The 72089-nt window shown below is 36.2% G+C and overlaps 2 protein-coding genes and 1 pseudogene across 2 annotated transcripts; all 3 read left to right on the top strand.

Annotated features, from left to right (window-relative positions):
• Nucleotides 1-1076: 1076 nt before the first annotated feature.
• On the top strand, nt 1077-2473 carry LOC116020284 (annotated as a pseudogene).
• A 17768-nt stretch (nt 2474-20241) lies between these two features.
• On the top strand, nt 20242-21351 carry LOC116020285. Its single transcript, XM_031260769.1, has one exon. The coding sequence runs from the start codon at nt 20242-20244 to the stop codon at nt 21349-21351; it is 1110 nt and encodes a 369-aa protein (XP_031116629.1).
• A 16533-nt stretch (nt 21352-37884) lies between these two features.
• On the top strand, nt 37885-38830 carry LOC116020286 (protein NLP7-like). The gene is made up of 2 exons (XM_031260770.1): nt 37885-38367; nt 38438-38830. The coding sequence occupies exons 1-2, from the start codon at nt 37885-37887 to the stop codon at nt 38828-38830; spliced, it is 876 nt and encodes a 291-aa protein (XP_031116630.1).
• Nucleotides 38831-72089: the final 33259 nt, after the last annotated feature.

Below are 72089 nucleotides of genomic sequence, written 5' to 3' on the forward strand. Positions count from 1 at the left end.
AATCATTTCAATACTATCACCAAAATTTATTACTATTACCAAGTATTTGATTCTCATGTGCAAACGAAACACCTTATATCAAAACATACCCAAACACTGCACTGCACCCAACCTAGCCGCGCGTAATAACTTAAAAAGTTAATTATATATAAATAGCATTTATTAAAGTGGGTGAAGTAGAACTAGAGCTAGAATCTTGGGAGATGAAATGTGGTGGGAATTTAATCATTCGGATATTGTGTTAATGGATATATTTGTTTGGAAAATATATACCAGAAGCTGCCAGGGAACTTCAAGGAAATTGTTGTTCACAAATAACATTATTTTATAGTTTAGGGTTGGGGAACATTAATTTTGAAATGACGAATTACATCAAATATTAATGCAGTGATAGAACTGTGGATTATATTATAGCCTACCCCAGTATATGGTTAGACTTTGTAGGAATTGTCTTTATTATGATTGTGTCTTCACCTTTGTTAGGTATAAAATCATTAAAATGTGATTAGGTCCTAATGATGTGAAGTGTAATATATTAAGAAATTAGCACTCCCAACTTATTTTAATTATATATTTTATATTTTTAATTAAAGTCAAAAGATAATTGATAATTTTAATTTAGACTATTTTCATCCACTACAAAAACCAAAAAGAAAAAAAAAAGACAAAAAACAAAAAACAAAAAACAAAAAACAAAAACAAAAACAAAAACAAAAACAAAACAAAACAAAACAAAACCAACATGATAAAGATAACGATTTTTTGCAAAAGTGTTGTCTTTTATGTAAAAGAAAATAATTTAATTTTGTTCAAAATCGTTGTTATTGAAGCAATACTTTTGTTAAAGAATAAAGACAACGGTTTTTATCGGACCGTTGTCTTTAGTGTCTTGTCTATGTGCACTTTGTAAAAAGACAACACTACAAAGACAACGAATTAAATTAATCCGGGTAGGCCGAATCAAATAATCCAATAATAAAGAAATAAGTAATAAAGACAAGATTTTGAGCTTGACTGCTTGAGAAGACAAAGCTTGTATTAGTGAAGCGTGTAATGAGATTACATGTGGATATGAGATGTCACTGAACACGGTCTGTAATACCAATACAATACATGGGCCAACAAACTCTGCTAAAGTCATGGTAAGCCACAAGACTAAGTCAACGCCCATGCAGTAGGTTCGCAAGACTAAGTCAAAACCCATCATTTTGGGCCTCGAAGACCTGCTCTAGGTCTTGGACCCTAACTGCTCGAGCTATTTTCTTAGGCCTCGAGCTATGCACTCCCAGACTTCGGGTCCCTATTATTGGGTCGTTTCTAATATCTCCATCAATTGTCCTTGTGTGTTTTTTTTTAAACAACGGTTTTATTTATCTGTTGTTGTTTGTGTGTTGTCTTTTACCGCACTTTGAATACACAACACTCAAAGACAATAATTTTTTAAAATCGTTGTCTCCGTGCATTTTTTTTAAAGAAAACAGTTTTATTTAGTTGTTGTCGTTTGTGTGTTGTATTTTACCGCACTTTGAATACATAACACTTAAAAGACAACAAGGTTTTTTAAAACTTGTGCGTTTTATTTATTTTGTGCGTTCTTATAGGACTTTCAGCCCAAAATATGTATAAATGGACCCCATACATGGCAAAAGGGAATGCAATCTTTACTACTCACAAGCAATGTTGAGAAATACTACATCTTTATTCTCTCTAGACGATATTACTACTCACAAGCAATTGTACTACTAACGGTTGTGTTTGTCAGCCGTGAGAATGGCTACAAGTAGCCATGTGAACCCTACCTTAAAAAATTCTGCTTGAGCAATTAACCTTTGCGACAATATTCTGTGGCGTGTCTTGACCACCGGTTCCTTTTCATCGGGAACTGCACTGATTTTCCGGTGACAAGGTCCCCCGAAGATGGACTAGCAGTCGGTTAGGCCCCCCGTCCTCCGGAGACAAACCTGCTGATGTGTTTTTGTGGAGGAACAAGAAGATATCTGTTGGAATGCATGCTTGGTGGAGGTACTACTATATGGGTTCTGTTTGAATTGCTTGATTACCACCTACTAACACTAGCCTGCCATGTTTTGATAATTGCTTTTGCAATCTAGTTCTTGTGGTCAAATGCATCATCCTTTATCAACAAGAAGTCTCCTCCCCGCATCCCAGAAGTTCACATTCCAAAGGATCCCTTCTCAACTGAAATTAACCGCGGTTTGGCCTTAGCTTGCTGCGACAAATTGCATATGGAAGAGATCTCAAGATGTTTCAATTCTTGTTGTAATAGCTTGTCTATGGGTCTTCTCAAATGTTGGCAGTTGGTGCAATTTTTTGACATTGTTCAACATAATAATTTTACGACTACATGCGGTTCCAGTCATTTATGAGAAGTATGAAGACAAAATTGATCCAATTGCCGATCGAGAAAGCAATGGTGGAGATCAAGAAGCAATATGTTGTGTTTGATGCATGAGTAGAGAGGTATGCAGATGACATCACAATGGCTGTGGGGTTTGAAAACTGTGGTGGATAATCAAAGTATTGGATGGTTAATCAGAGTATGATTGGTTAATCGCAGTATTGGATGGATAATCGGAGTATGAGATGGTTATTCGGAGTATGAGGTGGATAGTTGGACTATTGGACGGTTAATCGGAGTATGTCAGTACGGAGTGTTGGGCTATTTTTATTTTTTTCTAATTTTCTTTGAATCCTTGCAGATTAGGGCATATGAAGTAGGATGCTGATATTTACTAGTTTTATTAGGACGGAGTGTCAACTAACTTAGGATAGACAAACTAACTAGTATGATTCCTTTGAAAGATAAGAAGAGGGCATGAGCAAAGAGGTACGCAGATGACATCGTGTGAGCTAAAATTTTAAATTTGAGCTTTAAACTCAAAAAACAATTAATAATAATAATAATAATAATAATAATAAATATTTCCTACAAATCACAGCTTTAAAAAAAAAAAAAAAAAAAAAACCCTACAAATCACATGTAATAAATATTTCCTGTGAGATTCTAACACATGGCCTTCTCTAACTAATAGGGATGGGCCATTGGCAAAGACATGTAACATTCCTATCATTTCAATACAAATCATTTCGAGTAATTTTGGAGAAGTTTTTAATCTCTAGTATTATTGAGAGGTCTTAAATCTCTCTTTATTTATTTATTATTTTATATAATATCCAAAATCTCTATTACTTCTTGACTAATTCCTATTCGATATGAATTGTGCTCGTAGAGTTTGGCTCTTATTAAGGAAAAATTCAATCTTACGATTGTGTTTGTAATTTATTTATCAACTGTCTTACTCTGTTAAATTAAATTTCTTTTTTACTTAGAATGTTTTGTTTATAATATGCTATTGTTAAGTATATCTAAATTTAAATAACTAATAATTATTATGCACTTATTTATTAATTAAATATAGCCTATTGTATTATATAGTCATTTGGTTGAAAAAAGAAACCAATCAAATAAGATATCGCTAGCAAATAAATGTTTTTTCTAGAAGCAATGCAACTGTCATATACGGAGTAATTAAGAAGATATCTAACACTGTTACGTGGATGGTGAACACATTTTCTTTTCCAACGTCGGCAACACCGCAACACGCATCTTTCTCTCATTATTATGCACGGAATGGATTTAATTTGTTATAAGTGCAATACTGCATTAACCAAGGAAGAAAAATTTATGATGGTATTTTATACAGAACAAAAAATAAGCGCGCATAGATTATTAGAAAAATAAATTTGATCACCATTAAATTTCGAGTGAACTTTATTAAATGTTAAAGAACCAACAATTTTTTTTTGAGTACTACTGACTCTGTTACAATGTAGTATTCATAGCTACTTTCTTAACCTACTGAAGCACAAAGAATCAACAGTTGCCTCCACTTAGGCTCGAACCGACTCCCATTGTCCATGTGGGAGTTAAAGAACCAACAGTTATTTGCAATACTGACTCATTTTCTAAAAAAAAAAAAAAAAGATAAGTATTTTGACGATTCTCATAGAATGATTCGTACTTTAAATACACAACTATGAATGCATATCCTATTTGTAATATTAAATCTTATATATTAATTGCACATATATTATTTGGTTTGCTAACCACTGCAATATTTTTTAGAAATAATAAAATAAAAAAGTACATAATAATTAACACATTAATTGGAGTAAATCAATAATTTAAAACAACAAATAAATCAAAATTTGTATATACTAAAATGTAAAGATTATTACAAATAATTTAAATTTGAGTTGTATTACACTATTACCATTCCTAGACATATTAATAGGTGTTCTTGGAGAGCAAACCATAAATCCACTATACAATGTTTCACTATTAGCCACTGCAATTATTTATACCCAAGGAAGGAAAAATTACAAATTGCATTTTATTTAAATAAATAGTTAGCTACGGCCAATGACCTTGTGGTTTAGTGGCACCCGATTTACACTCCCATGTGGAAGAGAGTGGGTTTGAGCCTGGTCGAACAACCTATTTGGTTGGAGCAACAATTATTGTGTATTATTTTGATTACACAATGACTCGTTTTGTTAAAAAAATAAAATGTCCTAGTCAAATCAATTGTCAAAGAATGACTCGTAATATAAATAAATAACGAATAATGCATTCAGTAATAAACATTTCATTTTATATGTTAATTAGATATTTATTACTTAATCATTTTCATTCTACAATTTTTAATTACATATTGTATTCAAGATGAAGATAACCCAATGCAACACTTTCTATAATTTTCTAGGAAAAAAATATAAAATCGTGCTGCCCAAAATTAGATAGACCCAAAACGACTTCGTTTTGAGGTTGTTTATATATATATATATACATATATATAATTTCATTTGTTTCCATGTTTCATTTGGTCATTCTTGTTCTCCTACTCTGGATGTCTCAATTTGAGAAACCATAATCTTTAAGAACTTGTAATCTTTCTCAGATAATTTAAGATATGAATTTCTCAATTTGGGGAACCCTAGTATGAATTTGGTCCAGTTTCCGGAATTTGAGAACACATGCACAAGTTATCAGATAATTGAATCCATGTCTGTATTTTTCAATTTGAGAAACCCTAGTCTGATTTCTCAAACTGAAAAATTCAAAACTGAATTTCTCAGTATGAGAAAATCAAGTATGGAGTTCTAAAGTATATAGATAATAACGAAAATAATGAGTGAAACAGTATATATAATGAGATTTAATTTTGGCTCTAACCTTGATCTGAGGTCTTTTGCTTCTTCTTGCCCCTTAAAATTGTTGATTCTGTGAGTTTCCTCATTTTGTTGTTTGTGTGAATTGTGAAAAAATGATGCTCACTAAAAAAATTGAAAGCTCGTAGTTAATTATTAGTTAAGTAACAGTTAATTAAATGATTAGTTCAAATTAAATTCGATTAAAAAGTCCAAGAACGAATGTCAAGGCCTAATTTATGTGGTCAGTGGCCTAAAGAAAAAAACATAGCATTTCTACAAAAATCTTAATTTGTGCAATATCCACATTGCTAAAGTTTGAGATTTTGTTTTTATTAATAGTATAGATTATGTTGCAGGGAAATATATTTACTGTATTATTATGATTAGTAATTTTAATCTAGAATTATATTTAAAATGTGTATATTGTGAATTATTTGGAGAGAGTTATTTATTTTTTGGTATAAAATTTAAAAAGTTATACCAACACTTGATTATTTGTATAATATTTAATTAATCTATATTAAATATTAATCTTGTTTTAATCATCTTGATGAGATGATATTATTTATTTTTAAAAATATAAAATATATGTATGAATATTGAACAAAAATATATAAATACATAAAAAAATAACAGGTGCAAAACAGGATTATAATTAAAAAAAAAAAAGTTAGTGTAGATGAACAATGTTGCGCCATATTTTAAATTTAATTAAGGGTAAAATAGTAAATAAGAAAATTTTCCTATTCCTGAGAACTCAGGAATAGGTTAATACCAAGGAGAGGTCTGGTAATAGGTATTATATACCCTTACAAGGGTAATAACTCATTCCCAGGAAATAGAAAGCATTACCAAATAAAGGAATATGCCTATTCCCGGGAATGCTATGCCATTCCAGGCCTATTCCGCGAACCAAACATGCGGTAATAGTATAGGAGTGTTTTGAGCGGGAAGTTAAAATGGATGATTTTGTTTTTATTAATAGTATAGATTACGTTGTAGAAAAGTATATATACTGTATTATTACGATTAGTAATTTTAATCTAGAATTGTATTACGAATAGGAAAGTAAAAAAGAATATATTTTATTAGGAATTTTATTACCACATTTTAGTTTACAATTATAGTACGAATAGAAATTGTATTACCATATTTTACAATATTTCGCAAATCTTAATAGTATATAAGTGTTTTGGGCGGGAAGTTAAAATTTAGGATTTTATTTTTATTAGTAATAAATATTACGTTGTAGGGAAAAGTATATGTACTGTAATATTACAATTAGTAATTTAAATCTAGAATTGTATTACGAATAAGAAAGTAATATATATATATATATATATATATATATATATATATATATATATATATATATATATATATATATATATATATATATATATTTTATTAGGAATTCTATTACCACATTTTATTTTACAATTGTAGTACGAATAAGAATTGTATTACCATATTTTACAATATTAAGCAAACATTAATGGTATATAAGTGTTTTGGGCGGGAAGTTAAAATTGAAGATTTTGTTTTTATTAGGTGTATAAATTATATTGTAGTGAAGTATATGGACTGTAACATTACGATTAGTAATTTAAATCTAGAATTGTATTACGAAAAGGAAAGTAAAAAAAAAAAGTATATATTTTATTTGGAATTCTATTACTACATTTTATTTTACAATTGTAGTACGAATAGAAATTGTATTACCATATTTTACAATATTACGCAAATCTTAATAGTATATGAGTGTTTTAGGTGGGAAGTTAAAATTGAGATTTTATTTTTGTTAATAGTATAGATGATAGATGATTTGTTTTGTAGGTTGTAATTGAATTTAATTCTTTGTTAAGCACAATTACATTGTTTGGTTGGAGGAAATTGTAATTTCCTCCATTTGTAATTTCCTCCATTAGCTCTCCCTATGAATTTTAATTCGATCGGTGGTGGATGGAAAGGAAAAAAAAGAGATAAAATTACAACATTACTCTTGATGGTGGTTACTATTATTATTAGAGTTTATTACCGAAATGGTCCCTCGACTATTGCAAAATTACTAATTTGGTCCTTGACAAATTTTCGTGCCCAATTAAGTCCCTCGACTTTGAAAAATTTAACCAATTTGGGCCTTCGTTTATTTTGCCGTTAAACATTCGTTAAGTCGGGACCAAATTGGTAATTTTGCTATAGTCAAGGGACTAAATTGGTAATTAATTTTTCACTGAAATGGTCCTTTGACTATAGTAAAATTACAAATTTAGTCCCAATTTAACGGATGTTTAACGGAAAAATAAACAGAGGACCAAATTGGTTAAGTTTTCCAAAGTCGAGGGACTTAATTGGGCACAAAAAATTGCCGAGGACCAAATTGGTAATTTCGCAATAGTCGATGGACCATTTCCTAATGATCTCTTATTATTATTATTACTAGTATTTTTGCCCGTGCAGTGCACGGAATGGATTTGCTATAATATCTTAAGAATATTTAGATCGATATACAACTATGTAATTATAACATTTAATATTATATAGTGGAATTGAAGAATTGAGTTTGATCGATTACGTTTTCTAATGTTATCATTGGTTGAATTTGAGAAAATAATTGCCCAATTAATAGCCAACATGTATATATATGCATCCAGTGCTGAAACATTAGACATTTTATATATCAATGTTTATGATTTGTATTAATCGGGCTAATTATCTCGTTGTCTAGCAACTCAGTTATAGAAATATTTGTACGAATGATATATTTTCTATGTAGATATATAGCAATTTTGTCATCTTTGTATAAAAAGAAAACATAATATAACTGTTTTGAATTACACATTATTAAAAATCTTTTTGTAGACGATAGAGGTAGTATATTATATATTGTTATTGTAAATTTTTATACTTATTTTACATCACAATGAAGTAAATTATTCAGAATTATAGCTTTTTAGTGCCCTATTTCAGAATTACTGGAGTAAATTATCCAAGACCTTAGTATTTCATTGATTATAAGATATTTCTAAAACAGGTATGTATAGATTAGCTTTGCTTTCTTTTAAGTGTATAGATTTACCTTATTTCATGAATGTTACGTTTGATTTATGGGCATGCTTTATTTGTTGTGCATTTTTACCTAACAGTTGGACTGTATAATGTATTAAGAGCTATAATTCTACCTAAGCATGTCAAACTTAATTTGACTCTTTAGGGTATACTTTATTTATCCTTAGGGTTTTATTTGTGTAATTAATTTGGTTAATTTTTTTAACGTGTTATAGTTAGAGTTCTTAGAATGAGATAATGATGTTTGCAAATAATATGGTAATCGGATGAAAACTGTATAGCTTGGAATAATTAGATAAACTAATTTATTTATTAACATTTTTTTATAAAAAAAATACATTTAATTCCTATATACAAAACCTACATAAAACATACAAAAACTTTTTACAATTGTGCTCTATACAATTACAACTATCATGTTTTGTACTGTCTATAGTTATCAACCTTTCCCAAAATACTTGTTGTCCTATTACCTATGAGTTCATATACAACTGAAGAAAAAAAATTCGTAAAACACCAAGTAAAAACCATATATTCGTTTATCAGTATGTGAATATTATTTAAATATTTAACAACACATAAAGTATCAATTGTCTAACATTTTACTTGTGATGTTGTCAAACCCAACAAATCAGTACATTCCCTGCCCGAAATTATGAGTGGTGCATTACCGTTCACATAAAAAACCCTTAATTCCATCCTATACCGCCAAACACCCTCCTGCCAACTCCTATTACATTCATTATATTATGCAAACCATCTTTTGGTATAAATTTTTGCAAAAAAGATTATACCAATCCTGATTGCTCGCTATACCAACAATCATTGCATGAACCGAATAATCACCATAGTGCATAAAATAGTGTATGACCAGTGTAAAAAAAATTGCTTGCAGGGTATAGGATAAATCACTATGTATATAAAAAGAATACAAACATCATTCAACGTTATTCAAAAACTTATTCAAATAAAATCCACAAATACTTGACAAAAAAAAAAAAACAATAGTCGTCAAAATTAAATTCAAACATCTTTTAACTCAACTTAAAAACTGTTTTATCAAAATTTCAAAAGTAGTCCACCAAATAACTCAAAACCTTCTGCAATTTCAAGGTTTCTCTAACTTTATAATATATTTGGCCTTCTTCCCCACATTTGATGAAAATGAATCATCCAAGGTACGCTTAACGTTGTGGTTGGAAGATCTAGATTCAATAAAATCAATTTCAACATCTTTTTTGGGTGGTTCATTTACTTGTGTGATGACCTCATCACCACTAGAAGATAATTCCTTAAAAAAAGCAATAAGTGTATATAATTTTTTTTGTCTAATATTTACCAAGTTAAAAGAATAAAATATAAAAATAGTTTATTAGACCACAATAATATATGAGAAGAGAAATTACCACAATATCGTACAATTGACTAATGAGTAATGACACCAAGATAAAAATACACACCTCAAAAGCATTGTACAATTAACTAATGATGCAGATATTCAGTGTCCCATTGTTTATCTCATATGCTATTGTTGATGATAATATTGTAGCTTTATTAATTATTTTACCAATAAATTATGTAATTAATATTAACAAAAGTTTAAACGGGAAAATTTGGGATGAGTAGTTTACTATTATATATAGTATAGACAATAAATTATGTAATTAATATTAACAGTACAAAAGTTTGAGTAGGAAAATTTGAAAGGAGGATTTTACTTTTATATATATAGTATAGATTATTTTTATTATTAACATTATTATTATTATTATTATTATTATTATTATTATTATTATTATTATTATTATTATTATTATTATTATGTTGTTGTTGTTGTTGTTGTTGTTGTTGTTGTTGTTGTTGTTGGAGGAGGATACCCCAAGTAAGGTATCTAGCCTGGATGGCCCCCAGTATCTGGAGCCCGCCAACTAACTCTCTTTGCCAGTAGATGGGCCGAGTATGAGTATCTGAGTAGCCCACCTGATGCAAGTAGTCTTGTCGTGACGGCCGACTGGGTGCGACACTCAGAAGTGGTGAACCGAGATTCGCAGAGGATCCTTCACAGATTTGGCGGGATTCTTTCATATTCTGTATTAGGCAACATTTATGGCGGTCTGGACAGCTTAAGTAACCTTCGTAAAGTTGAATTTGTTAAGATTTTTTTTGGTTTCCTTGTAAAGGCTCATTATTCTTTTATAAATACTGCCCTAGGGTCATATCGTAAAGGGTTCTAATTTTAATGCAAGTGCAATTACTCTGTCCAATTGGTCTTGTGATTTTACTTTGTTATTTCTCTCGTTTTACGGTAGTGTTGGCCTGCCGTCTGGCTACCATGTGACCGTAAAACAAACAATTATTATTACCAAGGGTATTTTAGTATTTTTCCTTTCAATTCCCAGAAGTTATATTCCTTCCTATTAAAAAATGTAATTTGAATTTCCACTTTATCCACACCTTATTCTTTTCGCATGAAATTATAATTCCTTTCTCCCTTAATTCATTCCTTCAAACCAAACGGCCTGTAAAAGATTTTGCATTTTTCACTTTTTTTTTTGGTTATGATGCTACATGAGCTTATGCATTGGATAGCACTATGATATAATGGGTTAGAAACTACATATATAAGATATGTGAACCCCACTAGAAAGATCTCATGCTATGTACTCTTCCAAAAAATATTGTCAAGAGTCAAACTCATAATTTTCAAGGACTAAAATTATTTTTCAGACCAACCTTTTGGGCCTTTTCACCCTTTCGCATCATGGACTGGAATTCTGGAAGTGCCTTCATCTAACGGGGCCATAATTCTACCAAGTCCAAGAGGACATACCATGTACAGTCTGATGCCTAATTAGGCTATATATGTACCTTGGTATTTTGCCCGCAATATATTCAATCAATTAGTTGAATAGTTGTTTTTAGTGTAAGTAGAAATAGCCAATGGCCTTGTGGTCAAGCGGCATAGCTGTGGCTCTCCCATGTGAGAGGTCACAGGTTCAATCCCCAGTGCCAATGTTGGCACAATACAACATTGTAGTAACAATTGAGGACAATTAAGAATTCAACCTTTAGCACCCTTTTATTAGTATCTTGGTAATAATGGATTAATTGGTGAGGTTGGTAATAATGGTTTAGCACCCTTTTATTAGTATCTTGGTAATAATGGATTAACTGGTGAGGTTGGTAATAATGGATTAACTGACCGGTGCGTGGGGGGCCTTTGGGTTGAGAATTCAACCTTTAGCACCCTTTTATTAGTATCTTGGTAATACACCCTTTTATTAGTATCTTGGTAATAATGGATTAACTGGTGAGGTTGGTAATAATGGATTAACTGACCGGTGCGTGGGGGGCCTTTGGGTTGAGAATTCAACCTTTAGCACCCTTTTATTAGTATCTTGGTAATAATGGATTAACTGGTGAGGTTGGTAATAATGGATTAACTGGTGAGGCAAATTACGTCGAGCACAATGTGAACTAATGGGTTGTTTGGTTGGATGTACTTGTAATTTAATTACAACACAATTCTTTGGCCACTCAAATTATAGTGTTTGGTTAAAGTGAATTGCAATTCCACCAAATTACAATTCCCAATTTTGTTGAATCGCACTTCATACCCTCTCCCATATGAATTGGAATTTAATGAGGAAAGGAAAGAGAAAAATGAAGAAAAAGATTTTTTTTATCCTTGATTATTATTAGCATTATTATTACACAATGACATTTTAATCTTTAATTATTATCACTTCTTCGCTTCTCATTCCTAATAATTATGTTTCTCACTGGGTACTGCCATCGCGGATCTCACCATCAGCTCTCTCTCTCTCTAACTTTGTCTCTCCCTCTCTATCTCTCTTTGTGCTTGGGTGTGTGCGTAGAGAATGATGAGGAATCAGAAGAGCAAAATATACATTGGGAAATCCGTGTGTACATATATTATGCTTATATATTAGGAGTAGAAGTTAGAATGGTAAGAAGGGTTAGGAAGATAATAATGAAAATGGAAATGATGATTTGATATATATATAGTCATGATCAGGTGTGGCCTGGTCATTAGGTGTGACCGTGCGACCTATTTTTAACCATTAGATCATATCAACTTATCAAATCAATGCGCAATATATATATGTTACAGAACACACCATTCTACGTACTAAAACGCGCCAGAGGACCGACAAAACACACCATTCCACACAATATACCAAATGCACCTATTCACTTAAAATTCATCAATATACTTAACAAAACACATCATTCTACGTATTAAAATGTACCACAACGTGCCTCATGTCAGATTATAAGCATACACTATTTACACATTAGAAAACTAGTTTTATACGCGCATCGCGTGTATGGGTTAATGCCCAATGTTTATATATAAATAAATATTTGAAAGTATATCAATGCAAGATTATATAGCAGAAGTTTATACATGGGTAATTGAATGTCGAATTTTTTTTATTTAAATATCTAACTCAAAGTATATGAATCCAAGATAATAGAGAAAATTCATTATAATTATTACTAAAATAAATGTTTGCAACCTTGTAAAATCGATAGTCTAAATATTTGATCTAAAAATGATAGTCTAAATAAAGACTACTTTTTATTTGAATTTCTCTAAGTGTTATTAATTCTGAGTAACATTGTCATTGTCTTCATCTTTACTATTTGTTCTCTTCCTTTTTGTTGGTATTTGTTCTCTTCCTTTTTGTTGGTAGTATGTTATTTGCAATTCGGTTATTGTTGGTAACATAGATGACAACGTCATGCAATGAGATTATGATATAGGAGCTATGGACTTTCCTTTAGGTGTTCTGCTTATGGTTCATTTGGTTCAACCATTATTGTTGAATGAGTTATTGTGGATAAAGAAGTCTCTAGTTTAAGAAAAAAAGATTAAATAAATTAATAAAAATTTAAAAATTTAAAAAATTATATATTCCAAAGATATTAAAAGGTAGTTTCTCGCTTCAATTTGCTGGGTAATAGGTTATTTGAGTACTTTCATTGTCAACAAATCGCTCAAGTAGTTAATATGATTTGTTTCAAACTATTCTTTTTTATTTTTTTCATGGTATTAAAGATATACATATGTATCATTTTTTGGTGTAACTACTAATTTATTTAGTTCAATAAGAGTAAAATAGAGCGATTCCGCTTCAATTTGTTGGGTTATTTGAGTACTCTCTTTGTCAACCAATCCCCAAGTAGTTAATATAATTAGATTCAAATTATTTTAAATTTATTTTTCATAGTATTAATAAAATACTTGGTAAATAAATATATAACATTATTTTGTACTATAACTTTGATATTTAATTACAAGATATTGTAAAAATAAGATAATGGACAATGTAATGAATATCAATTGACAAATTTGAATGTAAAGAATCTTTGCATGAGAGAAAATAAAGACAATATAACTAATGGAATTATTTCTCTTATTTAATTCAAATTTTTGATAATGAATAATTTTTTCAAATAAAGGTATTGTAGATACATAATTCTAAATTAAAGAAATGCATATGTATCATCTTTTGTTGTAACTACTAATTTATTTAATTTAATAAGAGTAAATAGGGTGAAAAACTTAATTATGTCAAATTTGATTGAGATGGGGTTTGAACCTAAGATCTTTCTTATAGAAATTATTGGGTAAGTTAAAAGTTAACGGAATATTAACGGAGAAGAGAATATTTAATGGAAAACTTAACGGATAATCATAAAAGTAAGGTTAAATTAGGTAATCTCTATTAATAATATTAATCTGAATTATTTTAACCATCTATTTGATTAAATAATTCATATGAACCATCCATTTGATTAAATAATTTGACCGCCATTTTTTCTACCCATTTTAGGCCTAACTCTCTTTGGCTCTTATTAGTATAGTAGACATGTGCTAAAATATGCACCATTCTACGTATTTAAATGCATCACAACGTGTGTTAAAATGCACAATTCCACTTATTGAAAATCCCCACCCCCAGATTATAAACATGCATTATTACACTTATTCGAAAACATGTGTTAAAATAAACATCATTCAACGTATTAAAATGCACCAGAGGACGGATTAAAACACACCATTTCACAACACAGTTACACATCATTCTATGTATGAAAATGCACCAACGGATAGATTAAAACACATCATTCCACAACACAGTTAATGCACCAACATACGTAATAAAACGCATCAAACTATATACTAAAATGCACCATTCCAATTCACGTAATATAAATACTAAAATTACCATAATAACCCCACTTAAACATACGCGAATTTCAGTAGGATGAATGAAATTGGACGATGCAAATTAGGCCGCATGACCCCACGGAGCTCGCGAACAAATATATATATATATATATATATATATATATATATATATATATATATAATGATTAGTACGGTAACATATGAAACGTATAGAGTTCATTCTACTGTAACGCACAAATAATTTATCTATCAATTAGGAGTAATAATTAGAAAGTGAATTACGATAATAATTAGAATGAAAATTGGGATAACTAGAATAATAATAAAGATTAGGATAAATTGTTAGTTGACATCCATGATTTCTAGTGATTAGGAAGCTAGATAAGAACATATAACATATATATATATATATATATATATATATATATATATATATATTAAAATCAAGAAATCATAATGTATATACTCGATATATTATTTATAAAATAATATTAGTAACATCTTTTCAAAACAATTTAGTTCACATGATATAAAATAAATGAATTAAAGATCATATAGTAAAAATAATTTATATAGTAAAATAATTTATATAAAAACAACAATATTTATAACAAATTATTCAAATAACCAGGGTATCACATAATGACTTATAAAAGAAGTCTTAAATTTCTATCTTTAGTTCTATACTATTCAACCAAAACAGCTTATGATCATGTCATGATGTGATTAGATGATTCAATAAAGTTAGTCATATCATGTTAGTTGGCCTGAAGCAAATAAATTGTGTAGGAAAATTCCTAAATTACATGTTTTCCTATGGAGACATCCAATTTCAGATACTTATGTTTTTACCCAAATCTAACCCACTGCATATCACAATTATACCCCTAACATCTAGTACGTGTTTTAAAAACAAACATTTCCTTATCTACGTTATTTTTAGTGTGCAGTCTATTTTCATATGTCACCACCATAGCGTACCTCTAAAGGCTATCAAAGAAACTAGGTATATATGTTGGTTATAAACCTCGTATGTTGTTCAAATATCTAGAGCCCATGATATATAGGGGATCAATATATAATTAGCTAGGTATGCTAACTGCATACTTAATGAAGATTATTACTCGGCATTAGGGGGAGATAAAATTCCAAATTTTAATAGAATGCCAAGAAATTCAATGGAACTGAAATATCTTCATTATTTAAATCCACATACTAGTTAGATTGAACTGGAAGTTGGAGATAATCAATATGCCATATATATATATATATATATATACTGATCATAAAACCCTAGGAGATCTATCTGAACTAGAGTGACTAGGTCCCGTGTACCTTCCTTAACTTGGACCAAATATATCTATCGAGATTCCTTGACACTAGAAGTGTAGGAGATCTATTGGTGTAAGTGATAAGAATCATAGTACTAGTTCTAGTAAACAAAAATTGTCACTCTTAGAATACCTTAAATAATTATGTCTCGGAGACGTTCGTCTAGATGGCGAAAAACCTAGTAAAATTAAAGGTGCACCAAATAATCAAAATACTGGGATGCGGAACAACCATATATAAATATTTTCGGGAAATGGCTAGAATCTAGTTAACTTAAAAAATTACGTACCATGAACTTTTATATATGGGAGAAATTCTTGAAAAATGTTATAAGTTGCCGACAATAAATTTGTCTTCAAATTTCTCATATTATATGACAATCTGGATCCAGAGCTAGGTGACAGAAGCGCCTAGGTTGATTAACGTATAAAAAGAGGAATTAATTCATATATATAGCTCAACTCATTGATAAATATATTCTTCTATACACCATTGAAGTGTTAAACCTGTAGGTTACAAATGGTGTTTGTATGAAAGAGAAATAAGAATGATGAGGTGGTTTGATATAAAGCGAGTTTGTAGTACAAGGGTTCACTTAGAGACCCTAAAATTGATTTTAATCAAATATACTCTCCTATAATGAATATTATTAAGTTCCGCTACATAATTGACAGAATAATAATAAAATTAGATATGCAGTTGATGAACGTCATGTCCAAATTAAGTATGGGTCATTAGACACAAATACTTAGTTAAGAGAATCCTTTATGGATTTGTAGAATGAAAGAAAACTAAATATCACAACATATTTATTAAGTACAAAAGTTTTACTTAACTTGAAATAGTAAAGCAATTGACTAAGTAATTTCCTCATGAAGTAGGAAAATATAGAAATGAATATGTACCACTAGGTACTTATGAAAGGACTACTAATATTAAGCATTAGTATTTATTCCTTTGTTAGTCTGTTGAATAAGTCTGGGTTGTTATATTAATTCTCCTGTAGATTTGGTCTAGAATTGTTACTAGCCTCTTCCCTATTTAATACATTGTGATGTACTGTGAGTTAATACTGAAATACACATTCTCTCTATTTCTACATGGTATCCAGAGACATACTCTCACGAGATTTCTAATTTTTTTTTCTTTCTCTCCCTTCATTCATATGGCGATCACATCTTCCACTTGTATCATCCAAATATCTGCCCCGACCAACTTCCCAATCCGCCTTATTGATGCGAATTTCCCAATTTGGCGTTGCCAGGTTCATTCAACACTCATTGGTCTTGGCCTATTAGGATATATTGATGGCACTGTCAAAGAGCCCACTAAATTCTTGGATACTACGTTAACAACTAAGAACCCGACTCACACGGATTGGCTACGGCAAGATCAGATTATTCGTGCTACCCTTCTTGGTAGTTGCGCAGAAACAATCCAACCGGCTATATCCTCTGCCACCACAGCGGCGGATGCATGGTCATGCCTTACGGCTAGCTATGCTAGCTCATCCAAAGGCCAAATAATTTCTATTAAAGCTAAACTCGTCCGAAATCCGAGAGGATCCTGGTCAATTTCGGAGTTCCTGCTAGACATGAAATCAATTGCTGATGATCTTGCTTTAGCACAACATCCTATCTCGGATGAGGATCTGGTAGTTCATGCTCTCATTCAATTAGGTGATGAGTATCATCCTATCATGGCAGCAATCAGCGTTCGTGACACTGTAGTTACCTATATTAGGAAACATTCAAAAGCTTCAGTCAATTACCCTACTTTCATGCATGTCCAGTTTGTGTGATATGTACGTGGCTTCATGCCCTTTACTTTCTGCTTTTTGTGGCTGACATAAGGGGAGGTCTTTTATGTTTGCTAGTATATAAACAAACATTCCCCATGCTGAGAAACACACTACAAATCATATTTTTCCTCCATGCATTCTTCAAAGTCTGAGCTTTTATATATATATATATACATACATACATACATACGTACATACATATATATGAGTTGTTCTGTGTACAACCTGTCAGAAGCATGTGATGATCCTTGTCGCCTAAATGCTTTTAAGGTAGTGTTATAGCATAACACGACATAGATTCTTTCTCCTAATCTTCCCTACAATTCCTTCGTCAGCCTACATCAAGCTTGTATTACTTTCAGAGAACACAAACATATCATTCTTGTTTTAGCCAGTTCGTGTGTTTGTTTTATTAAACCCAACAATTAAAAGCATTTAGTGAAAAACAAGAAAGGCTCACCAATCGAAATCCACCAACGACATCACCTCTGTTGAACCTCTCACCAGCGACTCAACTACAGGAGATGGTATGCTAAAATCGTTATGTGATATGACCTCATTTGTGCATATTTATCTAAGTGTTTTTGATCATCTTTGGAGCTTAAATGTACTATTTTGTCGCCTCCAATTCATGTTTCCTTGCTTTCTAGTGTCGACACAGTTTATTCTTGATTTTGGTGCTTTTAAGGCGTTTGTTGGTATTTTGAAGCAATTTTAGATCAAATGCAAAGCAAAGGGACGATGGAAGGCATGATTGGAGTCAAAACGAACGAAGAATGCTGATTTTAGAGTTGGACATGTCCGGAATCCTGCCCGTCGCGACAAAACACTTCAATGCGTGAAGAATGGAGCCAACACAGGCTCGACGCGTCGAGCCCCTGTCTCGACGCGTCGAGAATTCTACGCAGTACAGTGGCGGAAAAGCCTATTTTGCCCCTATTTTGTGCTCCCACTATAAAAAGCTCATTTTCCAAGAACCCTAAGGCTGAGCTGCGTTTTTAGGAGGCAAATAGGAGTGAGAGCAAGGTGTTGTCTCTTCCATGGAGTGAAGGAGGGATCCACCATTCTTGGAGAAGAAGATAGTCATCTCAAGGAGATATGAAGGCTTAGGAAGGAAGAAGGAAGCTTGGAAAGCTATATTTGGGAGAATTTCTTTTCCTTTCCTTTACTTTCTAGTCTTTGTAAACTCTTTATTACTTGAGCTTTAAATTCTATTATAGCCATGATTGGCTAAAGTATTTTGGGATTTTTGGGTGAAAGGTTTTGATGAATCCTTTGCCTTCGTTCTTTGTATTCCTATGTTATATCTACATTTGGGTTTATGACTTGTTATGCAATTGTGTTTAATGTTGTTGATGCTTGTGATTAAGGATCCAATTGCTTGCTTCATTTGCTAATTTTGTATCTTGATGGGAGTTAGGATATGAACTAGGGCACCCACATTTGCATCTTGCTTTCACCTCTTGGAAAAGAGTGTTTAGTATAGTTGTTTATGATGCTTGTTCTATCCCTTATCTTGTAGGAATTACGGGAATAATTCCTCTTATGAGTGCATCTTGAACACTTGTCTTACCCATATTAGATATCTCACCTTAGTTTGGCATTAGGAGACTAAACACCTAAACCCGGAAATCCCATCTCTCTCTCTATTTGTTTTCATCAACTAGCCCTCTTTATTCTCGTTTATTTTGATATTTGCAATCGTTCAAACATCATTTTCGTTAGGATTAGCTTCACATGAGTATATTAGTAACTAGTGTTCGATGCGCCCCACTTCCCTGTGGATCGATACCCCGGAATACTCCGGGTATTTGAATTGTGTTAAAATATGCTGCAATCAAATTGGCGCCGTTGCCGGGGAAGTGGCGTTTAAGTATTGACATTAGTGATGTTTTATTCTAGGAGTCTAATCCATTATTTTTCTTTATTTTTACTTACCCGTAACAAATTTGCTTTGTTTAGTTGTGATCTTGTGTTTTAGGTACTTGTTGCATGCAAACACGGTCATTGGGGAAATAAGGATTATTACCTTTGGACCTTGAGAGTGAAAGGAGAGCAAAGTACCTTAGAAAGCAACGAAAGATGGCACAAGCTCAAGGAAATATCAATCTGAACCTTGGTGGAAATGGAAATGGAAACGGAAACGGCAATGGAAATGGAAATGGAAATGGAAAAGGTGATGGGAATGGAGTTAATCAACCCCCACCGGCTAGGAGAGCTATGTCCGATTATATTGCACCCGATTTGGAAGAACGTGATAGTATCAACATTCCGGGTGTGGAGGCCAACAATTTCGAAATCAAACCGGCGATAATACAAATGGTTTCATCGGACCAATTCAGAGGATCACCCATGGAAGATCCAAATGCTCATATTACTAAATTTCTCCGGATTTGTAGCACTTTTAAGATGAACGGAGTTCCTGCTGAAGCGATCAAACTCCGACTCTTTCCTTTTTCGGTGAGGGATAAAGCTCACATGCAGTTGGCTCATCTCATTTCCCGCAAATTATTTTGATAGTTGGGATCAACTCCATAGGGAGTTTTTGAAGAGGTTCTATCCGATTTCGAAGACCCAAAGGATGAGGAGAGCTATACAAAACTTCAAGCAAATCCAAAATGAATCTCTAGCCGAATCGTGGGAGAGATTTAAGGAATTACGAAGACAATGCCCTCATCATGGCATTCAAGGATGGGACTTAATGATGGCTTTCTATGAAGGTTTACTAGACAATTCAAAGATTTTAGTTGATGCTTCATCAGGAGGTTCATTCACGGTTTTTAAACCCGCTCAAGCTGAAGAATTATTAGAGAAAATTGCTACGAATGGATCTACTTGGTATTCGGAGAGGTCTACTCAAAGACTTGTTGGTGGTATTCATGACGTAGAGCAAATATCCGCCTTATCGGCTAAGGTGGATAATGTGGCGACCATGGTTCAAAAGCTAGCTCAAATCACTATCAAAAATCAAAATGTGAGCTATGCTTCTACTCCTCCAAGGCCCGTCATGATGTGTGATTTATGTGGAGGAGAACACAACCCGGGAGAATGCTTTAATGATGATACGAGTTCTCAATCTTCTATGGAGCATGTTGATTTGGTAGGATATGGTAGGCAACAACAATCATTCCAACCGCAAGGGGCCTACAATCCTAATGCACCAAGAAACCATCCCAGTTTCTCATGGAGTAACCCGAATGGGGCGGCGAATCCCCAAAGTTATGGCAATAGAAACCCACCTCTGGGATTCCAAGGTCAACAAAATTTTAGAGGGGGTCAAACACAACAATTTAGGCCGAATCAAGGATTTCAACCCCAAGCTCCTACTATTCAACCAAGGCCACCGCTACCTACTTTGGAAGCTCCACCTCCATCGAATTGGGAAGCTATGATGGAAATGATGGTGAAACCTCAATTACAAAGTGATGAAAAATTTAGACAAGTGACGGAGAGGTTGGACCAATTGAGTGCTAATAACAAGATGCTAGAGAATCAAATAGCAAATCAAGCCTCAACCTCTAGCACCAAAGTCACGGGGAAGTTGCCCGCTTGCCCCGAAAATCCAAGGGAGCACATGAATGCTATCACCACTAGGAGTGGAAAGCAACTTGAAGGTCCACCTTTGCCCACTAGTGATCAAGTTCTAAAGAAGAAGCCGGAAGTTGGAGATGAAAAATTCAAAGGAAGATGAAACACGAGAGCTTGAACCTAAGTTGAAGCAAATACTACCACTTCCATTCCCACAAAAATTCAAGAAAGCTAAAGTGGAAGAATGAAGAGCCAAGTTCTTGAGTTTAATCAAGCAATTGGACATTTCCATTCCTTTGCTTGATGCCATCACCGAAATTCCTTCATATGCAAAATTTTTGAAGGAGATTTTATCAAACAAGAGAAGATTAGAAGACCGTGAAACCGTGGCAGTCAATGAAGAGTGTAGTGCTTTGATACAAAACAAGCTTCCCCCAAAGCTTAGAGATCTCGGGAGTTTCTCTATCCCCTGTGTCATTGGAGGATCTCTTGTGCAAAGAGCTTTGTGTGAATTGGGGGCTAGCGTGAGTTTAATGCCCTATTCCTTGTGTAAGAAGTTGCAACTCGGAGAGCCAAAGCTAACCTCCATGACCTTGTAATTGGCGGATAGATCGGTGAAGCACCCCGTTGGAGTCCTTGAAGATGTTCCGGTAAAAATTGATAAATACTACATCCCGGGAGACTTTGTGGTTTTAGAGATGGAGGAAGATGCTAATGTTCCTATCATTCTTGGGTGACCGTTTTTGGCAACCGCCGGAGCGGTGATTAATGTTAAAAAGGGAACTCTAGTGCTCGAAATTGGGGAAGATAAAATCGAATTTAATGTTTTTGAAATGGCTAACAAATCTCCTTGTCTTGAAGAATGTTTTTGTGTAGATACCATTGACTCATGTGTTGGGGAAACTCTTGGCGAAAGCAATTGGGTCTCTAATTATCCTTTGCAAGATGACATGGGAGACACCAATGAGGAAGAACACATAGAGGAAGATACAAGTGGTGATGACGAGCCCCTTGAGGCATATGATCCTTTAACACCATCACCGATGTATCAAGCATTAAGTCTTGGAGATCATTTAGCTAGTCAAAGAGAAAATATCACTCCAAAGGTAGAATTAAAACCTTTACCTTTGGAGTTGAGGTATGCTTTCCTTGGTCCAAATTCTACTTATCCCGTTATTGTTAATGCAAGTTTAAATGATGTTGAAGTTGAAAAGTTGTTGCATGTTTTGAGAAAGCATAAGAGGATCATTGGTTACACTCTTGATGATATTGTTGGCATTAGTGCATCTTATTGCATGCATAGGATCTATTTGGAAGATGAGCACAAACCTAGCATTGAACCCCAACGTAGATTAAACCCAAACATGAAAGATGTAGTGAAGAAGGAGATTCTTAAATTGTTGGGGGCGGGCATTATTTATCCTATCTCGGATAGCAAGTGAGTTAGTCCAATCCATGTAGTTCCTAAGAAAGGGGGGACAACCGTAGTGCAAAATGAGAACAATGAACTTATTCCTACTAGGTTAGTCACCGGGTGGAGAATGTGTACCGATTATAGGAAATTGAACAAAGCTACTAGGAAGGACCATTTTCCCCTCCCCTTTATTGATCAATTACTTGAGAGAATGGCCAAGCATTCTTATTTTTGTTTTCTTGATGGTTTTTCGGGATTGTTTCAAATTCCTATTCATCCCGATGACCAAGAAATGACTACCTTTACATGTCCTTATGGTACCTTTGCTTATCGGAGGATGCCATTTGGACTATGTAATGCACCAGCAACATTTCAAAGGTGTATGGTAGCTATTTTTTCAGATTTTATTGAGGAAATTGTTGAAGTTTTTATGGATGATTTTTCGGTATATGGATTGTCTTTTGATAATTGCCTTGCTAATTTAGATAAAGTGTTGAGTAAGTGTCAAGAAGCTAACCTTGTTTTAAATTGGGAAAAATGCCATTTTATGGTAACTAAGGGGATAGTTCTTGGTCACAAAATTTCACAAGAAGGCATTGAGGTTGATCCGGCGAAGGTGGAAATCATTAAGAAATTACCACCACCTACCATCGTAAACGGAATAAGAAGTTTCCTTGGACATGCGGGATTTTACCGAAGATTCATTAAGGATTTTTCAAAGATCTCTAAACCATTAACTCATTTGCTTTCAAAAGATGCTAACTTTGTCTTTGATGAATCTTGTCATGAAGCTTTTTCTAGGTTGAAGAAGGCCTTGACTACGACTCCCATTATGTCACCACCAGATTGGAGCTTACCATTTGAGATCATGTGTGATGCTAGTGACTTTGTCGTGGGGGCCGTTCTTTGTCAAAAGAAGGAAATGAGCTTACATCCGATTTATTATGCTAGTCACAGTTTAGACGAAGCTCAAGTCAACTATTCTACGACCGAAAAAGAGATGCTTGCGATAATCTTTGCTATTGAAAAATCCCGACCTTATCTTGTAGGGAGCAAAGTAATTATCCACACCGACCACTCGGCACTCAAATATTTGAATAACAAGAAAGAAGCCAAGCCGAGGTTGATTAGATGGACTCTTTTACTCCAAGAATTTGATATTGAAATCAAAGACAAAAAGGATCCGAAAATCTTGTCGCCGACCATTTGTCAAGGTTGGAGACTTACAAGGAAGTGTTTGTCCAAGAGGAATTACCAATTGATGACAATTTTGTGGGAGAACAACTTATGGCGATCAAAGCCTTCTTACCATTGTTAGCACTGAAAATTCAAATAATGTTATTGGGCCGCGACTAATAATTTGTTATTAAATTAATTGCTTTAATTAATTAAATTGGGCTGTTATTTATTTAATTGGGTTAATTAAATGACCCATTAAATAATTAATTGGTCTAATTAATTAGTTAAAAATAATTGGATGTTGGATTGTTCGGCCCAAGTTGGTGGAATAATTAATTGAGTTGGCCTGGCTAATTGGATCAATTGGGCCGCTCAAATTGACGGGCTTTGACTTGGTTTGGCCCATCAAAAATATATGTGGATTATATAATTTTTGGAAAGATGTGGATATTATAAATTGGTTCAAAAATATAAAATCATGAACCTGGACGTGATAGTGTCCCGATACATTCCTTATATTTAATTCAAATAATTAAATTAAATATAAGAATTATCCAAATAGATAGAGTTGGTTAGATTTTTCCTACCAACTCACCACTATAAATAGTGGTCTCATTTTTTAAGAAGGAGAGCTCTGAAGATCTGCATAGCGAAGCTCTGCCGAAATCTCACCAGAATATTGTCTGGAACACGCCTGCAATTTATTTGCACCAAGGAACCCTTCCAGTTCGCATATTTCGAACTTGGCATACCTACAGTTGGCATACTTCCAACTCAGTACACTTCTAGTTCAGCATACTCTGAACTCGGTACACTTCTAGTTGGCATACTTCCAACTCAGCATACCTACAGTTGGCATATTTCCAACTCGGCATACTTCCAGTTGGCATACTTCCAACTCGACATACTTCTAGTTGGCATACTTCCAACTCGGCATACTTCTAATTCGGCATATTCCGAATTTAGAACAGTTCCAATCGGCATACTTCCAGTTCAACATATTCTGAACTAGGCATACTTCCAATCAGCATACTTCTAGTAGAGAATCAGAGGACTTCTATACAGAGATTGTACCCCTTTTTCGTTTGATACATACTACTTATTGTAACCGATACTTTGAATTTTGAATATATACAATTCAAGTTTTTCGCGTTTACAACCATGGTATTCCGATGTTGTGAATTATGTGGTTTGTCAAAAGTTCCCACCGAATGCCTCAAGTAATCTCAAGAAAAAGATCAAGCATGATGCAAAATACTATTTTTGGGAGGAACCATTTCTCTTCAAGAGGTGTGCCGATGGAGTCATTAGGAGATGCTTACCCGAAGATGAAATTGAAAGTGTCCTCAACCATTGTCATTCATCACCCTATGGAGGACATTTTGGAGCTTTTAGGACCGCGGCTAAAGTTCTTCAATCGGGATTTTATTGGCCTAGCTTGTTCAAGGATGCACACTCTTATGTGGTTTGTTGTGATAGATGTCAAAGAGTAGGGAATGTTGGAAGAAGGAATGAAATGCCTCAACAAAGTATACTCGAAGTGGAATTATTTGATGTATGGGGTTTGGATTTCATAGGTCCATTTACAAGATCTTTTGGATATGAATACATTCTTGTGGCGGTAGATTATGTTTCTAAACGGGTCGAGGCCATTGCTTGTCCCACCAATGATGCCAAAGTGGTCATAAAGTTCATCAAAAAGAATATCTTTGCGAGGTTTGGAGTACCAAGAGCTTTTATAACGGATAATGGAACACATTTTTGCAACAAAGCCTTAGAGAAAGTGCTTTTGAAATATGGAGTGCATCACCGACTCTCTACTCCTTACCATCCTCAAACTAGTGGCCAAGTAGAGCTTTCAAATAGAGAAATCAAGTCTATCCTTGAGAAGGTTGTCAACCCGACAAGAAAGGATTGGTCTACTAAACTTGATGCACTTTGGGCTTATAGAACCGCCTACAAAAACCCCATTGGAACTTCACCCTTCATGCTTGTGTACGGGAAATCGTGTCATCTCCGGTGGAATTAGAGCACAAAGCCCATTGGGCTATTAAGAACCTCAATATGGACTTACAACTAGCGGGTGACAAAAGACTTCTTCAACTCAATGAGCTCGAGGAATTTAGGCTTAAAGCCTATGAAAATGCCAAGATCTATAGGGAGAAAACTAAGAGATGGCATGACAAGCACATTTTAAAGAGAGAATTTGCTCCGGGGGAAGATGTTCTTTTGTTCAACCCAAGGTTCAAATTATTTCTCGGAAAGTTAAGGTCTAGATGGTCGGGACCTTTCAAAGTTCTTAAGGTGTACCCCTCGGGAGCGGTTGTCATTCAAGGAAGAGATGAAGAAATCACAGTTAATGGTCAACGATTGAAGCATTACCATTTCGAAACCGAGATTGAGGCTAATGTTGTGCATAGCCTTGGTCTTCCAATCTACTCTTGATAAAAATTAAGGAGTCGAGCTCATGACTTAAAACGAGCGCTTCTTGGGAGGCAACCCAAGTTTCTTAATCTCTTGCATTTTTATTTTCTTTAGTTTATTTTGCATGATGGAAATTGAATATGAATTTGGGTGCCACTTGTTTTATCTTGATATTACATGATGTTTTCAAAAATTGTTGAGCTTAAGTTCTTACGTTTATATGGTTTTGGAAGTGAAATTTTTGCTTATTGAGTGTTGTTTTCGTGTTGGGTGTTAGTTAGGTGTGTTACAGTTGATAATATGGTGAAAAACATCCTGATATTTTCGACGTGTCGAGCTCCAGACTCGACATGTCGAAAAATTGCCGTAGGATTTTCTAAAAACTCTGATGATTCTTGACGTGTCGAGAATCACTCTCGACATGTCGAGAATTTACCGTATGAAATTTACGAATTTCTAGGAGTCTCGACGCGTCGAGACCCCGTAGTCAGCAGTTGACCGAGGCTTTTAAACCCTTTTTCCCCAAATTCTTTCATACTCCAGTTTTTCGAACAGCAGCATATGCACACGCGTTCTTCACCATTTCTTCATCATTTGGTCTCAAAAATCACTCATTTTCACTCCAAACTCTTCCTAAAGCATCAAGGTATCCTTATTCATTTTCTCCATCAATTTCTCTTAGTTTTGTTCTTAATTTCATAGTTTTTGGGCATGAAACCTAACCCACGAATTTGGCCTAATTTTCGAATTTCTTGGATTAAATTTCTTTGGGTTAGTGTTTCTTTGATTGATTTTGCTTTATATGTTGCTCTTACATGTTCATAATACTCTATACTTGAATTTTGAATGAAAACAATAGATTTACACTCTTTATTTGCTTATGTTTTCACATGTTAAATGCCCATAGTTTTTCTTTCTTTATTAGTGTTAATTTAGCTTGCATTTGTCATTGGTGTAGTGTTTTGGTGGTGATATCACTTGTTAAACAAAAATGGGATGGATTGTCATGCTAATTGATTCAAACTCTCATGCTTTAAATGGTGCACATGAAGTGTTTGACAAAATGCCTAAATGAGAATTTTTGAAGTCTTTGAGTTATTTGCTTGCATTTTGCTTTTCAATTCATAATTCTTTGAATTTTTGCAAGTAATGGTTTTCGTGTGTAGTTGCTCAACATGGCACCTAAAACTAGAAATCCCAAGAGGAATAGGGGTGAATCATCACGACAACCTCACCAACCTCATGCGCCACAATATGAAACTTACAACACCCCTGGGGCTCAAGATAGATACCAAGCATGTATTTCTAAGCGACCAATCAAACCGGAAAGGGGAATAGAGATTGTGACACCCGATGCTTGGAATTGGGGGACTAGCTTTTTGGCTCAATCGGGTGATGCTTTTGACTCCATAGTTCGTGAATTCTACACGAATGCCAAAGATGGAGTGGAGACACATCAATGCATTGTGAGGGATGTAGCAGTAAATTTTTCTCCTGCGGCCATCAATGCCTACTATGGTACGACCAACCACGGAGGATATGATTACTACTATAGGGACTTGAGGCCTGGAAACATAACACTGTTGGTCCCAAGGGGATGGGGTACAAGTCTAGAGGGGGGGGGGGTGAATAGACTTGTATAAGATTTTACAAATCTTTTCAACCTCTCGTGTGTATTGGACTTAGGATGTTTAGGTCCGACACCTCACAAGATGAAGACAAAGTTTTATGCACAGCGGAAAAGTTATCCCCTTTTAATTTGCACGAGTTTGAGTTAGTTCGAGAGGTGTGGTTATATGCAGTGCAGTTCGAGAGATAGTTAGCGAGTGATAAAAGCAGAAAGTAAAAGCGAGAGAGATTTTTAAGTGGTTCGGCCAACCCGCCTACGTCCACTCTTCTTCTAGAAACTCTCTAGAAGGATTGCACTAAAACTTCCCTTTTTAGTACAATATCGAGCGCTTGAGCTTTGATCACGAAGCCCGCCACAAGCCTCAGGTTTTTCGCCCCGCTTCTTGTTACTCCACCTCTCGAGCACTTGAGCTTTGATCACCAAGCCCGCCTCAAGCCTCAGGATCTTCACAAGACAGCTCCCAGGTCACTCCGCCTCTTCTTGCCTTCTCCAAAGCAAGGTTGTTCCGGTTGTCACAGGTTGAGTGTAACAATCTCCAATCTGACCAAAAGCTTTCGTTGGATGATCATCCTTGTAGAGCAGCTTTGGTCACCTTCTAGATGTGTAGTAGTTGAAGCTCTGTAACTCTCTCAAACACTAGGATGTGTTTTCTCGCACTTGTGAATATCAAGGATGATATTCCAGGTTGAGCACTTGCACTTTGAACGTTTGAATTTAGACACCTCTTATGATAGCTTAGAATTCTCGAACCCCTTTGAACTTGTGTCTTCACGTCCTTATATATGAGAGTTGAGGAATAATTCCGTTGGAGGGAAGATTATTCCGTTTGAAATCTGTCTCCCATGCCGATCATGGGACTTGCATATTTTTAGCATGGAGTGGTGGTCTTGTAACTTGAGCCTTTTGTCTTGTAGTGAATATCCCATATTCCACTATCCTAAGTCCATGCTCCACTTACTACTTTTGGCAAAAGTTACTATTTTTATATTCCCATTGATCCTTGTTTTAGGGAATAAGACCGACCTTGGATTGGTGCACTTTTTATCCGTTTGTTGTGGAATTCTGACGTGGCATCCACTTCCGGCTGTTCTATGCTCCTATAATATTCTTTCGGCACCTCCTTAATATTTTATCTCCATGATATTCTTCTTCTCCAAACTTAGATTACTTCATCCATGCGTGTTGATTGCCATTTAGTCCTTTGGAGAAGTACCAGTTCATCGAGACCAATGTTGATGTCTTGACTCCTTGATGTCTCGATCCCATATCTCGAACTAGATTGATGTCTCGAGAAATTCCATCTCTCGAACTCTGCTTATGTCTCGAGACTTAGTTGATGTCTCGCAGACCCTTATTTCTCAAGTGATGTCTTGTGCCTTCTACTGATCTATATATAAGCTTACAACACGAAACTTCTAAGATGTTCAAGCAAGTTTACCTTAAGCTTAAATATTTTCCGAGTTGAACTCAATTACCCGGTTGTATTTTCGCTCTTAGTTTACTTGTCGAACTTACATTTATTACCTATCTATTGAGACTTAGGGGATTAGGTTTACACTTGGTATCATCAAAACCTATTACAATATGTTCCTAACAATTTCCCCATTTTTGATGATGCCAACACTATACTTACTTATATGGCTGATTTTTATGAAGATAAACTTGATTTTATTTTCAGCGCATACGGTAAGTTTGACAAAGAAACTGATCTGCTAAGGCATAAAGTAAACACTCACGCAACACCCCCAGCAAAAGATATATATATATATATATTAATATCAAGGGAATGTTTTACAGTGAAAGAACGTAGCAGAAAAGTTAAAGAAAACAAAGAACAACGTAAAGATATTTCGAGAATGCATAATTGACAATGAGAGCTTACTGCTTGTCTTCTCTCCTTTTCTTATTGATAGCTTCTCGTCTCTTGATGGGGTTTTTATCATCTATCATCTTAATGTAGTCGTCCGAGACATCAAGATGTAGATAGTTGATGAAGGCTTCGCCTATGAATCTCCCTTCGATTACCCCATCTCTCCACCATTCGATGCATTCACTAGCAGTGAGGCCACTATGAGAAGATATGTCAGTTTTATTGAGAAGACTTACGATGATTTCATTAAGATATTCTGTTGTATCTTCCTTGATTCCCATTCTGTAGTCTCTCATAAACTGCTCGTCTTTCTTCTCCTTGGCGGTTAGTCGTTCTTGCCTCTTTCTTCTCCTTTCTCTGTCTTCTTCTCTCCTCTTCTCAAGCTCTTTTGTGCGCTGAACCCTTAGATCCTCCTGCCTTTTGGCTTCCTCCATTGCCTTGCTGGTTGTTCTTGGAACTTTCGGAGGAGGTCCAGTGGTTAAGGGTTCACTAGCTGCCCTTTTCTTGCTGGTTGATGTCCCTCTTGATCCTTGATTCCCCTGATTTTCCCCCTTGTTGGCATCATCCATACGGGAAAGGAGAGTGGACATACCTTCAAAGAGCGTTTGAAGCTGAGCAGGTACTTGGTTCGACAGGTCATCGAGTAAGGCTTTGATCATATCCTGTCAAAGTTCGCTGGAGTTGCGGAATGCTTGCAGTTTATCTCTCAATACCGCAATTGCTGCTCTTACTTCTGCAGCCTCCGCTTGAGCTTCTGCAGCTTCATTTGTGGCTCGTCTAGTTGCATCTTCAGCCCAGACTACTTGTTCGAGAAGTTCCTCGCGGCTGGTTTGAGACTCACTTGATCCAGCAGCGGTCAGTGATGCGTTGTGAACAAGTGTGATCTTATGTTCAATTCGGGCCATCTTCTGAGAGTGATCGGTCATGAATTGACGCACCTCGCCAATGAAAGCTTCTTTGGCCTGTCGATCATAATCAGAAGGAGGAGAAGAAGGTTGAGAAGTACCTTTACTAGGAGGGGACTTGGGTGTTTCCAGACTTCCACCCATTGTTTGCAACTGTGAGTCCACCTCTCGAAAGTGTGTCTGAGGATTAGCATGAGCACTGGGGTCAGAGCTTGAAGGTAGCTCCATGTCAGGCGCTTCCCGGTTTCCACCTGAGGGATGGATCACTTCTCGCTCATCACCTCTCGAACCTGGAATCTCAGCTTTAGCTTCTGGTGGGATTGGGTCAGCTAAGGAAGGGACTTCTGTGTTGGATGCTTCCCTGTTTTCATCCAATTGAAGAACCTCCTCAGTGTTACCTCTCGAACCAGAGTTGGGAACTTGATCATCTACCGGAGGGATTGGATCAGAAGGAAGAGTTTTTGCATCGACAGGTGCTTCCCGGTTTCCACCATTGATAGGCACATCTTCTTCCTCATTACCTCTCGATCCAGCAGGACTTGTGACTGTCTGCTCTTGTTGCTCAACCGGCTGCACCTCAGTCTGCTCAGGAGAGTCAGGAATCACTATGGTTTCGGGAGCAGCTGGTGCACTCCACCTTTGCCTATCAAATATTCTGGCCGCAAAGGTGGACGCCGTGTCATCTGGTAGCAGGAAAGGAGATGCCTGCTCCATGTACATCAAAAAGCCTGGCAGAGTGAGCAACGGAATTTCACCCTCTCGAACTGTTTGAGCCTCGTCGGTGTCAACAGAAGGTGTGGACTCAGGAGCTGGCAGAAGGAGGATGGAATTGGGATCTGCCTCTTGTGCTTCAGAGGTCTCGAATTCACCTCTCGAAGCTGCTACCTATGTGTCCAGAGCAGAGTCATTCACTTGGGACAGTGGAATTGCTGCTGTTGCAATTGGATTTTCAGGATCATCCCTCGCAACTCCTAAGGTCTCTCTTAGACCTCTTGTATCTTCTACTTGATGTCCCAAGGATAAAGCAGTGGCGAGCCTGACATCTTCTTGGAATTTTGCTTCAAGCTCAGGGTCCATTTCAGACTCGTCTTCTGGATCATCAACAGCTATGCCCTTGCCTTTGTCAGATCGTCCAAGATTCCTCTTGGTCACATGCATTTCATGGGCTAGCTCTTGTAATTTAGTGGCTGGGATCTCAGTGATATTTAACCAATTCAAAGCAAAGATTTCCTCAGCCTCCATTTCTGCTGCCTGAGCTACCAGTTGGTAAAAAGGACCTGTTCTCCAGTTGATCCATCGAAGCACTCTGGAGAAGTCATCCAAAATAGTCTCTGTTTCAGCACGGGAGTCCAACAGAGTAGCTACTTCTACTTCCACATCAATCTGCCCCGCAAATTGATCTTCCATAACACGCGCAACTTGCACAGTCTGCTCACTGATCTCTCGGTCCTAATTTGAGAGATCGTCACCTGGCTCAACATCCGCTATCACTCGTGCTATAGAACTTTCAACTTGAGCGGATTTATTCGTTGTCAATTCCACATTTTGAGCACTTTGCACTAGGTCCCCGACCACAGTGCCCTGGCTATCAGCAGCAACCTCTGAAAAGTCGTTCCCAGTAGGTTCTGGACTATGAGCTACGTCTCGAATGTCCTCTACTGAAACTGTTATCTCTCGAACCACCTCTCGTGGTTCCTCAACATTACCCTGCACTGGATCACTGATCCCAGTGCCGTCAAACTCTCGAGGTTCCTCTCGAGACATATCCGCAGATTCATCAGCAACACCAGCACAATCAACCACATTCAGTTCAACAAAAATCTCACATGAGATGGACCTAGTAGGGGGCACTCTCTCAAACTCAGCAGCCATTGTAGCCTGAGGTTCCCCCTGGGCCTGTGCCCTGTCCTCGAATGGTACTGGAATGACAGAGGGTGTCACCTCTCGAGGCTTAGTGACATCATCAGACTTGGATTTCTTAGCCTTCCTTGTTAGAACAACCCTCTTAATCAATACACCCAATGGTGCATTATCAGAATCCTCCTCGACAGATTGGGCTTTCTTCTTGCCCCTTCCCTTAGGCTTTGAGGGAGATGGTGCAATCTTTACACCCTTAGACTTTGGAGCTTGAGATTTCGTCTTAACCATATAGGTATTTCGATGAATCTCCCTCCCTTCCCTCAATTGTAAACCCTTTAAACTTAACAGATATTGAACAACGAAACCGAAACCAACCTTTTTACTGATCGACTGGTTGACATTTGAAACTGAGCCTTGCACTTGCTGCTTTAGGAAGTTGAAGATGATGTTTGCCCAGTCCATTTGAACGTTGTTCCAGATGGCATGGAGGATTTTGAGGATGTCCAGATTGATCTCATCGGTTCTGGACACCTTGCTGAGGATGAACTTCATAATGAGGTCAGCTGCAATTGCAAACCTCTCATTCAAATGGTACTTGCGGAGGGCAGAGGATGCGCTGGATGGCGCATTCTCCAATCGGATTTTTTCCCAGAAAGCTTGCTTGTCCAAACTGTAATCCGAGAGGTTTTTGATTGCCTCTTCTGATGTGGAAAAGTCGAATGCAGCCCGTAGGTCACCCACCGAGGTCGTGATGTCAATCTCATTGAACCGGCTCTCAATCTTGCCCTTTGCGACCTTGGCATTTGCGAACCATTCGGTGAAGTCGAGGTCGTGGATGGTTCGATAATCATGCGTCATGTACTTCATGAGCCCGGCCTTCTCGAACTTCTTGAAGACCTTCTTTGTCTGCTTTGGGTTCGTCGAGTGATTGACGAAGCCATCTCTGTCAAGGATACTTCCCGCCTTGACTTGCTTGATAAGAGTCCGTATGTGGTTCAACTCCCTGTGGTAAGTTTCGGAAGATGAGGTTGATGATGATGATTCGGACGCCATTGTTGAAAGCTTGATGTTTTGGAGGGAATGAGTACAGTGTTTGGAATTTGGGGATTTTGGGTATTCGGTTTGAGCTTGAAACCAGGTAAGGAGGATGGGTTTGGCTTTTATATCTTGTGGATTCGGGTAGGATGTATGGGTAGGGTTGAGAGTTTGACCCAAATTAGGATCCCGGTTGATTTAAAAAGAATGAAAGGTCAGAAATGCCCTTTTATAACGGTTATGTGTATAAGATATGGTAAGGGTATTTTGGGAAGGTATGGGACGGTTTAGGTTTCAAAAGTGGGGTTATAAAATAAGATAACGTTATGAGCGTGCTCCCACTAATCAAGATAGTGCCCTTAAAACTTGGAAAACCGTCAGTAACCGAAGACCACGTGGCTACTATTTAATCACAAATTAGCCGTTCCGCATATATCCGTTGAACGTATTAGGTTCACCTCTCGAAGGTGACCACTCGACTGTACTAGTTTAAGGATCTTCCCCCTGAGTGATTGATCCTTAAACCTCCTTATTCCCCCGTCTTGATCTGGTTAAACACATAGCAACATGTTCAAGTGGTTAAGGATCTTCCCCCTGAGTGATTGATCCCTAACCCTCCTTATTCCTCCATTTTTGAGATGCATAGAGAGATAGTTTGTTATCTTTCGAAGTGATCTCTCGAACTTCCCTTCTTCGGGACTTAACGTATTTGAACAAACTAAGTATGTATCTCTCGACCTACCTTTCGAACACAGATTGCAAGAAAAGCAAGATTGATTCATCCAAAAGATATCACTTGGAACATTTCCTTAAGTTCATTTAGTGATTTCCAAATACATTACATATGAATCATTATACTATTTGATTCCTAGAGGTTCCTTTTAGGCAACAGAGATCCCTCCAGGTCTCAAACGTCAGAACTGGAACTAGCCATCTAAAATCCTATTTATTCTAGTTACAGAACTAGAGGTGGCTAATTCTTCTTGTTCTTCTCTACCTCTCCGCTGCTGCACTCCTCACAGGCTCCTTCTCCCTTTCCCTTGGTTCTCCATTTGGTTGAGGGAGATCCTTTTCCGGAATGTGCAGCTGTAGGAGTCCCACTTATACGAGACTCTTCTCCTAATTCCAGTATCCCACCATTGTGGATCTCCACGCATTTGGGGATCCTTTCACCTTGGATGGGAATAGGATACTTGCTTGGCTTATCAGGAAGCTCCGCAATCTGTTCACCCTTCGTTAATTCTGGATAGTTTTCTCCTTGAAAATCTTTGGACTTAACTGCCGATTTCTTTCCTCTATACCAGAATGGTACATCATTTTTTCTTTTCTTCTTTTCCATGAAGAAGTTGATGACCAGAATTGATGAAGAAACACCTCTATTTATAGCCCAAAAACTTAAGCACTGTTGAGTCACGAGATGCTATATGAATGACCATTCAATGCCGTTGTAACTTCAAGGCTGCCATAAGATAAAACCGCTCCTCACATGCGAAACAGTTCATGGCACTAAATACAAGGAGATAAGATTTAACCTTTCAACCCAATTCTATTGTTGGTCCCGAATGGGTGGTGAAAAGTCTAGAGGGGGGGTGAATAGACTTTTCTAGCAAATTAAAAACTAATAACACTTTAACCAAAATAATTCCAAGTGAATAAATTCAACTTGAAATGCACAGCGGAATAACGTACGTAAAGTGCTATAATTAAAACTCAGTGATGGAGATGAAATATATCACATGCAATACGATAGAAATACTTGGAATAGCTCAAATATGATATACAATAAATTTGGCTTGCATGCGGACGTAGGAGATAACATAAATTTGTAAACCCAGATAAGAGTGAATAGTGATGAATAGAGCCTGGGTCTTGAAAATATTATGAATGCAGGAAATTAGCAAAACCAAATAAGCAAGTTGTAGAGATTAGGAATATTAAATGGATTTAACAAATATGAATCTTGCAAATCAGTGTGTGTACGTGCAATCAGATATTATGTGTATAGAGCAAAATATATATAGGCAGTAAGTAAATGAGAGAGATATTTTTAAGTGGTTCGGCCAAACCCAGCCTACGTCCACTCTACTCCTTTCACTATCTTCAATCACCCAGATACAATAGTGAACACCAAGTGCCAACCCAGCACTTCTATCTACACTCAGTAGAGATTTGAGTATCTTGCACAAAGCTATACTCCTACACCAACGAGTGTCTCGCACAAAGCTACACTCCCCAGGGTTTTCACAAGCTCCTCTTGTTACTTAGGCCTCTATATACACTCAGTAGAAATTTGGATACAAGGTAGTAAAAGAAAATATTTTTCTCCAACTCTCAGGAACTAAAAATATGGATTTTTGGTTTTTTCAGATTTTTCTTGCTTTGCTATTCTCAGATGTATCACACTGCTATTCTTGCCTATCACTTGTATATCTCCCCATCTTCTTCTTGCTCAAGTGTTCTGTATTTATAGATAAAGAAAGAATTAATCCGTTGGAGAGAATTAATTCTTTATTGTCAATCCAATGTGTTGATTGTAGTCTCCATGTGGTTTAGGTGGTATGGTGAGTTGAAACTCCGTTGTTGTATTTCTTCAGACTTTTTCCTCTTTTCTTTGCATCTTCAGATATTCTTGCGTGATGCCTCCTGATATTCTGGTCATCAGTCTCTCCTCTCTTCAAAATATACAGATCCGTTGTCTTTGCTTCCTGATATTCTGGTCAGCCTCTTGACTCCTGATATTCCTCTTCTTTTCCTTTTCTCCTAAAATTGCTCCTTATTTCCTTCCTGAAATTGCTCATTCTTCTTTTCCTTTCTGACCTTCTTTAATAACTTAGCAGTAGTAGGAATACAATAGTTCTTCTTTTCCTTTCTGACCTTCTTTAATAACTTAGCAGTAGTAGGAATACAGTAGTAGGAAGTTGATAAGAATAATTCCGTTGGAGAGGCTTTAGTCAGACATTTTCCACAATTAACATACATATTCCACATATTCCATTTTGTAGTATAGTGTTTGTAGTAGGAATGTGTAGTGTAGTATTTTGTAGTGTAGTGTTTGTAGCAAGAATGTGTAGTGTAGTATTTTGTAGTGTAGTGTTTGTTGACATATTCCTTCATTTTTCCACTGATGAAATATTTCACATTCCACTGCTGCTGATCTATATTCCACTAATCACTGTGGAGTAAAAAAAAAGGACTTCCCTTCCCTGGGATTCCAACACTGGTCCACTTACCACATTAACCAAGCGAGCCATTCAAATTTGTTGGTTACTTTGCTGCAAATGGTTTATAAGTACGAATATTCTGGAGGTCTCTAGTTTTCATAAAATTCGTGGCTAAGATGGTTCGAACCATGGATTACTTGCCAACCTTATAAGTTTCTTACCATCTCTGCTGCTTCAACATTTAGTCATTTCTTGTGCTCTAAATATTTTTAAGCTGCATAGGATTCAAACCAAGTTCCTTCCTTCTCCAAGAATTCTTCCAAGTTGACTTTTGACTCTTTAGGTACATTAGCTTTTGAAAATTTTGGGTTTCTAATTTTTCAAACTAAAATACATTTCTTGGCTCATCAAAATCTTATTACAAATATTCCTAACAATTTCCCCCTTTTTGATGATGCCAAAACCTACTCAGTCATTTGGCTTAGTCTTTGAAAAATATAAATTTCAAAAATTTTCATTTTATTTCGACTAGCCATAGATGAGTTTAACAATGATTTTTTAACCTAGAAGAATTGTTTTTAGACAATAAAATTCCTACATGCATTATTGAGACTAATTTAATTCATTTTGAAATATTTCTCAATCAAGCATTTATACAAACTACATAAAAAAAAAAACAATTCTTCATACCAAAAAAAACTTGTACTAAATAACTCCTTCCCCCTATTTATATGCCCAGAATAAATAAAGAACATATATACCAAATATTTATCTCTTTGCGATCCTTCATGAGACTTCCTTTGCACCAAATGACTGTCATTCTTTTCCCCCTTTTTGTCATCATCAAAGAAACGCTGGATAGGAATGAAATCCTTGCTCTTGAATCATTTGCGCCATGGTGCATTTGCTTGTTTGTGCCATAAGTGTAGCAAAAATTGAGTACTCCACAAAATAGGGTATGAGACCCTAGTAATAGGATCAACCTAACCATTTCACAGCAAGGCATAGCCCCGATAGATCACTATTCCCTTGTGATAAAAATGATTGAAAACCGTAATCGTCAAGAACAGTAAGGGGCAATAATTGATATCTTTCGACAGTATGACCTTCCTTGAAACACTCAATTGGTTTCAACAATTTTCACATGATCTTCTTTGCTATAAAATCACCATTCGTCTTTCCATCAATCTGCTTGATTTTATAGCTTACATAAAAGAAATGGCAGATACGACATATCCCTCATCTTCGGATAACTCTTCCTTTTGGGATGACATTATCGTATCACCGTTAAGAGATAGTGCACAAAGTATAGATCTTACTGTTGTCAAAAATTTTGAGAATCCTCCACCAGAGTCGAATGAGATAATTGCTTCACCAGGTGTTACGGGTACAAATGTTGTGGCTGTTGATCAAGGTACTACTGTAGTAGTGGAGGAAGATAATACCACTACAGCGCTAGATGTAGCAACTATGAACGCAAGACTATTTCGCGGGAGAAAGAGAACTAGAAGAACATTTTGTGATACTACCACACTAACTTTTGAAAAATTTTCTGAATATTTTTATCTACCTTCTGAACAAGCTGCAGAGGAATTGCAGGTTGGGCGCGAAGTTTTTAAGAAAAAGTGTAGGGAAGTGGGGATTTCCTACTGGCCTTATCGAAAACTTGTGAGTCTGGACAGATTATTGGCAAACGTTCAGGTAATTTCGATATTCCTATATCTCTTTCAACTTAACATTTTCGAAGGGTGTTTAACAATGTGTGATATAGGAATTTGGTGAAATCAAGGATCAGACTGAACTGCAAAGGACAATTAAGGGGCTAGAGGATGAGAGGGATGCGATACTTCAAAATCCAAATTTAGACTTGACTGAAGCAACAGTGAGACTTAGAGACAAATGTGACAGGAATAGTTCCAGAAAGAGAAGGTATATAGATCCAACAGCTTTTCCTTCTACTACTCCTGGAAGTTCATCACAAGCTCCTATAATTCCTGATATTCCTGAGTTAGCACCGGAAGCTTTTCTTTCCACTACTCCTGGGAGTTCATCACAAGCTCCTATATTTCCTGATATTCCTGAATTGGCACCAGAAGAAATACAAGAAGTACTTGCTTGGCTAGATGAGGATGTTCCTCCTCCCAAAAATATTAGTGACAAATAAATACAAGTTTACACGAAATATAATTAACAACTAGAAAATAAGCACTAAGCAAGTTTCACAATTGTGCACGTAGTGAACACACAGTGATAAAAAAAAATTTTGTAAAGGATTTTTGGCAAACTTCATAACCTATGTACTTAGCAGTAGCATATTTCATAAGCTAGAATATATTGAGCAAACACTACTCAAGACAGTTGGAAAAGAAAATGATTTGGTACAAGAAATCAAACATTAAACAAACAAACGTATGGATTACGGAGCATGCACAAAAATATTCAATCACGAAATGCTACAAGAATTAATCACCAAACACACTTATATAACATATAAATTTATGCAGCGTCACATACAAATAAAATCATATACTTGAGCTATAATTAGAGATTAAGATTTAGATACTTAGCTCAATTCAATCATGCCCATTTCATGCCTTAGAGTAATGAATCTTAATTCGCATAAAGGCTTTGTAAGGATGTCCGCAATTTGATTTTCTGTGGGTATGTACTCGATCTTTAGATCTTTCTTTCCGATGTGATCCTGGATGAAATGGTGTCTCACGTCAATGTGCTTGGTTCGTGAATGAAGTACAGGATTTTGGGTAATCGCGATTGCACTAGTATTGTCACAAAAAATACTAACATCATCGCAATTAATTCCATAATCCTTTAACTGTTGTTTCATCCATAAAATTTGTGCACGACAACTCCCTGCTGCGATATATTCTGCTTCGGCTGTGCTTGTAGTAATGGAGTTTTGTTTCTTACTAAAGCAAGAAACTAACCTTCCCCCTAAGAACTGGCACGTCCCTGAGGTACTTTTCTATCAATTTTGCAACCTGCAAAATCTGCATATGAAAATCCTGTTAGTTCAAAGTTACCTTCTTTTGGATACCATAGTCCAACGTTGATAGTGTTTTTGAGGTAATGAATAATTTTCTTGGTCGCAAGAAAATACTCTCTTTGGACTGTGATTGGAATCTCGCACATACACCTACTGAATAAGATATGTCGGGCCTACTTGCAGTGAGGTATAGCAAAGATCCAATCATTCCTCGATACTTCGTTTGATCAACATCTTTGCCTTCTTCATCCTTGTCCAGTTTGAGAGATGTGTTCATTGGAATTTTGACTGAACTTTTTCCTTCTAAGCCAAATTTCTTGATAAGATCTCTTGTGTATTTGGCTTGATTAATGAATATACCTTCTTTCGATTGTTTGACTTGCAGTCCAAGAAAGTAATTTAGCTCACTCATCATGCTCATTTCGAATCTGTTTTGCATAAGCTTAGAAAATTTCTCACATAAATTTGCATTAGTACTTCCAAAAATAATATCATCAACATAGATTTGTACTTATAAAATATGATTATTTTCTTGAATTCTAAATAAGGTTTTGTCAACAAGGCCTTTGGTAAAACCACAACTAATTAAGAACATTGATAGGGTATCATACCAAGCTCTAGGTGCTTGTTTTAACCCATATAATGCCTTCTTTAGTTTATAGACCTTGTCAACTTCACCTTGTACCTCAAATCCGGGTGGTTGTTCAACATATACTTCCTCTTCAAGTAAGCCACTAAGGAATGCACTTTTCACATCCATTTGATAAACTGTGAAATTCTTGTATGCAGCGTAGGCTAGGAAAATTCGAATCGCTTCAAGTCTTGCAACTGGGCAAAAGTGTCATCAAAATCTATTCATTCTTCTTGCGAATATCCCTTTGCGACTAGCCTTGCTTTATTCCTAACAATGATGACGTCTTCATTTGCTTTGTTCCTAAAAACCCATTTAGTTCCAATAACATTGTGATTTTTTGGTCTTGGAACAAGCTCCCAAACATCATTTCTTTTGAATTGGTTCAATTCTTCTTGCATAGCCTCAATCCAGCTTGGATCAGTTAAAGCTTCATCAATTTCTTTCGGTTCCATTTGAGATAGAAAGCATGCAAACAGAGTATCTCTTGTAGAGGATCTTGTTTTCACGCCATCGTACAAGTTTCCAATAATAAGATCTTGAGGGTGATCTTTGAGCCATCTCAAATCTGGTTGAAGGTTGTTTTGAGGAGAGGATGACAGTGTAAAGTCATTTGCAGGTGGAGTTGAGGAAGATGGGTTTTGGTTTGTAAAGTTGGTTCCAATCTCATTTCTAAGGTCAGCCTCAACCTCATCCCTTAAGTCAGCCTCAACTTCATCACCTGCTACGTGATTTATGTACTGCCCTCCAATTTCAGGGGAATTTAATTCTAGATCATTTAACCCCTATAAAACATCATCTTCAGAAGAATCATTAGTAACACTTAAATCATTATGGACGTTCTTACCCATATTTGAAGTATTTGGTTCTTGGGTTTTTGTTGATTCATCAAATACAACATGAATTGATTCTTCTACTACCACTGTCCTTTTGTTCAATATTCTGAATGCTCTGCTAGTAGACGAATATCCCAAAAATAATGCTTCATCTGCATGCTCATCAAATGTTTTTAGATACGATTTACCATTATTAAGAACAAAACATTTGCAACCAAAAGAATGAAAATAGCTAAGATTAGGCTTTCTCCCTTTCCATAATTCATATGGTGTCTTGTTGTGTGTTTTGTGAATCATTCTTTTGTTCTGAGTATAACAAGTAGTGTTGATAGCCTCTGCCCAAAAACGTTTTGGTAGTTCGACTGCTGAAATCATGACTTGTGCGGCTTCTTTAAGTGTTCTATTTCTTCTTTCAGCTACACCATTTTGTTGTGGCGTCCTTGCGGCAGATAGTTGATGCAAAATCCCCTGTGAACTACAGTAGGCCTGGATCACGCCATTCACGAATTCTGTACCTCTGTCTGTACGGATTTTGGAGATTTTTGTGTCATTTTCGTTTTGAAGTTGTTTCAAGAGCTCTGGCAATTTTTGTTCCACTTCGTTCTTCTTATTGATAAATATCGTCCAAGTGTACCTGGAAAAATCATCAACAACAACAAGAGTATATTTCTTACCACTTATACTTACCGGGTCTACTGGACCAAAGAGATCCATATGTAGTAGACTAAGAGGTCTTGATGTAGATTCTTGTGTCTTAGATTTGAAAGAAGACTTGATTTGCTTTCCTTTCTGACACGCATCACATATTTGATCCTTCTTGTATACAATATTGGGTAAACCTTCAACTAACTTACATTTTGCAAGCTTGTTAATAGACTTGAAGTTTAAATGATTTAATTTCCTGTGCCATTCCCAACTCGTAGTGTTAGAGTTGTTTGCCATTAAACATACCGAGTCCTTCGTTGTGCTCCAATCAACTACATACATATTTTTCTTTCTTCTTCCGGTGAGCACAGTTTTCTTTGTGGATTCTTCTTTAACTCGGCATTTGTCTTTGAAAAACTCTACAAGGTATCCTTTGTCGCAGAATTGGCTTGTGCTAAGGAGATTGAACTTTAGTCCTTCCACATAGGATACATTTTCAATTCTTAAGCCATTCTTGATAACAGTTCCGGTTCCCTTTGTTATTCCATGATCATTTCCACCAAATATGACTTTTGGTCCTTCGATATTTCTGAACTCTACTAGACTAGCTTTATTACCGGTCATATGTTGAGAACATCCGCTATCAAAGTACCAAATATCCTGCAACAAAATTAAGTACTTTTAGGTACCCAGATTTGTTTGGGTCCTTCCTTGTTAGTGATTTTAGGCATCCAAACCCACCTAGATCTCATTAATCCAAGATTAGGTGATTTGTAACCATTGATAGTATTATAATTGTAAGGAATTTGGACATTCTTTTTGTGGGCTAGCACTTGTCCAACATTCGTTTGTTTAATAAAATGAAATGTGTTGAACTTGGTTTTTGTCCATGGTTTGATTTCATCATGCCAGTCCTCTTCAGTAGGATAATCCCTAACAAACCTCATCATTGGAAATTGTTTCCTATGAGGTCTTTGCGCAAACCTCATCATTGGAAATTGTTTCCTATGAGGTCTTTGCGCACTTGACTCATTGGTAAATCTCTTACGAGAACCAAACTCAGCACTTGACTCATTGGTAAATCTCTTACGAGAACCAAACTCATGCTTTCTAAATTTCTGCATTGGCGAAAAATTATTGCTTTGAAGCTTCGGCCTTGTAGTGTTTATTCTAGCATTAGTTTGTGTAACAGCCCAATTTTTATGTTCTCAAAAGTTACTATTTATAGCACTTTTAAATATGGAAACCTTCCAAAATTAGAAAGACGAAATAGGCAACACCTTTATTTAGAAACTAGTCACATTCCAACGTATGAAAATAAACTGTTTAATGTACTCATGAACCAAAGGGTGTTACCGCCACACCTAAACTAACTATAGCAAGATGTAAGGCTAAACCACCACAACTCAAATAAAATGATGAACTCCCAAAATGGTCTAACTCCAAAACCTTATTACATAATATCCACCAAATACGGTCTATTGGCGCGCTCTTCAAGCTTCTATTACTTCCTGTTATCACAGAATTCAAAACAACACAAAACACAAAATTAGCAAATTGCTAAGTAAGAAACTACTCCACCCCGTAAAGCAAACACCCAAGAATAAAGATTTACTCAATTAATTTTTTAAAACATTAACCACTAACATTTAATCTTTCGACCATTTCGAAAACCACATATATATTCTTATAATAAAATATAATCCACTTATAAATTAATTAATTAATTAATTAATTAAATACGCTTATGGAAGAACAATATCCCACAAAGGGAACAATCAATATCCCGTAAAGGGAATAATCCATATCCCGCGAAGGGAACAATCCATATCCCACGAAGGGAACAATCCATATCCCACGAAGGGAGCACTCTATATCCCACGAAGGGAACAATTCATATCCCACGAAGGGAACAATCCATATCCCACAAAGGGAACAATCCATATCCCACGAAGGGAACAATTCATATCTTCCATAAGACTTTCTTCATAAAATTTTCTTTTAATGTATATATATTTAACCACCAAAACATTTTAACCCTTCGGCTCAAAACTCAATTGTCCAAAATCAAATATTTAAATACACTTATTTCCAAATTCGCAAATTAGAAAAATATTGATAATTCATATCTCAATTAAATTTACCAATCAACCATTGTAAAATACACCTTTGACATTTGATAGTACATAATTAAATATATTAAAAAAAATGCACGCATATATACACTCACTTATAAATTAACAAGTCACGAATCTAGTATATATATACGTTGTCAGTATCATCTATGAACAATAGAAATCTAAAAAAAATAACACTATATATATTCCTACGGCAATTTGCTTATATATGCATATATATATATATATATATATATATATATATATATAATAGACAATTAGATAGGTTCACATTCATATTTAAATAGGTAGGTACATGTATATATAATTACGTACGTCTATATATTATATATAATCTATTTAAATTATACATATATATATATATATATACGGCACATACTAAATAGATAATATCTACATTTAATATTATTTTTTTAAAGATAAATATCATTTGGTCATGCATACAGCATACTACTAGTATACATAAAGATAGTTTTGAAAATCAATACATATAATTTCCTATGAGGTCTTTGCGCACTTGACTCATTGGTAAATCTCTTACGAGAACCAAACTCATGCTTTCTAAATTTCTGCATTGGCGAAAAATTATTGCTTTGAAGCTTCGGCCTTGTAGTGTTTATTCTAGCATTAGTTTGTGTAACAGCCCAATTTTTATGTTCTCAAAAGTTACTATTTATAGCACTTTTAAATATGGAAACCTTCCAAAATTAGAAAGACGAAATAGGCAACACCTTTATTTAGAAACTAGTCACATTCCAACGTATGAAAATAAACTGTTTAATGTACTCATGAACCAAAGGGTGTTACCGCCACACCTAAACTAACTATAGCAAGATGTAAGGCTAAACCACCACAACTCAAATAAAATGATGAACTCCCAAAATGGTCTAACTCCAAAACCTTATTACATAATATCCACCAAATACGGTCTATTGGCGCGCTCTTCAAGCTTCTATTACTTCCTGTTATCACAGAATTCAAAACAACACAAAACACAAAATTAGCAAATTGCTAAGTAAGAAACTACTCCACCCCGTAAAGCAAACACCCAAGAATAAAGATTTACTCAATTAATTTTTTAAAACATTAACCACTAACATTTAATCTTTCGACCATTTCGAAAACCACATATATATTCTTATAATAAAATATAATCCACTTATAAATTAATTAATTAATTAATTAATTAAATACGCTTATGGAAGAACAATATCCCACAAAGGGAACAATCAATATCCCGTAAAGGGAATAATCCATATCCCGCGAAGGGAACAATCCATATCCCACGAAGGGAACAATCCATATCCCACGAAGGGAGCACTCTATATCCCACGAAGGGAACAATTCATATCCCACGAAGGGAACAATCCATATCCCACAAAGGGAACAATCCATATCCCACGAAGGGAACAATTCATATCTTCCATAAGACTTTCTTCATAAAATTTTCTTTTAATGTATATATATTTAACCACCAAAACATTTTAACCCTTCGGCTCAAAACTCAATTGTCCAAAATCAAATATTTAAATACACTTATTTCCAAATTCGCAAATTAGAAAAATATTGATAATTCATATCTCAATTAAATTTACCAATCAACCATTGTAAAATACACCTTTGACATTTGATAGTACATAATTAAATATATTAAAAAAAATGCACGCATATATACACTCACTTATAAATTAACAAGTCACGAATCTAGTATATATATACGTTGTCAGTATCATCTATGAACAATAGAAATCTAAAAAAAATAACACTATATATATTCCTACGGCAATTTGCTTATATATGCATATATATATATATATATATATATATATATATATAAAAGACAATTAGATAGGTTCACATTCATATTTAAATAGGTAGGTACATGTATATATAATTACGTACGTCTATATATTATATATAATTCTATTTAAAAAAATTATACATATATATATATATATACGGCACATACTAAATAGATAATATCTACATTTAATATTATTTTTTTAAAGATAAATATCATTTGGTCATGCATACAGCATACTACTAGTATACATAAAGATAGTTTTGAAAACCAATACATATAATTTAACTATACGTATAGATATATAACCAATACATAAAATTTAACTATACGTATAGATATATAAATAATGTACACAATGAATCATATACATCACATCATTCACCAATAAAATACATTTCTATCACAACTTTCAAAGAGAATCCATCTAAATCATATTTTTTTCACAATTTCAAATACGAGGTAAAAATCATCTTTAGTGGACATAAAAAACTTACCGTAAATGCTTATTTCTTCGAAATTCCTCTAAACCTTCAGTTGCTCACGCGCTCCCCTTCTATCACCCATCACCATCATCCAACCAAATAAAAATACAAGAGAAACAATATACACATAAACATACATTCTCAACCAAAATCCTACAACTAAACTACCCAAAATGAAAACAATTAAAATAGATAACTTACTAGACTTGTAGGATTACTTCAACCTTTTGAGGAATGTTTGAATAAGGAGGATGGAAGTTTTATATATATATTTTTTTACCGAACGGCAATGTGTATCAAGAAGAAAGAAGATTTTTTTTTTAGAACGGCAATGTGTATCAAGAAGAAAGAAGATTTTTTTTTTAAAGATGATGGTCTCGGCTAAGGGAAGAAGAATTTTTTTTTTAAAGATGATGGTCTCGGCTAAGGGAAGAAGAAGGAAAAGGCAAAATTATTTCATCCTCATAAATGGAAGAAGAAGGAAAAGGCAAAATTATTTCATCCTCATAAATACATGACTTATATAAAATAAAGAATAACTTATTTAGAATTAAAACTTAGGTAACTACCAATCATAATAATTTTGATTCAGAAATAATAAAGGAAAAGATATTACATATATATTATATAGACATGCTACTCTCATAAAATATATATACTACTTTCATATATAAAGTTATATATGAATATAATACATATATGCATCCACACGTTAGACAATATATATCCCTATTTCCATACAGTACTTTATATATATGATTTATCTATGGAAGGAATATATAGAGTTTATATATTTATATATCATAATCTACCTGTACATATATATATGCCCAACTATTAATATATATTAAATAAATATATCCTTATAACCTACGTACACAAATTATATACATACCTAATTTACTCTAAATATTCTACTTGAAATTTCAATAGCTATCCATATAACATATCCATATATATGTACCAACAATATTTATATATTATGTACGTTGAAAACATAATAATAATAATAATAATAATAATAATAATAATAATAATAATAATAATAATAATAATAATAATAATAATAATACAAGGGTCAAAAATAATAATAGTGAGGTTATAAGGAATCAAATGAATTTAGGACCCAAAGGATTTAAAAGAGTACAGATGGAAAAGAATTCTTAAGTCGGACAGAAAAAAGGAAAATACCGGGTATCACAATCTACCCTCCTTAAAGAATGCTTCGCCCTCGAAGCACTCTACATCCTAAAATACGTGTCAAAACTAAAACTTATAATTCTTTGCTATAACGCCTAAAAATAGAGTGTTAAAATCTACCATTCTTAAAGAAAAGTTACCTCCTCGTAACTTGAGTCAGTACCTGAAACAAACAAGGCAGGATAACGCTGCCGCATATCTTCCTCTACTTCCCACGTAGCTCCTTCAGTCAAGTGATTAGACCACAACACTTTTACCAACTTTATTGATTTCCTCCGTGTATCCCTAGTTTTAAAATCCAATATCTTTACAGGTTGTTCCTCATATGTGAGAGATTCATCCATTTCTACAACCTAGCAATGTAATTATACTTTATTATTCTCCTTGATAAATCAAGCGATAAAAATCCTCAAAATAAATTTCTCCTTTGCCTCCGGCCTAATCACATGCGATGCGTCGTGGACATACTTCTTCAACTGAGAGATGTGAAACACATCATGTACCTTATAATTACAAAACCAAAACTTAGTTTTTTTTTCTTTCCATTCTCATACAATGAAAATTAGTATCACAATCATTACCTTATCCAACTCCACCGGTAAGGCTAATCGATACGCCACTTTTCTAATTTTATCCAAAACTTCATATGGTCCAATAAACCTCGGGCTAAGCTTACCCTTTTTCCCAAATCGCATAACTCCTTTAGTTGGCGATATTCTCAGAAGAACCTTTTCTCCAACTTGAAATTCTGCTGGTTTCCGTCCTTGATCAGCGTATGATTTCTGGCGGTCTTGAGCGGTCTTCATCCTTTCCTGGATTAATTTAACCCTCTCGATGGTTTCTTCTAGGTACTGTGGTCCTAACACCACGACATCCAGCATATCTCCCCAACACATTGGACTTCTACATTTCTGGCCATACAATGCTTCGTAAGGAGCCATCTTAATACTGGTGTGATAACTATTGTTATAAGAGAACTCAATGAGATCCAAATGCTCATCCCACGATCCTTGGAAATCTAGTATGCAAGCTCTCAACATATCCTCCAAAGTCTGGATAGTCCTCTCTGTCTGTCCGTCAGTAGATGGATGAAAGGCAGTACTCATCTTCAATTTCGTTCCTAAAGCAGTCTGTAATGCATTCCAAAATTGAGATAAGAACCTTGAATCTCGATCGGAAATAATATCCTGCGGTACTCCATGATACTTAACAACTTGCTTGATGTATGCTTTTGCCAATTGTTCCATAGACCAAGTCTCATTCATGGCTATAAATCTGGTCGTCTTTGTAAGCCTATCCACGATAACCCATACCTTGTTTTTCCCTGCTTTCGTCAGTGGTAACCCACCTACAAAATCCATTGAGATGGAATCCCACTTCCACCTTGGGACTTCCAGTGACTGAACTAACCCTTTTGGTTTACTTCTCTCAGCCTTTACCTTTTGGCAATTCAAACATCGAGCTACAAATTCAGCAACTTCTCTTTTCATTCGAGGCCACCAAAAGTGTTTCTTGAGATCTTTGTACAACTTGTCACCTCCAGGATGCACTGAATAAGGGGTGTTATGACCCTCATCCATAATTCGTCTCTTAACTTCTTCACATGCTTCAGGAATACACCACCGTCCCGCAAATCGAATGCTTCCATCCTTATGCAATTCAAAAGGTCCATTTTTGTTATTGATCATTCCAGCCCTTATCTTTTCCAACTTACCATCGTCGGGTTGCATTTGTTTGATTTCCTCATAAATTGATGGTGTAATCATCAATTTGTACAGCTCAATCTCCGACTTCACCTCTCCTTCAGTTTTGACCTCAAGGTTGAGCTTCCGAAAATCCTCACATAATTCCATTGGAAGTACCCATGTTGCATTAAGTGAATGTTCTGATTTCCTGCTCAATGCATCTGCCACTACATTGGCTTTCCCTTCATGGTATTGTATGATCAAATCATAGTCTTTTATCAGCTCGAGCCACCTCCTCTGCCGCATGTTCAACTCCCTCTGAGTGAAGATATATTTCAAACTCTTATGGTCGGTGAATATCTTGCACTGTACACCATACAAGTAATGGCGCCAAATCTTCAAAGCGAAAACTACTGCAGCTAGTTCCATATCATGGGTAGCGTAATTGACTTCATGAGTCCTAAGCTGTCTTGATGCATAAGCTACCACTTTTCCGTTTTGCATTAGTACACAACCCAATCCCTTCTTAGATGCATCACTATAGATCTCGAATCCTTCTGTTCCTGATGGCAAAGTCAATACTGGTGCAGAAGTCAATCTCCTCTTCAGCTCTTGAAAAGCTTCTTCTGCAGAAGTCAATCTCCTCTTCAGCTCTTGAAAAGCTTCTTCGCAATTCCCATCCCACACAAACTTGGTAGTTTTCTTCATGAGGTTTGTCATTGGTTTAGCAATCTTGGAGAAATCTCGCACAAACCTCCTGTAGTAGCCAGCTAGTCCTAAGAAACTTCGGACCTCAGTCACTGTGGTTGGTGCTGGCCAATCCATTACTGCTTCAATCTTAGTGGGATCCACTGTTACTCCTTCTTTAGTAATCACGTGCCCTAAGAATGCTATCTTATCTTGCCAGAACTCACATTTTGATAACTTTGCGTAGAACTTGTTTTCCCGTAGAATTTGCAACACAGTTCTCAGATGATCTTCGTGTTCCCCTAGGGTCTTTGAATAAATCAAGATGTCGTCGATGAAGACAACTACAAAATCATCCAGATATGGTCGAAAAACACGATTCATTAGGTCCATAAAGACAGCTGGTGCATTAGTTAGTCCGAAAGGCATAACTGTGAATTCGTAATGTCCATATCGTGTTCGGAAGGCTGTCTTGGCTATGTCTTTTTCTGCTACCTTCAATTGATGATAGCCAGACCTTAGATCAATCTTGGAAAACGTTCCAGCCCCCTTCAATTGATCAAAGAGATCATCGATCCGAGGTAAAGGATATCTATTCTTGACTGTTACTTGGTTCAATTCTCGATAGTCAATACAGAGTCTAAGACCACCATCTTTCTTCTTCACGAACAACACTGGAGCGCCCCACGGAGATACACTAGGTCTGATGTAACCTTTGTCTACTAGATCTTGGAGTTGCTCCTTTAGTTCTTGCATCACTTTTGGTGCCATCCTATAAGGTGTCTTAGAGATAGGTGTTGTCCCTGGCATCAAATCAATGGTGAACTCTACTTCTCTTTCGGGCGGCATGCCTGGTATATCCTCTGGAAAGACATCAGGGAACTCCTTCACCACTGGTATTTGTTCAATTGCGTCTTCCAGGGCATTAAGATCTTTCACCATGCACAGGTAGGCTTCTTGGCCATTCACCACATGCTTCACGATTTCCATAGCTGAAACAAGTTTTATCCCTGGTCGATTAGTAGCTCCTTTGTACGCCACATACTTACCTTCAGGGCTCCGTAGTATCACCTTCTGCTCAACACATATTATCTTGGCTTTATATTTGCCCAGCCAATCCATCCCCAACACTACATCAATGTCTTTCAACTCGAACTCTATCAAGTTTGCTAGGAAGTCTATGCTATTTATTTTTATAGGTACATCCTTATGCAGATACCTACAAGCTACCACACTACCCGTTGGGGTCTTTACAGCTATTCTTACTTCAGAGGTTGGTTCCCAACCTACTTTCCTAGCATAGGTGGTGGATACAAAAGAATTCGTAGCACCCGAGTCAAATAAGACATACACAGGTGTAGATTTAGCAGAGAAAATACCTGTAACCACGTCACCAGCTTCCGCCTGAACCCTGTTCATCACGTAGATGCGTCCTTGACTGTTAATCCTGTTGCTATTATTCTGAGTCTGGTTATTTCCATTGTTCCTATTGTTGTTGTTCTGATTGTTGCCATTGCTCCTTAAGTTTGACTTGTTACCGTTGTTGCCTTCGTTCCTATTCTGATTATGTGGGTTTCCTTCCCTATTCATATAACACTCAAAGGAACGATGCCCCATCGCATTGCAAGTGTAGCACTTCACCAGGTTCCCTTGACAATCCGCTCCTTGGTGGTCCTTCCCGCATTTCTTGTAGTGGAAATGCCTGTATGTCCTCTGATTCTTCTGTGCCGATCCCTGCACTGGGTATCCACGACCATTTCTGTGTCCATTTCTCCCTTGGAAATTCCTATTCTGTCCTGAGTGGGAAAACTTGGGCTTCTTCTCCCCCTGTTGATGATTCTCCTCATTTCTTCTTTTGTTATTCCCATTGATCTCCCTCTGGATCTGCTGGACTCGATAATGGCGGGCTGCCCTATTATATGCATCCTCCAATGTCTGACAATTGAACATGCTCAACCCCTTTTGAGTCTCGAAGTTGAGTCCCCGTAAGAACTTGCTTGCCTTGCCAGGCTTATCGGGAACTAAGGTGGGGGCAAATCTGGCTAAATTGATAAACTCTAAGTAATACTCCTGAACTGTTTTATTTCCCTGTCGCAGGTACAGAAACTCATCGTACTTTGCCACCCTAATGTGCTCAGGGTAAAACTTCTCTCTGATAGCGTCTTTTAATGCTTCCCAACCAAAATCAGGTCGTTGTCGTAGTGCTGGACCAACAGCAGCCCACCATAGATCTGCCCGCTGCTGCAGATAATAAACTGCTATGTCTACTCGAATGCCCGCACCCAATCTTCTAACACAAGAGGGTCTTCTTGCCCCAAGAAGGTAGGAGGGTTTCGTTCCGCCACAATTTTAGCCATATCATTTCCATTTCCCTGGTTGTTTTGGAGCAAAGCATGTGTTAACTGGGCTAGCTGCTGCACAGTCTGGGCTAATTCGGCATTGGTGGGAACATTGCCTGCCTGGCCACCCTGATTCTCAACATTCCTTCTAGGAGGCATTGCAATTCTCTACAGAGAAAGTACTAATATCTTCAGGGTAATCCTACCTTACATTTACATACAACAAATTACAAGGGAAGCACTTATGCACATATTCACATACTCCACCATTGCAAAACATGAAATGACATACCTGAAAGATGCACAGCCTCGGGGTGCCAACTTGTAACTCCCCAAACAATACATAGCTATCCATATACAAAACATCAAATAAATACTTTAAAGAAATAAATCTCACAATCTCACTGCGCAGTTTCAAACTTAGGTTCTAATCACAACCTTAGGTCTATAATTCATATTCTAGGCCCAATCATAACCTAGGCTCTGATACCAACTTGTAACACCCCAATTTTTATGTTCTCAAAAGTTACTATTTATAGCACTTTTAAATATGGAAACCTTCCAAAATTAGAAAGCCGAAATAGGCAACACCTTTATTTAGAAACTAGTCACATTCCAACATATGAAAATAAACTGTTTAATGTACTCATGAACCAAAGGGTGTTACCGCCACACCTAAACTAACTATAGCAAGATGTAAGGCTAAACCACCACAACTCAAATAAAATGATGAACTCCCAAAATGGTCTAACTCCAAAACCTTATTACATAATATCCACCTAATACGGTCTATTGGCACGCTCTTCAAGCTTCTATTACTTCCTGTTATCACAGAATTCAAAACAACACAAAACACAAAATTAGCAAATTGCTAAGTAAGAAACTACTCCACCCCGTAAAGCAAACACCCAAGAATAAAGACTTACTCAATTAATTTTTTAAAACATTAACCACTAACATTTAATCTTTCGACCATTTCGAAAACCACATATATATTCTTATAATAAAATATAATCCACTTATAAATTAATAAATTAATTTATTAATTAAATACACTTATGGAAGAACAATATCTCATAAAGGGAATAATCAATATCCCGTAAAGGGAATAATCCATATCCCGCGAAGGGAACAATCCATATCCCACGAAGGGAACAATCCATATCCCGCGAAGGGAACAATCCATATCCCACGAAGGGAACAATCCATATCCCACGAAGGGAACACTCCATATCCCACGAAGGGAACAATCCATATCCCACGAAGGGAACAATTCATAGCTTCCATAAGACTTTCTTCATAAAATTTTCTTTTAATGTATATATATTTAACCACCAAAACATTTTAACCCTTCGGATCAAAACTCAATTGTCCAAAATCAAATATTTAAATACACTTATTTCCAAATTCGCAAATTAGAAAAATATTGATAATTCATATCTCAATTAAATTTACCAATCAACCATTGTGAAATACACCTTTGACATTTGATAGTACATAATTAATAATACTAAAAAAAATGCACGCTATATACACTCACTTATAAATTAACAAGTCACGAATCTAGTAATATATACGTTGCCAGTATCATCCTAGAAAATCAAAAACTAAAAACTAATATATATATATATATATCTAGATATATTGTATATATATGCATATATATATATATATATATATATATATATATATATATATATATATATATATATATATAAAAGACAATTAGATAGGTTCACATTCATATTTAAATAGGTAGGTACATGTATATATAATTACGTACGTCTATATATTATATACAATTCTATTAAAAAAAATTATACGTATATATATATACGGCACATACTAAATAGATAATATCTACATTTAATATTATTTTTTTAAGATAAATATCATTTGGTCATGCATACAGCATACTACTAGTATACATAAAGATAGTTTTGAAAATCAATACATATAATTTAACTATACGTATAGATATATAACCAATACATAAAATTTAACTATACGTATAGATATATAAATAATGTACACAATGAATCATATACATCACATCATTCACCAATAAAATACATTTCTATCACAACTTTCAAAGAGAATCCATCCAAATCATATTTTTTTCACAATTTCAAATACGAGGTAAAAATCATCTTTAGTGGACATAAAAAACTTACCGTAAATGCTTATTTCTTCGAAATTCCTCTAAACCTTCAGTTGCTCACGCGCTCCCCTTCTATCACCCATCACCATCATCCAACCAAATAAAAATACAAGAGAAACAACATACACATAAACATAAATTCTCAACCAAAATCCTACAACTAAACTACCCAAAATGAAAACAATTAAAATAGATAACTTACTAGACTTGTAGGATTACTTCAACCTTTTGAGGAATGTTTGAATAAGGAGATGGAAGTTTTATATATATATTTTTTTATTGAACGGCAATGTGTATCAAGAAGAAAGAAGATTTTTTTTTTTTAAAGATGATGGTCTCGGCTAAGGGAAGAAGAAGGAAAAAGTAAAATTATTTCATCCTCATAAATACATGACTTATATAAAATAAAGAATAACTTATTTAGAATTAAAACTTAGGTAACTGCCAATCATAATAATTTTGATTCAGAAATAATAAAGGAAAAGATATTACATATATATTATATAGACATGCTACTCTCATAAAATATATATACTACTTTCATATATAAAGTTATATATGAATATAATACATATATGCATCCACACGTTAGACTATATATATCCCTATTTCCATACAGTACTTTATATATATGATTTATCTATGGAATGAATATATAGAGTTTATATATTTATATATCATAGTCTACCTGTACATATATATATGCCCAACTATTAATATATATTAAATAAATATATCCTTATAACCTACGTACACAAATTATATACATACCTAATTTACTCTAAATATTCTACTTGAAATTTCAATAGCTATCCATATAACATATCTATATATATGTACCAACAATATTTATATATTATGTACGTTGAAAACATAATAATAATAATAATAATAATAATAATAATAATAATAATAATAATACAAGGATCAAAAATAATAATAGTGAGGTTATAAGGAATCAAATGAATTTAGGACCCAAAGGATTTAAAAGAGTACAGATGGAAAAGAATTCTTAAGTCGGACAGAAGAAAGGAAAATACCGGGTATCACAATCTACCCTCCTTAAAGAATGTTTCGCCCTCGAAGCACTCTACATCCTAAAATACGTGTCAAAACTAAAACTTATAATTCTTTGCTATAACGCCTAAAGATAGAGTGTAAAAGTTTGATAGCCAATTCCTTGTCTCATAGTGCTATCTTGACTTTTGACAAATTTTACTACTTGAGCTTTATTAATTAAAGAAGTAGTAGAATTAGTCAAGTTTTCAGAAATTTTAGAACATGTAGGATCATAGCCCAGTCCGGCTTTATCTCCTGAGGGTACGGTGTTTGCATATTTACCATTTTATCCATCATTTTGGATGAATGTGTAAATGATGCTATTGTCTTCCTAAGTTTATGTTCTCTAATTTCTCTAGCTTTACACTCTTCTTGAAGGCGAATATTTTCAGCTTTCAAGTTTCTCATCTCAAGTAAAGCATCTTGCAATTTCTCATTTATTTTATCTTTTTCAAGAATCAGAGAATTATTGCGCTCTTTGAGTTGAGAATGAGTGTCCATAACAGTTTGACAATCTTTCATTAATTGAAATATAGATTCTCTAGAAAAAGATGAATTTGCATAATCAAAGGATTTAGATGTTACCTCGTCTTCTTCTACTTCATGCGCCATTAGGCATTTTTCTTGGAAATCTGATTCACTGGTTATGCTTAGAAGACACAGCAGTGCAGTATCCTCCGTTGAGCTATCACTTTCATCACTTGAAGATTCCTCAGACCCACTTGTCTCAAGAGGGTCACTTATTAAAGCTTTCCGTTTATCCTTCTTGAATCTTCTATCCTTTGATTCAGATATTTCCTGTGGAGAGTTAGAAGTATTTTTATTTTGATTTTTACTCACCTTGGGGTATGGACATTCTGCCATGAAATGTCCTGGTTTTCTACAGTTGTAGCACATGTTTGTGTTATCATCAGAAAATTCTCTTTTTGGCCTTCTGGATGAACTTCCTTGATTTCTTTGAGATGAATTGTTGAAGTTGTTCTTCCGCATGAATTTTTTGAATTTCCTAACAAGCAAAGCAAATTGTTCGTCAGATAAAAAATCATTATTTCCTACTAACCTTGAGTTTGATGGTTGTTCGGCTACTAAGGCTGTGGTTCTTTCTTCACGTTCCTCCTCAAGTTTTGATTTCATCTCGAACTCATACGCTTTGAGATCACTAAAAAGTTTGTCAGTTGAAACAACGTTTAGATCTCTATGGTCTCGCATGGCTGTCACTTTCATATCCCAACTTGACGGTAGTCCGCGGAGTATTTTGAGAGAGATTTCTTTTTTATGGAGGGTCTTTCCAAGATCAGTAATCTCTTCCAAAACTTTGACTAATCTAGACTCCATGTCTGCAATCTTTTCACTTGGTAGCATCTTGAAGTCTTCAAACTTTTTCATTGCAATTGTGAGTTTGTTGTCTTTTTCCTGTTCGTCTCCTTCGCCGATTTGGATTAAGACATCCCACACGTCTTTAGCTGTTTTGCACTTACGGATTTTTGGGAAGATTGTATCATCCACAACTTTGAACAGTATATCCTTAGCTATATTGTCCAGGTTACTTCGCAAGCTATCATTAGAAGTCCATTCCATCTTAGGCTTTGAAATATACTGTGGTCCATCTGGGCTTAGGATTGATGATTGACCTTCATAATTAAAATAGGACCATCTGAGATAACATCCTACATTTCATCGTGGAGAGCTGATAAATGTACCTGCATACGTATTTTCCAATCATCAAATTTGTCAAGAGAAAATAATAAGTTTTGAGCCAAATCTTTCTTCATTTTTGAAGATTAGATCTATCTAGCAGTCAAGATTTGACTCAAATAGACAACCGCTCTGATACCACTTGTTGGTCCCGAATGGGTGGTGACAAGTCTAGGGGGGGGTGAATAGAATTTTCTAGCAAATTAAAAATTAATAACACTTTAACCAAAATAATTCCAAGTGAATAAATTCAACTTGAAATGCATAGCGGAATAACGTACGTAAAGTGCTATAATTAAAACTCAGTGATGGAGATGAAATATATCACATGCAATACGATAGAAATACTTGGAATAGCTCAAATATGATATACAATAAATTTGGCTTGCATGTGGACGTAGGAGATAACAGAAATTTGTAAACCCATATAAGAGTGAATAGTGATGAATAGAGCCTGGGTCTTGAAAATATTATGAATGCAGGAAATTAGCAAAACCAAATAAGCAAGTTGTAGAGATTAGGAATATTAAATGGATTTGACAAATATGAATCTTGCAAATCAGTGTGTGTACGTGCAATCAGATATTATGTGTACACACAAAATATATATAGGCAGTAAGTAAATGAGAGGGAGATTTTTAAGTGGTTCGGCCAAACCCAGCCTACGTCCACTCTACTCCTTTCACTATCTTCAATCACCCAGATACAATAGTGAACACCAAGTGCCAACCCAGCACTTCTATCTACACTCAGTAGAGATTTGAGTATCTTGCACAAAGCTATACTCCTACACCAACGAGTGTCTCGCACAAAGTTACACTCCCTAGGGTTTTCACAAGCTCCTCTTGTTACTTAGCCCTCTATCTACACTCAGTAGAAATTTTGATACAAGATAGTAAAAGAAAATATTTTTCTCCAACTCTCAGGAACTAAAAATATGGATTTTTGGTTTTTTCGAATTTTTCTTGCTTTGCTATTCTCAGATGTATCACACTGCTTTTCTTGCCTATCACTTGTATATCTCCCTATCTTCTTCTTGCTCAAGTGTTCTGTATTTATAGATGAACAAAGAATTAATCCGTTGGAGAGAATTAATTCTTTATTGTCAATCCCATGTGCTGATTGTAGTCTCCATGTGGTTTAGGTGGTCTGGTGAGTTGAAACTCCGTTGTTGTATTTCTTCAGACTTTTTCCTCTTTTCTTTGTATCTTCAGATATTCTTGCGTGATGCCTCCTGATATTCTGGCCATCAGTCTCTCCTCTCTTCAAAATATACAGATCCGTTGTCTTTGCTTCCTGTTATTCTGGTCAGCCTCTTGACTCCTGATATTCCTCTTCTTTTCCTTTTCTCCTAAAATTGCTCCTTCTTTCCTTCCTGAAATTGCTCATTCTTCTTTTCCTTTCTGACCTTCTTTAATAACTTAGCAGTAGTAGGAATACAGTAGTTCTTCTTTTCCTTGCTACCCTTCTTTAATAACTTAGCAGTAGTAGGAATACAGTAGTAGGAAGTTGATAAGAATAATTCCGTTGGAGAGGCTTTAGTCAGACATTTTCCACAATTCACATACATATTCCACATATTCCATTTTGTAGTGTAGTGTTTGTAGTAGGAATGTGTAGTGTAATATTTTGTAGTGTAGGCCGGTTGTAAAAATTGATCGAAAGAGCACATCTGGGACATGTCAGTTTTTAGATGGAAGACTTGTCTCATGGTTTAGCAAGAAACAACATTGATAGCGACAAGTACAGCTGAAGCAGAATACGTAGCAGCTGGAAGTTGTTGTGCTCAGATTCTGTGGATGAAGCAACAATTACTGGATTATGGTGTCGAATGTAAAGAGGTTAAGATCATGTGTGACAACACTAGTGCCATAGCCATTACTCAAAATCCAGTGTTACACTCAAGGACAAAACATATTGATATCAAGTATCATTTCATCCGAGATCATGTTGAGAAAAAGGATATAACTGTGGAATATGTTGCAACGGAGGAGCAACTAGTAGATATTTTCACAAAGGCATTATGTGAAAATAGATTCTCTCAACTGAGGTTAGAATTGGGAATGATAGATGTTAGGAATATTTGTAATAAGATTTTGATGAGCCAAGAAATGTATTTTAGTTTGAAAAATTAGAAACCCAAAATTTTCAAAAGCTAATGTACCTAAAGAGTCAAAAGTCAACTTGGAAGAATTCTTGGAGAAGGAAGGAACTTGGTTTGAATCCCATGCAGCTTAAAAAAATTTAGAGCACAAGAAATGACTAAATGTTGAAACAGCAGAGATGGTAAGAGACTTATAAGGTTGGCAAGTAATCTATGGTTCAAACCATATTAGCCACAAATTTTATGAAAACTAGAGACCTCCAGAATATTCGTACTTATAAACTATTTGCAGCAAAGTAACCAACAAATTTGAATGGTTTGTTGGTGATGAGCTTGGTTAACGTGGTAAGTGGATTAGTGTTTGAATCCCAGGGAAGGGTAGTCTTTTTTTTTTTACTGCACAGTGATTAGTGGAATATAGATCAGCAGCAGTGGAATGTGAAATATTTCATCAGTGGAAAAAGGAAGGAATATGTCAACAAACACTACACTACAAAATACTACACTACACATTCTTGCTACAAACACTACACTACACATTCTTGCTACAAACACTACACTACANAGGAAAAGAAGAACTACTGTATTCCTACTACTGCTAAGTTATTAAAGAAGGTCAGAAAGGAAAAGAAGAATGAGCAATTTCAGGAAGGAAAGAAGGAGCAATTTTAGGAGAAAAGGAAAAGAAGAGGAATATCAGGAGTCAAGAGGCTGACCAGAAATACAGGAAGCAAAGACAACGGATCTGTATATTTTGAAGAGAGGAGAGACTGATGGCCAGAATATCAGGAGGCATCACGCAAGAATATCTGAAGATCAAAGAAAAGAGGAAAAAGTCTGAAGAAATACAACAACGGAGTTTCAACTCACCAGACCACCTAAACCACATGGAGACTACAATCAGCACATGGGATTGACAATAAAGAATTAATTCTCTCCAACGGATTAATTCTTTTTCATCTATAAATACAGAATGCTACCCTTCTTTAATAACTTAGCAGTAGTAGGAATACAGTAGTAGGAAGTTGATAAGAATAATTCCGTTGGAGAGGCTTTAGTCAGACATTTTCCACAATTCACATACATATTCCACATATTCCATTTTGTAGTGTAGTGTTTGTAGTAGGAATGTGTAGTGTAATATTTTGTAGTGTAGTGTTTGTAGCAAGAATGTGTAGTGTAGTGTTTGTAGCAAGAATGTGTAGTGTAGTGTTTGTAGCAAGAATGTGTAGTGTAGTGTTTGTAGCAAGAATGTGTAGTGTAGTATTTTGTAGTGTAGTGTTTGTTGACATATTCCTTCCTTTTTCCACTGATGAAATATTTCACATTCCACTGCTGCTGATCTATATTCCACTAATCACTGTGCAGTAAAAAAAAAAAGACTACCCTTCCCTGGGATTCAAACACTAATCCACTTACCACGTTAACCAAGCTCATCACCAACAAACCATTCAAATTTGTTGGTTACTTTGCTGCAAATAGTTTATAAGTACGAATATTCTGGAGGTCTCTAGTTTTCATAAAATTTGTGGCTAATATGGTTTGAACCATAGATTACTTGCCAACCTTATAAGTCTCTTACCATCTCTGCTGTTTCAACATTTAGTCATTTCTTGTGCTCTAAATTTTTTTAAGCTGCATGGGATTCAAACCAAGTTCCTTCCTTCTCCAAGAATTCTTCCAAGTTGACTTTTGACTCTTTAGGTACATTAGCTTTTGAAAATTTTGGGTTTCTAATTTTTCAAACTAAAATACATTTCTTGGCTCATCAAAATCTTATTACAAATATTCCTAACATCTATCATTCCCAATTCTAACCTCAGTTGAGAGAATCTATTTTCACATAATGCCTTTGTGAAAATATCTACTAGTTGCTCCTCCGTTGCAACATATTCCACAGTTATATCCTTTTTCTCAACATGATCTCGGATGAAATGATACTTGATATCAATATGTTTTGTCCTTGAGTGTAACACTTGATACTTGATATCAATATGTTTTGTCCTTGAGTGTAACACTGGATTTTTGATATCAATATGTTTTGTCCTTGAGTGTAACACTGGATTTTGAGTAATGGCTATGGCACTAGTGTTGTCACACATGATCTTAACCTCTTTACATTCGACACCATAATCCAGTAATTGTTGCTTCATCCACAGAATCTGAGCACAACAACTTCCAGCTGCTACGTATTCTGCTTCAGCTGTACTTGTCGCTATCGAATGTTGTTTCTTGCTAAACCATGAGACAAGTCTTCCATCTAAAAACTGACATGTCCCAGATGTGCTCTTTCGATCAATTTTACAACCGGCAAAGTCCACATCTGAATATCCCATAAGTTCGAAAGATCCACCTCTCGAATACCAAAGTCCAACACTTTGCGTACCCTTGAGATATCTAAGTATCTTCTTAGATGCATTGAGGTGACTTTCCTTAGGACTTGCCTGAAATCTAGCACATACACCTACTGCAAAGGATATATCTGGTCTACTAGCAGTTAAGTAAAGAAGAGATCCGATGATACCTCGATATGTAGTTTGATCGACCTCTCGACCTTCACTATCAACATCGATACGTAGAGAGGTTCCCATAGGCACTTTGACTGAAGATTTCCCTTCTATATTGTATTTCCTGAGCAGATCCTTGGTGTATTTCTCCTTGTTGATGAAAATACCTTCCTTAAGCTGTCTCACTTGTAATCCAAGGAAGTAGTTGAGTTCTCCCATCATGCTCATCTCAAACTTCCCTTTCATCAAACTGGAGAACTTCTCGCACAAGTCTGGATTGGTGCTCCCAAAAATGATATCACCCACATAGATTTGCATCAATAAGATATGATCTACATCCTTAATTCTAAACAATGTTTTGTCCACTAGGCCTTTGGTGAACCCACACTGAAGTAGAAAAGAGGATAAAGTGTCATACCAAGCTCTCGGAGCTTATTTCAAGCCGTAAAGTGCCTTCTTCAACTTGTATACTTTATCAGCTCCCACGTCCTTCAAGAAACTCGGAGGTTGTTCAACGTACACCTCTTCTTCAAGAAGTCCGTTCAGAAAAGCGCTCTTGACATCAATTTGATACACTTTGAAGTCTTTGAAGGCGGCATATGCGAGAAAGATGCGAATGGCTTCGAGACGTGCCACCGGAGCGAAGGTTTCATCAAAATATATTCCTTCCTCCTGACAGTAACCTTTGGCAACAAGTCTGGCCTTGTTCCTAACAATAACTCCATCCTCATTCATCTTGTTTCTGAAAACCCACTTTGTTCCAATGACGTTCTGATGATGAGGTCTCGGAACTAGTTCTCAAACATCGTTCCTCTCAAACTGATAAAGTTCCTCTTGCATGGCTTGTACCCAATCTGGATCACTTAGAGCCTCATCGATCACCTTAGGCTCTATTTGGGATAACAAGCAAGCAAGCATGCTTTCTCTGTATGCTGATCTGGTTCGAACTTTGTCACGTACATCTCCAATCACTTGATCAGCGGGGTGACTTCTCAGCCATCTTAGATCGGGTTGTGGCTCCTCAGTTGACTCCTCGGTTGCAGGTTGGGATGTAGGAGGATCATCTATGATCTGGATTGGATCAACTGAGTCAGGAGCATTCTTCTTTGTAGTCTCTTCATTGTCTGATTCTGACTAGAGATCAGCTATGTCTTGAACTATCGACTGCTTCCCATCGAGAGGTAAATCTGATCTCTCGATAGTTTCCGGCTGAACTTCCCTAGGACTTACATCCGCTTTAATTGACTTTGATGGTTGATCTGCCGATGCTCTATCATCAAAAGAGACATGTATGGATTCCTCAACCACCAATCTCCGTTTGTTGAAGACTTTGAATGCTTTACTTGTCGATGAGTATCCCAGAAATACTCCATCGTCTGCCTTTTCGTCAAATGCCCTTAGCTGAGTCTTTCCATTGTTGTGGATATAGCATTTGCATCCGAATGTGTGGAAGTAACTTACATTCAGTTTCCTCACGTTCCACAACTCGTACGGAGTCTTTCCAGCTCCTTTCACGATCAAGGACCGATTTTGGGTATAGCATGCTGTGTTGACTGCTTCAGCCCAAAGTCCCTGAGATATATTGGCTTGTGAGAGCATGGTCCTTGCAGCTTCCTTGAGAGTTCTGTTCCTCCTTTCAGCAACGCCGTTCTGTTGAGGTGTTCGAGCAGCTGATAACTGATGAAGGATCCCGTTCTTGTTGCAGTAGCTTTGGATCACTTGGTTAACGAACTCTCCTCCCTGATCTGACCGAATCTTGAGTATCGAGACATCCTTTTCAACTTGAACTTGCCTCAAAAGGTTTGGTAGGACAACTTTTGTCTCGCTTTTCTTGGTTAAGAACAAAGTCCAGGTGAATCTTGTGTAGTCATCTACTACTACAAGAGTGTATTTTCTTCCTCTCATGCTGGGTGGATCTACCGGGCCAAATAAGTCCATATGAAGAAGACTTAATAGTCTAGTAGATGATGTCTCAGCTTTGGTTTTGAAAGAGGATTTGATCTGTTTGCAACGTCGACATGCCTCACAAATCTTGTCCTTTCGAAACGTAACTTTGGGCAGTCCTTCCACAAGGTTCCTCTTAGTAAGCTTGTTGATAGTTTTGAAGTTCAGGTGACTGAGCTTATTGTGCCAATCCCAACATAAGTCTTCTTTGCTCCTTGCTAGCATACATAGGGATGGTTTGGCAGATCTCCAATCCACGATGTACATGTTTCCTTTCCTTGCCGCTTCCAGGACGACTTCGAGAGATTCCTCTTGTATGACCCGGCACTTGCTTTTGGTGAAGATAACTTTGTAGCCCTTATCACAGAATTGGCTCGTGCTAAGAAGGTTGAACTTGAGCCCTTCAACGTAGGATACCTCCTTGATCACCAATTCATTCTTATGAATCTCACCAACAGCCTTCGTACGTCCTTTCTTCTCGTTGTCTCCAAACGTCACCAAGGGACCTTCGATAGGATGGATGTTCTCTAGCAGCGTTAGATTTCCCGTCATATGTCTCGAACATCCACTGTCAATGAACCATATGTCCCTGGTGTCCTGCATGCAAATCAAGCAGATTTAGGTACCCAAACTTTGGGTCCTGGTTGGTTAGTGAGTTTAGGCATCCATTTATACCTTGGACCCATTATTCCAGGCCTAGGTGCAATGTAGCCATTATACGATTGATAATCTTAAGGAATGCTAGCAAAGACTCTGGGCCTCTTAGGTGCATAGATCAGATTAGGTTAAGGCCTGACCTCGAACTTACGCACCATGCCCTTCATAGCCTGTTTGGTCACGTGGTACCGTTGAAACTGAGGTTTATTCCACGGTTCATGATCTTGTGACCAATCCTCATCGGATGTGTAGTGTCTGCCTTCCTCCATCCATATTTGCCTTGAGGCGCATTATATGGAGTGTAGCTTCTCTTGTACTCGGAATGGCCTTGCGAGAGATAGCTAGTTGATCTCTCGATATTATTAACCTGGCCATTCTTCGTAGCTTTCCTATACTTTCCATTGCTGGTGTATAGGGACGGTTTGTGAATAGCTACTCTGGTCTTTCCTGTTGGTCCTTTATGACCCTTATTCGGTTTGGGTTGAGATCCTCCATTACTTGAAGTTCCCAAACCGTTGGTCTGCTTATCTCTCGAAGGACAGTTTTGATGGAACCCCAGTCCAGTTATATCATTTGTAGGTCTATAATCATTTACCATTTTCTCCACAGCTTTGGAGGAATTAGTATATGATGCAATAACCTCTCTAAGATTAAGTTCTCTAGTCTCTCGAGCTTTGCACTCTTCCTTAAGCTGGATTATTTCAGCTTCTAGGTTGCTTATTTTGAGAGTTAGCTCCGAATTCTCTTTCGAGACATTCTTAAGCATCTCTCTTTTATCAATTAGTCTATTGTTTTCTTCTAAAACTTTAGCATGAGTGCTATTAGCGATGTTGAGGTCCCTCCTAAGTAATTTCATTGTCTCGAAGGGATCCTCATCGCTTCTAAAAGAAGAGCATTGAGAAGAAGAAGTAGAGCAGTGAGATGTAGAAGTGGAGGTTACCTCATTATTAATAGCCATTAAGCATTGATCCTCCTCTTCTGTAGTGTATAAACAGATGAGCCCCCTCTCATCCTTTGAGCTGCTGCTGCTTTCGCTAGAGCTTGATGTCTCGGACTCCTTGATTGCTTTCTCAAATTCCTCAGCCACATGCGCCTTCCTGCGCGAATGGGTCTTTGATGAGCTTTTGAGCCTCCTTGTGCTGGCTTCTCCCTGGGTTCCTCTTTCCTTCTGGAATCCTTTCCTTCTTGGCCTTGATGTTTGCTTACCGGCGGGTAAGGACATTCGACCTTGAAATGTCCCGGTCTTCTACAGTTGTAGCATAGACCTTGGTTTTCTTCCTCCGTCCTTCTCGATGGATATCTTTCATTTTTCCTTCTTGAGGAGGAAAGTGAACTTGTATTGCTCTCCGGTGTCTTCTTCATGAATTTCCAGAATTTTCTCATAAAAAGAGCAAATTGTTCGTCAGATAAAAGGTTTGTGGGATTAGGATCTGACCTTGACGATGTGGATGGTTGATCAGCAACGAGTGCAACATTCCGTCTGTCCACCACATCATCATCTCTCGGAAACATCTCAAATTCGAAGGCTTTGAGATCTCTGAATAGTTGGTCGGTTGTGGTGTTCTTCAGATCCCTGTGATCGCGCATTGTGATCACCTTCATTTCTCACTGCTTGGTAAGGCCTCGCAAGACCTTCAAGTTTAGCTCCTTTTGTGGGATCTCCTTCTTGAGATCACTGATTTTGGTTGACAGCTTCATGAACCAAGATTCCATGCTGTTGATGCTCTCTCCTGGCTTCATCTTGAAGTCCCCAAACTTCTTCATCGCCACAGTGAGTTTGTTGTCCTTTTCCTGTTCGTCACCTTCACCAATCAACATCAAAGTGTCCCATACCTCTTTAGCCGTGTTGCACTTCCTTATTCGTGGAAAGATGGTTTCATCTATTGCCCTGAAGAGAATACCCTTGGCAATGTTGTCAAGGTTGTTTCTCTTCCTATCATCACTCGTCCATTCTTCCCTAGGTTTTGGGACGTACTTTGGTGTATCTTTTGTTTGTTCTGCAGCAGTATTAACCATTAAGATCTTGACTGGTCCACTCGTTATAACTTCGGCCATCTCATAGGGCTGATAGGTACGCAAGCATGCGTGTCTTCCAGTCGTCGAACCTGCTAAGATCAAAAAGAAGATGTCTCGACAACATGCTGTCCATATTGAGAAATTATTTCGTGCTTTAAAAAAGTTTTAAAAAAATTTCAAAGAAGGATCTCTAGGGAATATAAACAAAGGTTTATATCGATCAGATAACCTGCTCTGATACCAATTGTTAGTCCCAAGGGGATGGGGTACAAGTCTAGAGGGGAGGGGGGTGAATAGACTTGTATAAGATTTTGCAAATCTTTTCGACCTCTCATGTGTATTGGGCTTAGGATGTTTAGGTCCGACACATCACAAGATGAAGACAAAGTTTTATGCGCAGCGGAAAAGTTATCCCCTTTTAATTAGCACGAGTTTGAGTTAGTTCGAGAGGTGTGGTTATATGCAGTGCAGTTCGAGAGATAGTTAGCGAGAGATAAAAGCAGAAAGTAGAAGCGAGAGAGATTTTTAAGTGGTTCGGCCAACCCGCCTACGTCCACTCTTCTTCTAGAAACTCCCTAGAAGGATTGCACTAAAACTTCCCTTTTTAGTACAATATCGAGCGCTTGAGCTTTGATCACGAAGCCCGCCTCAAGCCTCAGGTTTTTCGCCCCGCTTCTTGTTACTCCACCTCTCGAGCACTTGAGCTTTGATCACCAAGCCCGCCTCAAGCCTCAGGATCTTCACAAGACAGCTCCCAGGTTACTCCGCCTCTTCTTGCCTTCTCCAAAGCAAGGTTGTTCTGGTTGTCACAGGTTGAGTGTAATAATCTCCAATCTGACCAAAAGCTTTCGTTGGATGATCTTCCTTGTAGAGCAGCTTTGGTCACCTTCTAGATGTGTAGTAGTTGAAGCTCTGTAACTCTCTCAAACACTAGGATGTGTTTTCCCGCACTTGAGAATATCAAGGATGATATTCCAGGTTGAGCACTTGCACTTTGAACGTTTGAATTTAGACACCTCTTATGATAGCTTAGAATTATCGAACCCCTTTGAACTTGTGTCTTCACGTCCTTATATATGATCGAACCCCTTTGAACTTGTGTCTTCACGTCCTTATATATGAGAGTTGAGGAATAATTCCGTGTCTTCACGTCCTTATATATGAGAGTTGAGGAATAATTCCGTTGGAGGGAAGATTATTCCGTTTGAAATCTGTCTCCCATGCCGATCATGGGACTTGTATATTTTTAGCATGGAGTGGTGGTCTTGTAACTTGAGCCTTTTGTCTTGTAGTGAATATCCCATATTCCACTATCCTGAGTCCATGCTCCACTTACTACTTTTGGCAAAAGTTACTCTTTTTATATTCCCATTGATCATTGTTTTAGGGAATAAGACCGACCTTGGATTGGTGCACTTTTTATCCGTTTGTTGTGGAATTCTGACGTGGCATCCACTTCCGGCTGTTCTATGCTCCCATAATATTCTTTCGGCACCTCCTTAATATTTTATCTCCATGATATTCTTCTTCTCCAAACTTAGATTACTTCATCCATGCGTGTTGATTGCCATTTAGTCCTTTGGAGAAGTACCAGTTCATCGAGACCAATGTTGATGTCTTGACTCCTTGATGTCTCGATCCCATGTCTCGAACTGGATTGATGTCTCGAGAGATTCCATCTCTCGAACTCTGCTTATGTCTCGAGACTTAGTTGATGTCTCGCAGACCCTTATTCCTCCAGTGATGTCTCGTGCCTTCTACTGATCTATCTATAAGCTTACAACACGAAACTTCTAAGATGTTCAAGCAAGTTTACCTTAAGCTTAAACATTTTCCGAGTTGAGCTCAATTACCCGATTGTATTTTCGCTCTTAGTTTACTTGTCGAACTTACATGTATTACCTATCTATCGAGACTTAGGGGATTAGGTTTACACTTGGTATCATCAAAACCTATTACAATATGTTCCTAACAAACACAAGCTAATTTGGATAACATCGCACGCTCCTTTCATCAAGACGCTGAGTGGAATAATCGGAATGGAGTTGCAGCCCACATGGATTATAGATTCTTTTTCTAATTGGATAGGGTCATCACTGACTTCATTCGGGCAAAGCTCATCCCCAACTCGCATAGGGGAAATGTGAAACGAGATTTGGTTTTCTTAACTTATTGCATTAAAGAGCACAGAACCATCGATATAGGGAGGCTTATTTCTCGGAGCATTAGTGATATTACTCAAACCGAAGCAAAGACACGTTGCTATCTTGGTCACCCCTCCCTCATCATAGAGCTTTGCAAACTTGCCGGAGTACCTATAATAGAAAATCAAGAAGTCCGGCTACGACCTCAGCTATATCTCTCCCAGCACCATATTCAGACCCGGTATGGCCAAGGCCAAGTCCCTGTTCCTGACCTAGAGGATGCAGAAAATGAGGACCAAGCTCATGACGAAGCAATGGAGAACCCTGCACCTGCCGCACACGCACCGAATCATTTCCCTCCTCAATAAAACATGGAGCATTTTTTGCCAAACAGGAGGCGTTTATGACCCGGCAGGAGGAATTCATGACGAGACATGAGGGTTACATGAGGAGGAACGATGACATCAATTGGTTTGTTGGTACATCCGCGCATCAACACAATCTAGCTGCTCAAGGTTTTACCCCTTAGTTCCCACCACCACCTCCATGGCTTCAGGATCCCCAGTTCATCCCTCCATACTACTCTGCTCAGTTCCCACCGCTACCACCACCTGAAGGTGATCATCCATAGAAGGTCAAGGGATGCCTTTCAATTCCTTTCCCCTGGTTTATTTTGTTACATTGGGACAATGTAACTCTTTAAGTGTGGGGGGAAGAGATTGAATTGATTTTCCCTCTTTATATTTCCAGCTTTGTTTTTTTTATTTAGTTTTATTTTTCTTTTATTTTGCTTTTTAAATCTTCTCCTGAAAATAATTTTGAACTCTTGATCCTAATTGTCTTACTCTTTGGGGTTTCTATAAAAATTATGCTTTAATGTTGACAAAAAAAATATGCCCATTAGCTTGATAGTTTCCCCTCTTAAATTTTTGAAACTATGTCATGTTTTGCTTGGATGATTCATGTGCTTAATGTTGGATAAATTACTTGTCATGGCATCTAGTTGCAATTATTCTCTCTTGTCGGTATGTGGATTGATTGGTTGAACTTGTTGCATTCCAATGTGCCAATTGATGAAATCAAAGTGAAGCATATGATTGAACTATTCTCTTGCCAATGTCCTTGTTAACCGCTTAATAAATGAAATCTTTTCTAATCTAGTAGTTGTGCTTCGCTAGTGAAAGTTTATGTGAAATTCCGGCATTGCCTCATTAGTTGGCTTTATGGAACTTGCCTCAGTTCTCCTCCAAAATGTAGTCTAATTGCTTGCATGCTTAGAAATGATTTAGGCCATTTTTCTTCACCTTAAGCCTTTAAACCTACCCATATCATATGTGTTTATCCCTTGTGTCCCCTTTGAGCCTTTTTCTTTGTTTAATAAGTGCCAAGCACTTAACCTGTGATACCCCGAAATTTTAAACCCAAAATTCATTGTGATCGTAGCATCGCAAAATTTCGCGGTGTACCGAACCTAGCCCAATTTGGAGCTTTTGACTGAAATAAATTTTTAGTTTCGGAAATTATTCTATCTGGATTATTTTCCACCGAAACCTTATCTGTTTGAACCACAACTGATAAGTTGGAAGATATTTTATTATTTTATTATTTTTTTTCCAAGCTTATCACATAAGATTGGGATCAATATAAAAGCAATTTCCCATTTCTTCAATTCTTCATTCCCATTTCGTGAGGAGAGAGAGAGATGATTCCATTTCCATCTTCTTCACAAAGCTTCAATTTCCATGGCAAATTCCTTCACATCTCTCAATTTTATTCGGTAAATCTTCGTTTTTATTCGGTAAATAGTTCTATTTTCCTTCCTAGAGCATGGATTTGAGATTAATTTCTTGAAATCTCTTGTTATGGTGTTGATTGTGATCTTAGGATTTTAAGGTGAAATTTGGGGAAATCAACTCCAAAAGTCTTCTACGAGTACTAGTAACCCGGTGGAGGTAAGGAATCCCTTAAGTCGGTTTAGTCACTTGAAAATGGACAATTGCTAGTGAATGATGAGATTAGGAGTTTTATGAATATGTTTGTATACATGTTCATAGCTTGTATATGCATGTACATATTATATTTATGTCCACATAAGCTTATACTTGTGAAAATATTGAAAAAAAATCAAGTTAGTCTCTGGCAGTAACTTCCGAGATTTATTGGGAAAAATTGGTAAGGTATTTTGATTCTATTTTTTTCAGATATGTAGTTCTATAAGTGTAGAACCTGTATATAAAATTTCATAATGATCGGAGTAGTATAAGTATGGTTTTCGAATTTTTTTCCAAAACTGGTCCACAGAGAAAAAATTCTGGACAGCACACTGCCAAGGGCAAAAATGGAATTGTCTGTGTTTATTCGCGAATTAAAATGATCAAAACTTTTTATGGACATCAAGTACTATGAGTTGGGGTTCTACCATAAAAATTTCAAGTGAAAAAGAGTTCGGGAACTATTTTTACCGGCTCAATCTTTTGGACTGCGCCAAGCTGAAATTTTCTGAATTATGCTTAGTATGATTATGGATGTGTTAATGATAATTGTGAGGTAGTTAGTGAGTTAATGGTGATTAGGTGATGCTAAGGACGTGGATTAATGATGGAGATTAAATGATAATCTCATGATGTTTGGATTATGGTTAGGCAATGACCTTACCTATTAGAATTTATATATGTTTGGATGTACGATATCCTCAAGTTATGATCTAATGGTGTTGATCATGGTGGAAGTTGTCAATGGAAATAATGACAAGGACAGCTATCTATTATTAGTTAATGGTGGGGACGATAGTTGAGGATGCTGGTTGTTTTAAAGTGTGAGATGGACATATGAAGTGTATCCAAAAATGTTTATGAAAACTTACGTTGAAAGACGTATGCTATTTTGGTATAAAGGTTGTCAAAACCTTATTGTTTGAGAAAATGATGTTTGAAAATCCTTCAGAGGCTAATGAAGTAGCCGATTTCAAGTATTGGACTCAGTTGTGAAATATGTCCAAATGAGATGATTTGTTGTAAGAAAACTGAAGGAAGGATAACGTTTTCAAAACCGTAGTTTCTAAAGTAAGTGAGGAGGACTTTGATTGACCCACGGGTGGCTTTAAGTGCCCATGGCCCAGTGGTCGTTATATTGTTAGAGCGAAGTATATTCGACGTTATGTCGTCATGTTGGAATAAGGAGAGGTGCCCACGGGAAGGCTTGAGTGCCACAGCCCGGGGTTGGGATAATGGAGGAACCTACGGGAGGGCTGGAGTGCCATGGCCCGAGGTTGTAGGCCTCACTCTTACTATATGAAACTAAGGAAGTTTTAAAGACGAGAAAAGAGTTATTTTGTAACGTCTTTGAGAAAGAAATGATTTTGTCTTACGAGACGAGTGGATGTTGTTTCACTAAATGTTTTCAAACCTTTGTCTACTTTTAAGTGACAAATGGATTTCCTTACTTAGCCATCGCGCTAACTACACTTCAATGTGTTCTTATCAGTTGCAGATTAGTGTGGAGCCCTGTAGCCTAGATACTCTATCTGAGAATAGATATTCTGGAAGAATGACTTCCTTATGTATAAGTTTGATATTGATGTTGTGTTTCGATGTTGATGTTGTAAGTTTAGCCTTAGCACTTAGAGTGGAGTTTTATCAAAGAGGTGATAGAATTCACTCTAGGTGTGGCGGTGACACCCGGTTTT

This window comes from Ipomoea triloba, chromosome 5 (assembly GCF_003576645.1).
Source record: "Ipomoea triloba cultivar NCNSP0323 chromosome 5, ASM357664v1".
In the NCBI taxonomy this organism is placed as follows: Eukaryota; Viridiplantae; Streptophyta; class Magnoliopsida; order Solanales; family Convolvulaceae; genus Ipomoea; species Ipomoea triloba.

Excerpts from the sequence above, each read along its gene's own strand:
- LOC116020286 (XM_031260770.1), top strand. The coding sequence starts at position 37,885 with ATGGCAGATACGACATATCCCTCATCTTCGGATAACTCTTCCTTTTGG. Across the intron at positions 38,368-38,437 it reads GATTATTGGCAAACGTTCAG|GAATTTGGTGAAATCAAGGA; the intron begins GTAATTTCGATA and ends TGTGTGATATAG.
- LOC116020285 (XM_031260769.1), top strand. The coding sequence starts at position 20,242 with ATGAGGAGAGCTATACAAAACTTCAAGCAAATCCAAAATGAATCTCTA.